Source organism: Chiloscyllium plagiosum, unplaced genomic scaffold (genome assembly GCF_037043375.1).
Source record: "Chiloscyllium plagiosum isolate Xiang-an unplaced genomic scaffold, Cpla_swu_hap1 HiC_scaffold_4, whole genome shotgun sequence".
Classification (NCBI taxonomy): domain Eukaryota; kingdom Metazoa; phylum Chordata; class Chondrichthyes; order Orectolobiformes; family Hemiscylliidae; genus Chiloscyllium; species Chiloscyllium plagiosum.
In genome coordinates this window covers 96,649,768-96,721,856 of record NW_028270142.1, presented here as the reverse complement: position 1 = coordinate 96,721,856, position 72,089 = coordinate 96,649,768, and positions in this window count along the sequence as shown.

Here is a 72,089-nt window from a genome sequence, read left to right as displayed (position 1 = left end):
ACAAACCCGGGAAGACGGGTGAGGCGAGGTTGCAAGGGTTTTAATAGATCACTCAAATCAGTTCAATGTAAGTAGATATGAATCAGTCAGTTCTAGATAATGAGAAAGACAGAGTTGAGCAGCTACAGAGAACGATCAATCTGTAAGCCTATGAGCTAATGTTAACTGAGGTACTTGAAGTTCACTGAAATTTCAAGAGTCATTTAGTGCAGCTGAGAGTTGGAGATCAATAAGGGATTGAAGGCAACAGGGTTGATGGCCTACATCCTAGTTTCTTAAGGGAATTGGCAGCAGAGATAATGGACGCATTAGTTATAATATTCAAAAATAACCTGGATGTGCGAATGGCTCTAGCAGTTTGGGAAAATGTTAATAGTACATTCTTATTCAAAAAGGGAGGCACAATATGAGAAACTATAGACCAGTTTGTCTAACATGTGCTGTTGAGAAATTGTTAGAATCCATTATTAAGGAAATAAAACAGAACAGCCAGAAAGTCAAAATAAAATTCATCAGAGCCAGCATGGTTTTATAAAGGGTAAATCATGCTTGACTAATGTAACAAGAGTGTGGGCAATTTGAACCTTGTAGATGCAATATATCTGCACTTCCACAGGGCATATAACAAGGTACTGCACAAAAGGTTACTACAAAAGGCAAAATCACATGGGGTTAGGGGTAATTTATTAGCTTGGATAGAGGATTGGCTAACAAATGGAAAGCAGAGAATTGAGATAAATGGGTCTTTTTAAGATTGGCCAGATGTAACTAGTGGGGTGCCACAAGTTTCAGTTTTCAAGACCCCACATACGACCTATATTAATTACGGAAGGCAAATTGAAATTTGGCATTTATTGTTAAAAGAATAGGGCATAAAAGTAGGAAAGTGTTGCTGCAACTGTACAAGGCATTGAAGAGACCACAGCTGGAGTATTGTGTATAATTTTGGTCCCTTTACTTGAAAAGGGATGTGATTCGATTGGAGGCAGTTCAGAGGAGGTTCACCTAATTTGATTCCAGAGATGAAAGGTTTCTTATGAAGAGAAACTGAGAGGTTTAGGGCCTCTATTTTCTGGAGTTTAGAAAAGGTACATAAGATGCAAAAGGAGACTGATAAGGTCAATATAGAAAGAATGTTCCCTTACATGGAGCCTTCTGGAACAAGAGGTCTTAGTTTTAGGATAAGCGGTAGCAGATTTAAAACAGAAATAAGGAGAAATTACTTCTCTCAAAAAGTTGTGAATTTATGGATTTCAGTCTCCTAGAATATGGTGGATGCTGGGACATTGATTAACTTTAAGGAGGTTGAATCTTATGCAGAATGGGCAGGCAAGTGAAGTTAATGCTAAGATTAGATCAACCATGATGGTTTTAAGTGGGACAGCAGGTTTGAGGAGCTGAATCACCTCCTCCTGCTCCTAGTTCTTCTGTTATGTAAAGCCCATGAGCAATGTTTGCTTAGTAAAGCGAGAAGTTGTGAAAAAAGCTGAAATCATGCAATTAATTAGAGAAAAGAGTGTAACTTTGTAAATACATTGAAACTTAGTCTTGGGAGAAGAGATTGAACCATCAGGTGAGCAATTGTTGAGTTAGGCAGAGTTGGAGCAGTGTTAAATGAAATTCAGGGCCTAGGTTTTTAACAGTGAAGGCTTGGTATTTGTTGTGAATGAGGCATAGCACGAAGGAGATTTGGTGATCCTAAGTGTCACTAAAGTTGGGTTGGGTTGCTGGAAAATCTATAGGAACTCTCATGACGATATCTACTATTTGATGTGCACTGAGTATTCCATCATAATTTGTCCACAACTCTTAACCACCTTATGTTAATTCTGAATATAAGAGTATAAGTTGGAAATCTATTGCAAATTATTTTACTTTTCTAACCTTATACAGTAGTTTATTGCATTTGCTCCAAGTTGCAGAATTTTATGGCTTTATTCTCTTTAGGTACCTCACTTCTGAAACTTTGCCTACTTTCACCAAGAGGTTACTGGTCAATACGCAGATTGTAACATAAATTCAGTAGTCTTAACTAGGATTATAACAAGTGTTAATGAGATCATTTCTTCAAGCAGTACATTCTGCAACCAATCAGAGAGGATTACGTATTGCATAATGAGGCAAGACTAATTAATTACCTCAATGTACCATGGGGTAACAGTGATCACAACATAATCATGACTTCTCACACTCTCTTTTCCTGTTGACAAAGCCAAATTACTGACAGCCATAGATTAATAATAGATTTTGTTATGGACCAGGCCAGAACCCCTCAAAACATTTCAAGAAGGTGGCCCAGACCTTAAATATTCTTGTTGTTTTAAGCAGGTGTAGAGTGGATATTCCAGGAGTGATGTAGCTGGCCCAATCACTCAGTTTTAAATAAAACAGAATTTATTTACAGACTACTGAATGAAGCACGAACAAAAGAGAACCGAATTTAAAATAACTTAACCTATCTGAAAATCCAACTGACTCTATTGCAACTTAATGATGCTGTTCCAAATGTTTGCAACATCCCCATAAACACCCCCTTGGCAAAAAAAAAAGGTAAAATCAAACACAGGTTCTTACAGGAGAGATGTCAGAGAGAGGATCAGCATGGAGCTGTTTCTTTGACCAGCAGCCTCAAAAGCCAGCTTGCTCAAACCAAACCTTGAACTGGGAGAACTGGCTGCTCCCTTTTCATAGAGCAAGTGTGTTTTAAAAAAACACGTGAAAGCTTTTTTAAGTAGATATTTCCAGACATATCAGAATCTCTGCCTTTTCGACCCCCCGACAAAAAATCAACAACACAATAACCTTGTTAAAGGAGCAACATCATCACAATATCTAGTTCTGACTGCAATCGACTTGCATTTGTGTCTCCAGAACATGGTCACAGTGTGGCTTTCTAGGTATCACAAGGGAGATAGAACTATTGGCATTTGGAATCAATATCAAGTTGCCAGAACCTTTTACTGAGACCAGGTTCAGGAGAGGCTTGCAGCTTCTGCACTGTCATCGTTACTCTGACTCCAGGGTCTGTAAAGCTGAACACTAAGTCCAAGGAGATTTGCTGGTCAATCATTAGCATAGAGTCAAACAGCACATAAGACGCCATTCAGCACTTAGTATCCATGCCATCTATCAATACTAATCCCAATTTCCAGCACTTGGTCCATAACCTTTAATGTTGTGACATTTCAAGTGCTCATCCACATGCATTTTAAAGGTCATGAGGTCACCTGCCTCTACTACACTCCAAGGGAGTACATTTCCAGATTGCTACCATCCTCTGGGTGAAAAGGGTTTTTCTCAAATCCACAGAAAAGTTCCTGCCTTTGACATTAAAATTATGCTGCCTTGTTATTGACCCTTCATATGGGGTGCAACTGCTTCCTATCGACCCTGTCCATGCCCGACATAGTCTTATATACTTAAATCAGATTCACTCTCAGGTCTTTTCTGTTCCATGAGTATAGGCCAAGACTGCCCAACCTTTCTTCATAGCTAAAGTGTTCTATCTCAGGCAATTTCCTGGTGCATCTCCTCTGCATTGATCCAGCGCAATCACTTTCTTCATATAGTGAGGAAACCAAAACTGCATTCAATATTCTAGCTATGGCCTAACCTACTCCAAGTAACACTCAAACAATATCAAAAGCAGAAATTGAATCTTGACCATCACGCCTTGGAGAGTGAAAGGTGCAGTTACCGAGGGAAGATATTTAATTGGGGAAAAGGAAATTATGACACTATCAGACAGGAGTTGGAAAGTACAGACTGGGAGCAATTGTTCCACAGAAAGGGCACAGCAGACATGTGGAGACTATTTAAGGAGCAGTTGTTGTGAGTGATGCACAAATTTGTTCCTCTGAGACAGGTAAGAAGGGGTAAGATTAAGGAACCTTGGATGATGAGAACAGAGGAACGTCTTGTCAAAAGGAAGAAGGCAGCTTACGTAAAGTGGAGGAAGCGAGGATCTTGCACAGCTTTAGAGGATTACAGGCTAGCTAGAAAGGAGCTCAGAATTGGACTGAGGAGAGCCAGGAGGGGGCATGAAAAAGGCTTGGCAAGAAGGATTAGGGAGAACCCAAAGGCGTTTTACTCATACCTAAGGAATAAGGGAATGATCAGGGAGAAGGTAGGTCCTATCAGGGATAGTGGAGGAAACTTGTGCATGGAGTCTGAGCAGATAGAGGAAGCCCTAAATGAGTTTTTTGCTTTGGTTTTCACCAAGGAAAGGGAACTTGTTGTAAGATTATGTGCTAGAAATTTTGGAAAACATTAAGATTGACAAGTCCCCAAGGCCAGACCAGATTTCTCCTAGATTCTGGATTAGTGGTGCTGGAAGAGCAAAGCAGTTCAGGCAGCATCCGAGGAGCAATAAACTCGACGTTTCGGGCAAAAGCCCTTCATCAGGAATAAAGGCAGAGAGCCTGTAGCGTGGAGAGACAAGCTAGAGGAGGGTGGGGGTGGGGAGAAAGTAGCATAGAGTACAATAGGTGAGTGGGGGAGGGGATGAAGGTGATAGGTCGGGGGCGGGAGAGGGTGGAGTGGATAGGTGGAAAAGAAAATAGGCAGGTAGGACTAGTCATGGGGACAGTGCTGAACTGGAAGTTTGGAACTTAGGTGAGGTGGGGGAAGGGGAAATGAGGAAACTGTTGAAGTCCACATTGATGCCCTGGGGTTGAAGTGTTCCGAGGCGGAAGATGAGGCGTTCCTCCTCCAGGCGTCTGATGGTGAGGGAGCGGTGGTGAAGGAGGCCCAGGACCTCCATGTCCTCGGCAGAGTGGGAGGGGGAATTGAAATGTTGAGCCACAGGTTGGTGTGGTTGATTGGTGTGGGTGTCCCGGAGATGTTCCCTAAAGCGCTCTGCTAGGAGGCGTCCAGTTTCCGCAATGTAGAGGAGACCACATCGGGAGCAATGGATACAATAAATGATATTAGTGGATGTGCAGGTAAAACTTTGATGGATGTGGAAGGCTCCTTTAGGGCCTTGGATGGAGGTGAGGGAGGAGGTGTGGGCGCAGGTTTTATAGTTCCTGCAGTGGCAGGGGAAGATGCCAGGATGGGAGGGTGGGTTGTAGGGGGGCGTGGACCTGACCAGGTAGTCACCGAGGGAACGGTCTTTGCCGAAGATGGAAAGGGGTGGGGATGGAAATATATCCCTGGTGGTGGGGTCTTTTTGGAGGTGGCGGAAATGTCGGCGGATGACTTGGTTTAGGCGAATGTTGGTAGGGTGGAAGGTGAGCACCAGGGGTGTTCTGTCCTTGTTACGGTTGGAGGGATGGGGTCTGAGGGCGGAGGTGCGGGATGTGGACGAGATGCGTTGGAGGGCATCTTTAACCACGTGGGAAGGGAAATTGCGGTCTCTAAAGAAGGAGGCCATCTGGTGTGTTCTGTGGTGGAACTGGTCCACCTGGGAGCAGATATGGCGGAGGTGGAGGAATTGGGAATACGGGATGGCATTTTTGCAGGAGGTAGGGTGGGAAGAGGTGTAATCCAGGTAGCTGTGGGAGTCAGTGGATTTATAAAAATGTCAGTGTCAAGTCGGTCGTCATTAATGGAGATGGAGAGGTCCAGGAAGGGGAGGGAGGTGTCAGAGATGGTCCAGGTAAATTTAAGGTCAGGGTGGAATGTGTTGGTGAAGTTGATGAATTGCTCAACCTCCTCGTGTGAGCACAAGGTGGCGCCAATGCAGTCATCAATGTAGCAGAGGAAGAGGTGGGGAGTGATGCCGGTGTAATTACGGAAGATCGACTGTTCTATGTAGCCAACAAAGAGACAGGCATAGCTGGGGCCCATACATGTGCCCATGGTTACCCCTTTGGTCTGGAGGAAGTGGGAGGATTTGAAGAAGATTTATCCTAGGCTGCTCTGGGAAGCGAGAAAGGAGGTTGCTAAGCTGCTGGCAAGGATATTTGCCTCCTCACTCTCCACGGGAGTCATACCGGAGGATTGGAAGGAGGCAAATGTTGTTCCACTTTTCAAGAAGGGTAATAGGGAAATCCGTGGCAATTACAGCCCAGTCAGTCTTACGTCTGTGGTCAGCAAAGTTGTGGAAAGAATTCTGAGGGATAGGATTTATGACTATTTGGAAAAGCATAGTGTGATTAAAGGCAGTCAGCATGGCTTTGTGAGGGGCAGGTCATGCCTCACAAATCTTATTGAGGTCTTTGAGGGTATCAAGACAGGTCGACGAAGGTTGATAAGTGGATGTTATGTGTATGGACTTCAGCAAGGCATTTGATAGGGTTCCCCATGGTAGGCTCATTCTTAAAGTTAGGAAGTATGGGATACAGGGAGATATGGCTACCTGGATTCAGAATTGGCTGACTGACAGAAGGCAGAGAATGGTTGTAGATGGAAAGTATTCTGCCTGGAGGACAGTGTTGAGTGGGGTCCTGCAGGGCTCTGTTCTTGGGCCTCTGCTCTTTGTAGTTTTTATAAATGACTTGGATAAGGAAGTTGAGGGGTAGGTTAGTAAATTTGCCAATGACACAAAGGATGGAGGTGTTGTCGATACTATAGAGGGCTATTGCAGGCGGCAGCGCAACATAGACAGGATGCAGAGCTGGGCTGAGAAATAGCAGATGGAGTTCAACCTGGATAAATGCAAAGTGATGCATTTTGGAAGATCGAACCCGAATGCTGAATATAAGATTAAAGATAGGATTCTTGGCAGTTGAGGAACAGAGGGATCTGGGTGTGCAAGTACATAGATCCCTCAAAGTTGCCACCCAAGTGGATAGGGTTGTTAAGAAAGCATATGGTATTTTGGCTTTCACTAACAGGGGTATTGAGTTTAAGAGCTGCGAGGTTTTGCTGCAGCTCTACAAGTCCCTGGTGAGACCACACTTGGAATATTGTGTCCAGTTCTGGTCACCCTATTATAGGGATGATACAGAGGCTTTGGAGAGGGTGCAAAGAAGGTTTCCCAGGATGCTGCCTGGACTGGAGGGCTTATGAAGGAAGGTTGAATAAACTCGGACTTTTCTCTCTGGAGAGAAGGAGGAAGAGAGGAGACCTGATCAAGGTATATAAAATAATTAGAGGAATAGATAGAGTTAATAGCCAGAGACTTTTCCCCAGGGCAGGATTGACTGGTACGAGAAGTCATAGTTTGAAGATGTTCGGAGGAAGGTATAAAGGAGATGTCAGAGGTAGGTTCTTTACGCAGAGAGTTGTGAATGCGTGGAATGCGTTGCCAGCTGAGGTGGTGGAAGCAGAGACATTGGGGACATTTAAGCGACTGCTGGACATGCACATGGATAGCAGTGAGTTGAGGGGTGTATAGGTTAAGTTACTCTATTTTACATAAGGATTAAATCTCGGCACAACATCGTGGGCCTAAGGGCCTGTTCTGTGCTGTACTTTTCTATGTTCTACGTTCTATGTTCTGTAAATCTGAACAAAGCCCAAACAAGTATAGTTGGAAATCAGAAACAAAATCAGAAATTGCTGGAAAACTCAGCAGGTCTGGCAGCAAGTGTGGAGAGAAAGCAAAGTCATAAATCCAGAGTAGGCAGTCTCAGTAAATAAGCAGTTATCACAAGACGTGAATACTGTGGAAGGCCTTGTCAAATATTATTCTAATTATTTTTAAAATAAAAGCACTACAAATATCTTTAATCCTTTAAATACCAGTCTATGAAAAGTGTTAAATATAAAGCTTCGTAACACCATTATTGCAACAATTAATAATAAATTTGTCACCAAACCTTAAAACATCTTTATTAAGTGTCTTTATACTATGAAACCTGGAAATAGGTTTTAATCATCAGATCAATGTTTCAAATGAAATGTGTGAAACTACAATATGTAAACATGAGGATTGTGGCATTATAACAGCTAAAACTGAATTCATAAGATGTGAAATGCTTTAACAACCTGTATAATTGGAGGAAAACCTTTATGAGATGAGCAAAGTATTTATTACAATCTTATGCATATACCAGTGTTGTAGGATGTGATTAATACCAGCTTTTGCTGCAGCTGCAGTTTCTTGTGGTTTTGAGAATGGAATTACGGTCGAGAATTATTTGGTCACTTAAGCATTGGCACATTACCACATGAACATGAGGTCAATTTACTCTGTCAGTATCAATTTGTGAACTCTTTGTGAAACATGCTGGTTGTAGCTGTGACTGACCTTCCTTCGCTTTGTCTGGATTAGCAGATATAATTATAGCAGGATTACCAATAAACCCAGAAAAAGTTGAAATTTGGAGCTTCCATGCCTGATCCATCTGCTTGTTCCAGATCTAAAGCACCCTAATTGGTCATCCTATAAAGGAACCCTGGAGGCCACACAAAAAGTGACAAAAATTGTTTTAATAGTTCAATTTCTGCGGAATGCAGCACTTCACCTGATTCCTTTGCTGCCAAAGGTTAACCCCACCTGCAGGCCAGATCAGAGTTAACTTCAATTGGATCGGTTTATTGCAGCAGGCTGACCAAATGTCGTCTACGCTTACTCATCCAAGGCCAATGAAGCATGTGTCTCATATTTCATTGGACCTCCAGGCAACATGTTTGACTATATGGTCGAGTCATTTCTTTGGCTAATTTCCTTCCAGATTAACAATGACAGTCATTTAGCATTTCACTTCAATATCTAAACTATTTTCACTGTTGTCTTCTGTTTATGTGTGAGAAGGGGAGGAAATACCCTTTTACCAGGTTGTTATCAATGTAACTATATACAGTAATCAGCTGAGATGCTTGAAGCTTCCAAGGTGACTCTGTATGATTATCTATCTGTTCCTCAAATGGGTTAAAAACCCATCCACTTCCTACCCATCTATTACTAGGGGCTAATTTGCACATTATGCTATTTTGCACTATTGTATGCTTCAATGCTTCCCAAATTTTTTATGCTAACTATGAATAGAGGGCCCTCTCTGAAGAATTTTTCTTTTACAGCAGGAATATACTCAGTCTGAACATCCATAAATATACTTTTAAATCTCTGTCTCTGCATCTCGATAGATTGCCTTGCCTTGTATGCTAGTTCACTTCAGCTAACTCAGCTTTCATGTCCACATAATTCTCCTTATTTTGATTTATAATAATATTTAGTCCCACTATGCTCTCTTTCAGAAAAGATGTAAAATTCAATCATATTGTGGTCACTGCTATCTCAGGGAGACATTGGACAGATCCCTGGTGCTGAGTCTGCAAGAAATATATAAAACCACCAGTGCACCTGGGAATATTGTTCAGTTTGCATTCCCAATTCACACCTCCTCTCGAAAACAACTGTCCTGAAACCAATGGACTCTAACCCCGAAATGGCTTTTACACCTCTGGCCACACAGGCTTAGACAGTGCAGAGTCTGTAGAGGTGATGTGAAAGGCCGCAGCATCCAACTTTAGTTAAAGACCATTTACACCTTGTCTAACAATCAGAAAACCATGATGTGGAGGAGCCGGTGTTGGACTGGGGTGGACAAAGTTAAAAATCACACAACATCAGGTTATAATCCAACAGGTTTATTTGGAAGCACTAGCTTTCGGAGCGTCGCTACTTCATCAGCCCTGATTTTCCAAACCAAGACCTAAGAGAAGCCAAACCAGAAGCATCATCAGAATAAAAGTCACCTGAGATGGGGAAGCCAACCAAGAGATCCGCAACAGTACAGGCCAAACCAGCTTCTGAACACGGGTTTTCCGAAGCTGATGGCAAGAACCTCAACAACTGGCAATGACTATCAGAACCAAAGACTGAGAACTCGAAGCAACAACTGATTTGACCATTACCACAAATCCTCAGACACAGCCTGAGGTGAAAACTGGGCTCGCCAAACCAGGAGGAAGTAAGGAAGACCAGGTACTTACCCAATAATACACACCAACTGCATCGGTGGACACAACCCAAACTGAAGGGGTGGCATAGTTCGAAGTCTTCATCCACACTCCAGGTACAGTAAGCCAGAACAGAAAGGTGCACTTCAAAACTACAGTCTGAGTGGTGAGCATAAACTCCAAGACCTTGACATTCCAACTTGGTTGGCAGTTGAAGATGGGTAGTATCAGTGCATTGAGACTCTACTGGTAGGGATTCTCATTGTTAGTGTATTTAAAATCTGCTGTCTTTTCTGTGTAATAGTCATGTCTCTAATAGTGGTAATCTAATTAATAGTGTATTTTAAGTACTACTGTTTCCTGTTAATTGTGTTAATTTTCTTGAATTATTGAATTACCTATTTCTTGTATCGTAATAGAGTCATAGAGAAGCACAGCACAGAATCAGACCCTTTGGTCCAACTTATCTATGCTGACCAGATATCCTAACCTAATTTGCCAGCACTTGGCCCATATCCCTCTAAACCCTTCCTATTCATATACCCATCCAGATGCCTTTTAAATGCAGTAATTGTACCAGCCTCCACCACTTCCTCTGGCAGCTCATTCCTTACCCACACCACCCTCTGCGTGCAAAACTTGACCCTTAGGTCCCTTTTATTACATTCCCCCTTCACCCTCAACCTATGCCCTCTAGTTTTGGACTTCCCGACACCAGGGAAAAGACCTTGTCTATTTATCCTATCCGTGCCCTTTATGGTTTTATAAACCTCTATAAGGTGTTGTTACCTTTTTGTACACAAATAAATACAGTGATTCTTCTGCCATTAAACACCTGTCTACACAGTCTGTTCATTACATCCAGTATCCAGAACCAGAGATTGGGAGTGATTCAAACCACTTGAAGGTCAGAAATATAATCTACTGCAAACCAAACCCTTACAATGTGCTGTGCTAAGAAGCTATCTCAAAAGCATTCTATGAAATGTTCATCCACACTACAGTCTAATTTTTCATGTTATATGTAGACAAAAGCCACCCATGAATATTGCAGTCATTTTTCGCAAAAGGTCACAATATTTCTTCTTGTATACTTTGTCTTACATTAAGGTTAATTGTTATGGGGCCTGAAGACCACTCCCACACATGACTTCCTTCCTCTCCTATTGTTCGTTATGATTCAATAGCCTGATTTCAGGAACCTGGGTTAGAACATAGAATATAGAACAATACAGCACAGAACAGGCCCTTCGGCCCACGATGTTGTGCCGAACATTTGTCCTAGCTTAAGCACCCATCCATGTACCTATCCAATTGCCGCTTAAAAGTCACCAAAGGTTCTGACTCTACCACTCCCACAGGCAGCGCATTCCATGCCCCCACCACTCTCTGGGTAAAGAACCCACCCCTGACATCTCCCCTATACCTTCCACCCTTTACCTTAAATTTATGTCCCCTTGTAACACTCTGTTGTACCCGGGGAAAAAGTTTCTGACTGTCTACTCTATCTATTCCTCTGATCATCTTATAAACCTCATCCTTCGCCGTTCCAACGAGAAAAGGCCTAGCACTCTCAACCTATCCTCGTATGACCTATTTTCCATTCCAGGCAACATCCTGGTAAATCTTCTCTGCACCCTCTCCAAAGCTTCCACATCTTTCAAAAAGTGAGGCGACCAGAACTGCACACAGTACTCCAAATGTGGCCTAACCAAAGTCCTGTACAGTTGCAACATCACTTCACGACTCTTGAATTCAATCCCTCTGCTAATGTACGCTAATACACCATAGGCCTTCTTACAAGCTCTATCCACCTGAGTGGCAACTTTCAAAGACCTATGAACATAGACCCCAAGATCCCTCTGTTCCTCCACCTCACTAAGAACCCTACTGTTAACCCTGTATTCCGCATTCTTATTTGTCTTTCAAAAATGGACAACCTCACACTTGGCAGGGTTGAACTCCATCTGCCACTCCTCAGCCCAGCTCTGCATCATATCCAAGTTCCTTTGCAGCCAACAAGAGCCCTCCTCACTATCCACAACTCCACCAATCTTTGTATCATCTGCAAATTTACTGACACACCCTTTGACTCCCTCATCCAAGTCATTAATAAAAATTACAAACAGCAGAGGACCCAGAACTGATCCCTGCGGAACTCCACTTGTAACTGGGCTCCAGGCTGAATATTTACCATCTACCACCACTCTCTGACTTCGACTGGTTAGCCAGTTCTCTATCCAATTGGCCAAATTTCCCTCTATCCCATGCCTCCTGACTTTCCACATAAGCCTACCATGGGGAACCTTATCAAATGCCTTACTAAAATCCATGTATACTACATCCACTGCTCTACCCTCATCCACATGCTTGGTCACCTCCTCAAAGAATTCAATCAGACTTGTAAGGCAAGACCTACCCTTCACAAATCCGTGCTGGCTGTCCCTAATCAAGCAGTGCCTTTCCAGATACTCATAAATCCTATCCCTCAGTACCCTTTCCATTACTACCACCGAAGTAAGACTAACTGTCCTGTAATTCCCGGGGTTATCCCTATTCCCTTTTTTGAACAGGGGCACAACATTCACCACTCTCCAGTCCCCTGGTACCACCCCCGTTGACAGTGAAGATGAAAAGATCATTGCCAACGGTACTGCAATTTCCTCTCTTGCTTCCCACATAATCCTAGGATATATCCCATCAGGCCCGGGGGACTTGTCTATCCTCAAGTTGTTCAAAATGTCCAACACATCTTTCTTCCTAACATGTATCTCCTCTAGCTTACCAGTCCGTTTCACACTCTCCTCTTCAACAATACGGTTCCTCTCATTCATAAATACTGAAGAAAAGTACTCATTCAAGACCTCTCCTATCTCTTCCGACTCAATACACAGTCTCCCACTACTCTCCTTGATTGGACCTACCCTCGCTCTCGTCATTCTCATGTTTCTCACATACGCATAAAATGCCTTTGGGTTATCCTTGATCCTATCCCCCAAAGATTTTTCATGCCCTCTCTTGGCTCTCCTAATCCCTTTCTTCAGGTCCCTTTTGGCTATCCTGTATCCCTCCACTGCTCTGTCTGAACCCTGTTTCCTCAACCTTATGAAAGCCTCCTTCTTCCTCTTTACAAGACATTCAACCTCCCTCGTCAACCAAGGTTCCCTCACACGACCATTTCTTTCCTGCCTGACTGGTACATACATATCAAGGACATGTCGTATCTGTTCCTTGAAAAAGTTCCACATTTCCACAACATCCTTCCCCGACAGCCTATGCTCCCAACTTATGCTCCTCAGATCCTGTCTTACAGCATCGTAATTACCCTTTCCCCAGTTGTAAAACCTACCCTGTTGCACGCACCTATCTCTCTCCATAACCAAGGTGAAAGTCACAGAATTGTGGTCACCATCACCAAAATGTTCACCCACTAAAAAGCCCATCACTTGTCCCGGTTCATTACCGAGTACCAAATCCAAAATGGCCTCCCCTCTGGTCGGACAATCTACATACTGAGTTAGAAAAGCTTCCTGGAGACACACTGCACAAACACCGCCCCATCCAATCTACTTGATCTAAAGAGCTTCCAATCAATATTTGGGAAGTTGAAATCGCCCATGACTACTAACCTGTGGCTTCTGCACCTTTCCAAAATCTGTTTCCCAATCTGTTTCTCCACATCTCTGCTGCTATTGGGGGGCCTATAGTAAACACCCAACAAAGTGACTGCACCTTTCCTATTTCTGACTTCAGCCCATACTACCTCTAAAGGCAGATCCCCCTCGAACTGCCTTTCTGCAGCTGTTACACCATTTCTAATTAGCAACGCCACCCCCCCTCCTTTTTTACCACCCTCCCTAATCTTCCTGAAACATCTGTAACCAGGAACCTCCAACAACCATTCCTGGTTGTCTCTGACTATTTCACATATTCCAGCAGTAATTAATAGTGCCACCCCTCTAATTTACCTCGCTTCCTATTATACTGGAATGTCATATACCCTTCAATATTGAAGATGAAACTCTTGTCATCTTGCAGCCATATCTTCCTAGATGCTCTCAGCTCATATTTACATATCTCAGTGTGCACTATCACTTTGGTTACATTTTTCATGAATGCAACATACATTCAGATTCAGATTCAGAGCTTTTAGTTTTATCTTTTTGTTATTAATTTAATATCTAGTCTTGATTGTTGGTGTATTCTAAGGATTTCTATCTCTGCTCTTGAAATTCTCACTTCCCATATAACTAGTCTCTCTTACATTGTTCCTACTCTTTAGTATGCTGCATTTTCTATATTTAATCCTGCTATTTAGTTTAAACCCCTCTCCACTTCTGGTTTGTAAGTATACTGAGATCCAGTACAGTTCAGTCATGGACTGCCTCAGTGGTATGGTCCTCACTTACCCCAGAATTGGTAGCAGTGTCCCCCCCACTAGCACCTACCTCTCCCATACCAGCCATTCATTTCTAATTTTATGTACCTGCTGCCAATTTGCATCTGGTTTAGGTCATAATCCAAAGATTACAATCTTAGAAGTCCTGCCTTTTAATTTAGTGAATAGCATTTCATACTCACCATGTAGAAATATTTTCCTTCTGCTAGCTATGTCATTGTAATCTATGTGGACCCAGGCCACTGAATCATCCCCTTCCCACTGCAAGTTCCTGTCTAGCCCTGAGCAGATAACCTAAACCCTAGCACTTCGCAGGCATCACTAACATCTTGACTCTTGCTCTTTGTGGTGTCAACTCCCTCACAATAAAATCCGCCGGTACTACTATCCTTTATTGTTGCTCCCACAAGTTGAATGGCTTCCTGTACTATGGTCAGTTTGCTCAACAACCCTACAACCCTCTGTCTTAATCATACAAGCTGAAAGAACCTCAAGCTTATTGGACAATACTGACACTGCTGGCCTGGGACACCCTCACCTGTCTCATTTATGGCCACACCGTTCTATCACTGATCAAATCAAAATTACTTATTCTACGTCATAGAGAATCATGGATTCATACAGACCCTTTGATCCAACTCATCCATGCCGACCAGGTTTCCCAAGCTAAAATAGTCTCACTTGCCTGCATTTTCCAATCAGCTCCAATGAAACTAAAAGCTAACAAGAGAGTGCTGGCAAATGGAATTAGATTAAATTAGGACATCTAGTCGGCGTGGACAAGTTGGACTGAAGGGTCTGTTTCCATGCTGTACATCTCTATGGCTCTATGACTCTAAATAGCTGGGGAATGCTGCCCCTTTCTACCTACCACAGGAGTTTACTGCTGCTGTACTAACTGCTGTGTACATACTGCCACAAGCTTCCTCAACCTCTGGATGTGCTCTACTCCCCCACTAACACCCTGGAGACAGAACACCCCAAGGCCCTGTTTATTGTGGCTGGTGACTTCAATCAAGCCAATCTACGGAAGGTGTTGCCCAAGTACCACCAGAACATTACCTACCCCAACAGGGGCCTGAACATTTTAGACCACTACTACACCACTGTGAGAGATGCCTACTGCTCCATCCCCTGCCCTCATTTCAGGAACTCCAACCACAATGCCGTGTTTTTTCTCCCGGCTTACAGGCAAAAGCTCAAGCAGGAGACCCCCTCGCGGATCCAGGTCCAGTGCTGGTCGGAGGAGGCAGACTATCAACTCCGGTGCTGTCTGGAATTGGCCAACTGGACCATGCTCAAACAGCCCGCAGGTACCTTGGACGAGTACACCACCTCTGTCACAGACTTTATCAGCAAGTGTGTGGAGGACTACATACCGAGGAAGTCAATCCGGGTGTTCCCCAACAGGAAACCCTGGATAAATCAGGACATACAGAAGCTGCCAAAGACCAGGTGTGAGGTCTTCAGATCAGTAGACCCACTCAAATATAAAGAATCTAAATATGACCTTTGCAGAGCCATTAAGACAGCCAAGGACCAATACCGATCCAAACTAGAGAACCAGACAGACACCCAGCGACTATGGCATGGACTGAATAACATCACAGGTTCTAAAAAAAGACAGTTCAAGATAGCAGATGATGACAGATCCCTCCCAGATCATCTCAACGCTTTCTATGCTTGCTTTGAGTAGAATTTTGGTGGTGAGGTAATACCTATTTCGACAAGTTAAGACGAACCTATCCCAACAGTCACTGCATCAGAGGTCTGACCAGTTTTCCTTCGTGTGAATCCAAGGAAAGCGATGGGACCAGACCGAGTACCAGGCTGTGCACAGATCAACTGGCAGAGGTCTCCTTGGACATTTTCAACCTCTCCCTGCAGCAGGCCACTGTCCCTGCCTGTTTCAAGAGGGCCAACATCATCCCTGTGCCTAAGAAGGCTCATGCAGCATGTCTCAATGACTGCCACCCATTGGCCCCAACTTTGGTGGTTATGAAGTGCTTTGAAAGGCTGGTCATGGCATTAATCAACTCCAGCCTCCCCACTACTTTTGACCCACTCCAATTTGCCTGTCAGACCAACAGATCCATGTCAGATGCTATATCACTTGCCCTTCACTCCTCCCTAGAACATCTTGACACCAAAAACAGCTACATACGAATCCTACTCATTGATTACAGTTCAGCCTTCAACACTATTATCCCCTCGAGACCAATTACTAAACTTAGTGATCTCAGACTAAGCCCCACTCTCTGCAACTGGATCCTCAGTTTCCTGATTCACAGGCCATAATCAGTAAAGAATGGGGACAATATTTCATCCTCACTAACACTCAACACTGGAGCCTCCAGGGGTGTGTACTCAGCTCCCTACTGTACTCACTGTATACCCATGACTGCATCGCCAAATACAAGACTAATGCCATTTGCAAGTTCTCTGATTACCCCACCATAGTCGGTCAAATCTTAGATGGCAACGAAACAGACTGCAGATGGGAGCAGAAAGACCTGAAAAAATGGTGCACTGAGAACAACCTAGCTCTCAATGCCGGAAAAACCAAAGAACCCATTATTGACTTTCGGCGAGACATTACTCCTGCCCCCCTACACATTAACAGCACAGAGGTGGAACAAGTGGAGCATGTCAAGCTCCTGGGAGTGGTCATCAACAACAAGCTTTCTTGGACTCTTCATGTGGACGCACTGGTTACAAAGGCCCAACAATGTCTCTTCTTCCTCAGGCAGCTGAGAAAATTTGGCATGATGGCAAATACCCTTGCCAACGTTTATAGTGTGCCATCGAGAGCATTCTGTCTGGATGTATTACTACCTGGTATGGTAACTGTACCATTCAAGATCGGAGATGGTTACAGAGAGTGGTGAACTCAGTCTGGACAATCACAAAAACCAACCTCCCATCTATAAAATCCATCTACCAGACTCACTGTCAAGGAAAGGCCGCCAGCATTCTCAAAGATCCATCCCACCCTGGCAATGATTTTCTACAACTTCTACCATCGGGGGGGAACGTACAGAAGCCTAAACACACGCAGCCAGCCGGTTTCAAAACAGTTTCTACCCTACTGTTGTTAGAATACTGAATGGACTCACAAACTCTTAGCGTTCGCCTGTACCTGTGTTTTTGTTTTGCTACTGTTTACCTATTATTTACTTATCTATGCTATTTAACGATGTGATCTGCCTGTATTGCTCATAAGACAAAGCTTTTCACTGTGCCTCGATACACGTGACAATAAATTCAATTCAATTCAATTCAATTCAATTCAATTCAATTCAATTCAATTCAATTCAATTCAAAACTCAGTAGCATCTGTGCATCAAAAGCAGAGTTAATGCCTCGGGTCCAGTGACCCTTCTCTACTTTCTCCCCACAGATGTTTCTGAGGTTTCCCAGCAGTTTCTTTGTTTATTTCTTATTTCCAGTATCTATAGTTCTTTGGTTTGTTTTGTCTAATGAATCATGCCTGTCATGGTACAATCACCTTGCCTGCTCTTTGGAGTGATGCTGACTGCCTCAGGGTCCTCATCCCACCTGATCCCCTCGATGATGCTGGCTTCCTGAGGTGGGTCATTCTCCTTCTGGTGAATTGTTGCTTGACTTGGCATCCTGCCCTTGCCCTGCTCTTCTCGCTTTGTAAGTTGTCAGTGAGTGTCTTTTTTGCTCGATGTTTTGGACAATCCTGAAGGGCATCTTCATGAATTGTAAATTATTTTCCAAGTGCCTATATAATTAAAAAAATCAAAGGGTTTTTGCACTGCAGCAATCAACTACCAAGAAGCATTCCATTAGACCAAGTTTATGAGCAAGAAAATGTTCAGGTGTAGCGGGACTTCACAACTGTCAGAATCAGTCTGAGCTGTATTTCCCCATTGTAGCTTCGGAGTTCACATTCTCAAAATCTCGTCTCCTGACCGTGAGAAGCCTTGGCCAAGGTGTAATATACTGAAGAAAATTGGGAAAGAAGTACTAGTGCGGTGAGGAAGGCATATGGCGTACTGGCTTTTATTGGTAGAGGAATTGAGTTCCGGAGTCCTGAGGTCATGATGCAGTTGTATAAGACTCTGGTGCGGCCGCATCTGGAATATTATGTGCAGTTTTGGTCGCCATACTATAGGAAGGATGTGGAGGCACTGGAACGGGTGCAGAGGAGGTTTACCAGGATGTTGCCTGGTATGGAAGGAAGATCGTATGAGGAAAGACTGAGACACTTGGGGCTGTTTTCATTGTAGAAAAGAAGGTTTAGGGGTGACTTGATTGAGGTGTACAAGATGATTAGGGGGTTAGATAGGGTTGACAGTGTGAACCTTTTCCCGCGTATGGAGTCGGGTATTACAAGGGGGCATAGCTTTAAATTAAGGGGGGGTAGATATAGGACTGAAGTTAGGGGTAGGTTCTTCACTCAGCGAGTCGTAAGTTCATGGAATGCCCTGCCAGCAGCAGTGGTGGACTCTCCCTCTTTATGGGCATTTAAGCGGGCATTGGATAGGTATATGGAGGATAGTGGGTTAGTATAGGTTAGGTGGGCTTGGATCGGCGCAACATCGAGGGCCAAAGGGCCTGTACTGCGCTGTATTCTTCTATGTTCTATGTTCTATGTTCTATGTACTATGTTCTCCCTATGCTGCAAAGCCATGCAACAACTGAGAAGCTTCAATGGGAACCAGGTGGAAATTATCCCGTTTAATTTGCCACTTTTGTGTGGCTCTTCAAAAACCTAAAGCTCCCATGCACTTGAATGAGTAGGCTGCACATAACAAAAATTAATTAAGGACAACATTGTTCACATGCCTACAAGTGAACCTGAGCAATTTTCTCAATCAAATACACTGTGGTGAAATATAAGAATGTGTGTTACATTAGCTTTGTCAAACTTAGCATTTTATTTAAGAGGACAAAATACATATGTCAGGTAAAATACTTGCCTTGCAATCAGAAGGCTTTTTTTTATTCAGTTCATATCCCAGAGTTTGATCACAAACGAGATTGATATTGGATCCTAGAGAAATGCTACCTTTTGAAAGAGATATTAAAGCAAGGTCCCATGATACAATTTGAAGAGTATTGAGGAAATTCTTCATGATATCCTGACAAGTATTTATCTCTTCATAAACACAAAAAAACAAATTATCTAGTTATCCAATTGATATTTGTGTGACCTTGCTGTATGCAAATAGTTGCCACATTTCCTATATGAAAACAGCAGCTATCTTTCAAAAGTAAAGGCACTGAAATAAATTGATTGTGAAGGTGCTTTGGCACACTCTGTGATTCTGAAATGCAACACATGCACTTTCATTCTTCTTTCTTCTTAAAAAAAGGTAGTGTTACATTAAATGATACCCCTTATGTCTGTTTTGCTAATTTGAAAATAAACTAACGATGGTGTTTCCATTCCTTTGAGCAGTGCTTTTAATCCAGTAAATTGAAGTTTAGCAGCCATACAGATTTCATATTTTAAATCTATATATATATATCTTTAGACAATCTGACAAAGTCTACTAAGATAGGTATTCTGGTGCAACTCCATTTGTCTCTTGAAATTGTCATTTGGAGCAGCCTGAAGCTGATATGAAAGCATCTTAGCTGAGATGATTTACTGTCAGCTGTCACTAAAAATTCAACCTCAGGGATTGATCACTGTTAAACATGCTTGATTTTCTCTTTCTTCAAGTCTATTACTTTAAGCAAAATCATTCAGTTGACTTTTGTGTTTCTATTTTATTTATCCTATCATGGTCAATTGTCATCTTATTAATCTTCACTGCACTACCTAACCTCAAAATAGCCCATCATAAATACGCTTCCTCCTCTGTGCATTATAAACTATAAACATTCAGAGCTGAATGCTTTCTTTTTATGTAAGTATTTTCAGATCTTTCAGATGAAGGTCTTTCTTTTGATCTGTATGTGTAGCTGTTTGGGAGCTGACACAATTCAATAATTGCTACATAAAGAAAGCACAAGAATTGTTGCAGCGTCAATCTAATTGAGCCAGTCTGGATTTGGAAGTTGGACAATGTGGCTATTAATGGGAATGGGTCAGAGGCTGCTTAATGGAAAGGTTCAACTGAGCCGTATTTCTCTTTCTCCTTGCATTTGTTGCTTAAAGCAAAAGGAAGAAAGGGAAATGTAAAAGCAATATCACTGGTTACTAAGGCCTGGTCTGCAGTATTAAATTAAATTAGAAATTAGTATATGTTTTCAAATTAACTGCCTCAAATACTGCAGCAACCTTTTGTTCAGTATCTTTTTCTCATCCCAGGAGAAAATCCAAGAAAAGCAGGGAAGAGGAAATGGTTGTTGTACTGTCAAGCTCCTACCATTATTCACATATTATTAAGTGGAAAATAGTAGCCAATCGTACTTGTTCATTCGGGAGTAGAAGGAAATTATATAGCAGACATTTCAGTGCTGGGATTTGATGATATGCTGCCTGGCCTAATTTTCCCACCTTCCACAGGAGAACTGAGAACCCGTGCAGAGAGACTGCAAAATTGAATTCCAGGCTGACACATGATCTGGACTGGACAAATGTTGCCTGTAAGTTAAAGACAAAAAATTATAAAGGTCTTAGCTGCAACAGCCACCATTCATTATGGCTTGATTACAAACTGAGAAGGGGCCTCATTCTATTTAAGCTATAAAATAGGTATAGGTTGCAAAGAAAATTAGAAGAAAACACAATAATCAAAACTTAATAATAAAGACACTGCATGCTGTTACTGTATCAGCATATCTTGCCAAATTATTTAAAATAGAGGGAAATGAGCACTTGAACGGTACACATTCAGGGATAATTAATATTATTTTCAGGCTGTGTTCAGCAAATAAAGCTCGTGCATTTTGTTAAATTGTAAGAAATGAGAAGATTAATAGGCATATAAAGCTGAGTGACTGACAAAAGAAGAACCTCAGTTAGTGTTACAAACACTGCAACATATGATGACCATAATGGCAACATCTGGAATTAATCTACTTAAATTGAAAACACTGAAAACATCATGACACTGAAATTTATCATGTTCAACTCATGGGATCCAGGACAGAATCCAAAAATAAATTTCCTCTATTAGCCACCTCTGAGATTCATATGGTCTGCATTAACCTCGATGACTGCACTCCACCAATATGTCAATGATGAGCACTCTCAATACTCTTGTTTAACTACTAGGTTAGGATGAATATAGAATTTATCAGAAAGCCATATTACTGAAGAACAATTCTGTTGTACAATGTTTTTATTATCAGATTAAGTTATTCATTTCATCTCATGTTCATGGATAAAAAGAGGTAGTAGAATATCTGCTGAGGACCATAGCAACACAAGAACAGGATCAAGCCTGCTAGGTGATTTGATACGATCATGATCTAATTGATCATGTTAATTCCTTTTATCCACAATAACCCCACAGCTCTTTGCACCATTAATAATTTTAAAAAATTAACCCCTCTTTTACATATGCTAAAAGTCTAACTGTCCTCAACCCTCTAGGATAGAGAATCCCAAAGATCTACTTCTCCCTAAGTAAAATAATTTTTTCTCATCTCAGTCCTAAATAAAATTCCTGTCATTGTTAATTTGTCTCCCAGTTCTAAGGTCCTCATCTTACCTGCATCTACCCTCTCCCTTTAAGTAGATTTCACCTCTCATTCTTCAAAATTCCAAAGACTGGAGGCCCAGTTTGCTTAAGCTCTCTATATAGTTTTGCTGTGCCACAAACAAGTACCGTGAGCCTTCATTGCACTCCTCTACAGTTATAGTATCTTGAGTAGGAGACCAAAGCTGCACATAATACTCTAGATGCCGTTTAATCAATGTCCTATACAACTGAAGCAAGATTTCACTGCTTCTGTTCTCAAATCCTCTTATGATAAAGGCTACCATTCCATTAACCTTCTTAATAGCTTTTTGCACCTGCATATTAACCTTCAGTGGTTTATTGAACAGAACACCCGAGTCCCTTTGCACATTTCCACTTTCCAACTTCTCACCATTTAACAAATAATTTGCGCATCTGTTCTTCCTAGCAAAACAAAAAAACTTCATATTTTCCTTCAGACAAACCATCTTAGCTGTTTCATTAATGGCCTCCACTCCAATATCCAGGTTTTAGCTGACAAACAGCAAGTACCATTTGTGCCACACAAGTGCAGGGTAATGACCATCTCAAACACAAGGGAATCTAACCATCATCCCTTGACATTTAATGGCATTGCTATCACTGCGTCCCATGTATCAACATCCTGGGAGTTACCATTGACCAGAAACTTAACTGGATAAGCCTGTTATAGACCAGACCGGAGCTCATTGAAATATTTTAAGATGGTAGCCTAGTTCCTAACATTTTCTTATTTTTAAAAGAAAATATGAAGTGCCTGTTCCAGATACAATGTGACTGGCCAAACTGTTAAGCAAAACACAATTTATTTAAACATTGTAGTTAAAATACAACCAACAAAAGAGGAATTTAGAATAACTTAACTCTATTCGATATCTAACAAAATAATAATAGGAAATGCAGGGTTACAGGGTAAGGGGAAGGGTTGGATCTGGGTCAGATGCTCTTCGGAAAGTCAGCTTTTCTTTACAGTAGAAAGTGGCGGGAGCTGGGTGGAAGTGAGGTTGGAGCAGGGAGGCTGTTGGGAAGGCAGGTGACTGCTGTTTAAGTAGGTGTGTTCTAAGTGCCAGGGTGCAGGATATCGCCGACTGGATTAAAACGATATTGGAATAGGAGGGGGAGGATCCAGTTGTTGTGGTCCATGTTGGGACTAACAACATTGGCAAAGCTAGGGTGGAGGGCCTGTGTGGGAAGTATCAAGAACTAGATAGGAAATTAAAGTGGAGGTCCTCAAGGGTCATAAACTCCAAATTACTGCCTGAGCCACTTACCAATTAGTATAGGGATAGGAAAGTTAGGGAAGTAAACACATGGCTAAGAGATTGATGCGGGAAAGAGGGATTCCATTTCATTGGTCATTGGCATCAGTTTTGGAACTGGGGGAATCTGTACCACTGGGACGGTCTCCACCTGAACCAATCTGGAACCAGGGTTCTAGTGAAAAGAATAAATAAGGTGGCCAATCGGACTTTAAACTTCTGAGTCGGGGGAAGGGAAAGCGAAAGCGGCAGGCAGTATGGAATAAAATGGAAAGCTGAGCAGCAGGTTAGCATTTGGGCAGGTGGGTTTAAACTCGAGGCAGACCAGGAATGCAGCAAAAAGGAAGGATACCTTAAGACATCTTATGCTTTCCAATATCTCTAACAATGACAAGAAAGTTAGCATTAAGGATGTAAAGTTGTTACAGTTAAATAAAGGTAATTACAGGGGCGTGGGAGAGGAACTGCTGAAGATCGACTGGAAGCAGAGCGTAGGGGGGAAGACAGTAGAGCAACAATGGCAGGAGTTTCTGGGTGTAATTGAGGACATAGTACAGAGATTCATCACAAAGAAAAGAAAGATTATCCGGGGGTGGGGTTGGATAGAGCTAAGCAGCCATGGCTGATAAAGCAGGTCAGGAAATGTATCAAAGAAAAAGAGAGAGCCTATAAAGTGGCTAAGATCACTGGGAAATCAGAAGATTGGGAAGGCTACAAAAACAACCAGAGGGTAACAAAGAATGAAATAAGGAAGGAGAGGATAAAATATGAAGGTAAGCTAGCCAGTAATATTAGAAATGATAGTAGAAGTTTCTTTCAATACGTAAGAAACAAAACGAGAGGCAAAAGTAGAGATTGGGCCGTTCCAAATTGATGCTGGAGGGCTAGTGATGGGAGATAAGGAAATAGCTGAAGAACTTAGATTCGCTACAGTGTGGAAACAGGCCCTTCGGCCCAACCAGTCTCCACCGACCCTCCAAAGAGTAACCCACCCAGACCCATTTCCCTCTGACTAATGCACCTAACACTATGGGCAATTTAGCATGACCAATTCACCTGACCTGCACATCTTTGGACTGTGGGAGGAAATTAGAGCATCCAGAGGAAACCCACGCAGACACGGGGAGAATATGCAAGCTCAACACAGACAGTCACCCGAGGCTGGAATCGAACCTGGGACGATGGTGCTGTGAAGCAGCAGTTCTTCAGTCCAGGAGGAAAAAAATCGAGAGATTTCAGAGAGTGCAGCAGCCAGGAGACATTCACTGAAGCTTCCAACTCTGTTGAGACTCCAATAGCTTTACTTAAATTGAGGTTTAAAAATCCAGAAACACTGATCTGTGAGAGCTGGCCACACCCATTCAGGCTGTTAAAAAAAAATTAAGGCCTCCCAAGCTGTTTACCCTATTGGTTAGATTGCTCTCCACCTTGGTCTTACAAATATTTCCTTAACAAACCAGGACACAATAACTTTTTAAAGTCACAGCATTGTCACATGGCCGTAAAAATATTGTGTCTACAAGAACAGCACAGTGACTATCACTGAGATCTTGCACCAAGTATCTTGCCTCCTGACTTATCAAAGCATAAGTCAGCAGCATGATGGCACACTCTCCACTTGCCTGGAGGGGTGTTGTTCCAACAACACTCAAGAAGCTTGACGCCATCCAGGACAAAGTAGCTCTTGATTGGCATCACATCCACAAATATTGAATCCCTTCACCATTCATACTCAATAATAGCAATATGTACCATTTACAGGATGTATATGCATTGCAGAAATTCATCAAGGCTCTTTGGACAGTACCTTCCAAACCCACAATTGTTACTATCCAGAAGAACATATGGAAACACAGCCGCTTTCAAGATTCTGTCCAAGTAACTCAACATCCTGACTTGGAAACATATCGTCATCCCTCTGTCACAATCCTGGAACACCCTCCTAACATCACTATGGTGTAGCCAAACCAAACAGACATCAGCAATTCAAGAAGGCGGATCACTACCATCCTCTCAAAGGCAAATAGTGATGGGCAAAAGTGGTGACAGCCAACAGTGGCGAACAGAACCACAACAACGAGCACCTGAGCTACAAATCTACGCACAAACTTTGAACACTTACGGGCGAGAGACGCTGAGACAAGCCAGGAAATGGGAATCCTGCGCTAACCGACTAAGCGCCACATACGAACAACTCCGGTTCCTACACGAATGCCAAAAGAATTGAATCCTTCCACAATGTGTCAGATACAGACCGCCAATCAACAACCCACAAGCCAGGGAAACAGCCAAGCAGAACGGATTCAGGATGATCCAGGTAATGATCACAGACGCGCACAACCGACTCCACAAGTACAAACAAGAAATTGTGCGCCAAAAGTGGTTAATTTCAAAAACCACTAATCGTGAATGGACCCGGACCATAGAACAGGCTGTCACCATAGGACAGAACAGGACAACACACCGCAAAAAAACGGCACTAAAAGAAAAAATGGCCAAACTAACACACTACAAAGAGGACACTACAACACACACCTGGGTTAAAAAACCTCTCCCACAGACAGCTCACAGACACGGAAAGAACAATACTGGCCAAGGGACTCAACTACAACCACAGGGACGCCAAGACAGCAGACTTCCTAGCAGCACTAGAAAGCACACCCAGGAACAATGGACTGACAGAAGAGACACAACAAACAGTGAGACAAACTGTCGTACCTATGATAATAAGAAAAAGACAAACACATAACCTCAACACCAAGGAGAGGGAAGCACTGAAATCACTAAGAAACGATAAGAACATAATCATACTACCAGCAGATAAAGGCAGAATGACGGTCATCCTAGATAAATCAGATTACATCCAAAAAGTACAACAACTACTTGCAGATATCAACAGCTACCAAATGAAGGAATTTGACCCCACACCACAACTCACCAATAGGATAAATAACACACTAAGGAATCTCCAAAAAAACGGACAGATAACCAGAGCTGACCTACAAAGAATGAAACCGGAAAGCAACAACACCCCCAGATTCTATGGATTACCTAAAGTACACAAACCAGACATGCCACTCAGACCCATAGTATCACTACCAGGGACACCATCATACAAACTGGCCAAAGAACTACAGCAGAAACTGAAACACCTGGTCAGCGGATCTAAACACTCTATACAATCAACACAGGAATTCTTGGACATCATCAGAAATATACACATAGACAAAGAAGAAACCATGATATCATTCGACGTGACGGCACTGTTCACTTCGATTGACAAAACCCTAGCCAGAGAAACAATAGCCAACCTACTGGACATACAAAACAGAAAACGGGACGCTGAACCTATCAACAAAGACGGCATACTTAAACTACTGGACTTGTGCCTCACAACACACTTCACATTCAACAACCAGATATACGAACAAATCAACGGAACACCCATGGGATCACCAATCTCGGGACTCATAGCAGAGGCAGTTATGCAAAGGTTAGAACAAACAGTCCTACCACAAATTCAACCCAAACTCTGGGTCAGATATGTCGATGACACGTTTGTAATCATGAAAAACGTGGAAATAGAAAAAACACACCGGATCATCAACGCCACACTCACAGGAATCCGATTCACGAGAGAAGAAGAAAAGGATAGCCAACTCCCATTCCTAGACGTGATGGTACAGAGAACACCGAACGGAGAATTCACTACAAGGGTATACAGGAAAGCCACACACACAGACCAAGTCCTAAACTATGAAAGTAACCACCCCAACACACACAAACGAAGCTGCATCAGGACACTATTCAAAAGGGCCACAACACACTGCAGTACACCAGAACTGCAAAAAGAAGAAGAGGAACACCTACACAAGGTATTCGCCAAAAACGGATACCCGCGCAACTTCATCAACAGATGCGTAAGAGAAAGACCACGGAACGAGGACATACCACAACCAAAAGGACTAGCCGCACTACCATACATCAGGAGCATCTCAGAACTGACAGCCAGACTACTGCGACCCCTAGGACTCATAACGGCACACAAACCAACAACCACGCTCAGACAACAACTCACCAGAACGAAGGACCCGATACCCAACATGAGCAAAACTAATGTAGTGTACAAAATACCATGCAAGGACTGCACAAAACACTATATAGGACAAACAGGAAGACAGCTAACAATCCGCATACATGAACATCAACTAGCCACGAAACGACACGACCAGCTATCCTTAGTAGCCACACACGCAGACAACAAGCAACATGAATTCGACTGGGACAACACTACTATCATAGGGCAAGCCAGACAGAGAACAGCCAGGGAATTCCTAGAGGCATGGCATTCATCCACAAACTCCATCAACAAACACATCGACCTGGACCCAATATACCAACGACTACAGCGGACAGCTGAAACTGACAACCAGAAGCGGCAGGGACAGACCATTATAAACACCGGAGGAAACATCAAAGAAGCGCTTTGCAGGAGGCTCCCAAGCACTGATGATGTCGCCTAGCCAGGGGACAAAACGTTTGCAACAAAAACTTCCAGCGCGGCGAACAGAACCACAACAACGAGCACCCGAGCTACAAATCTTCGCACAAACTTTGAACAGCCAACAATGTCCACAGCAAATGAGTGAATACATAAGAGAGAAAAGTACAATATTAATGATAGGAATTAATTATTATTTAAATGGAGAGACTCTGCAAAAAGGTGCTGCACAAAGGGATCTGGGTATGTTTGTGCATGAATGTTAACACTCAGGTGCAGGGAAAGCAAATGGAATTTTGGTCTTTATTGTTAGGGGTTTGGAGTTTAGAAATATCGAAGCCTTGTTACAACTCTACAGGGTGCTTGTTTGGCCATATCTGGAGTACTGAGATAGTTTTGGTCCCTGTATTTAAGAACAGTTATGTTGGCAATTAGAGGTATGTCAAAAGATATTCTATAGGCTGATTCCTGGGATGAAGGGACTCATCGGAAATGGCTAAACAGTTTAGGCTTTTATCCATGTGAATTTAGAAGAATTATAGGTGTTCTTTTGGAAACATACAACATTTTGAGGGAGTTTGATATACGTTGATATGATGTTTCTACGAGTGGGGGAGTTTTTAAATGGGGATACAGTTAGAATGAAGAGATGTTTATTTGAAATTCAGATATGGATGAATTTTTTCTTCTAGAAAATAGTGAATGTCTGGAATTCTCTACCCCCAGAGAGTTTTGGAGGGTCAGTCACTGAAAGTATTTAGAGATGAGATAGATATATTTTTGAAATCTCAGAGTTGAGGGCTCTGAGAAATTAGCACAAATAAAAGGAGTTGAAACTTGGGACTGATCAGTCATCGATTGATGGGACAGGCTTGATGGGATGAGTGCCCTACTCCTGATCCTTTTTCTTTTGCTCTTATGTTCAGAGGACCATGAAAAAGCAGCTTTTCAGTATAAGTAATCTTGAAGTTGTTAAATTTTAGATTCTTAGTGATGACTTATGTGCATAGTGTGGGTAAAAGGTTTTGAGATATTTGATCAGCCTCAATCATATTAAATGGTGAAGGACGCTCAATGTTTGAATGACTTTCTCAGGTTCGTATGTCCCTAGAGAACTAGCACAAAAGAGGCTGAACTAAAGAAGTGGAAACTGGTACTTAAAACATGAGAGAAATATAATGTTTATGTTATAGAAATAATAACTAGGCACAGTGCGAGCTCATAAATATACTTGTAATTTTTTGTCAAATTTATTGAAGGTTCTGTTTAACTCAAATTTGCTGATTCATCAATGATATTTCTTATTTTAAAAAGTCACACAATGGCTTCCAGGTTTTACTAGCAATCATTCATTAGATTACCTCTTCGGCTTGTTTTCAAGAAGAATGGAGACTTGAGGAAGTGATGCATTAGTTGTGCATAACCTTGACCTGACTTTGGCCCGCTGCATTCGGTTTTGACCACAGCACCATAGCACCTCAGCACCTCAGGAATACATATTGATGTGGAAGGTGCCATAGCAGAAAGTCATCATAATAATACCACAATTTTAAGAGTTAAATTAGGTAATCAGACTGCATGCATTTGGTTTTTTTTAAAATTCCTTTGAATTTAGAAAGGTAAACTGTGACCTAATTAAGATGCTTAAGGTGTTTGATATGAGACAAAAGAACTGGAAACGCTGGAATCCAAAATAGATAAGCAGGGGGCTGGAAGAACACAGCAGCCAGGCAGCATCTGGAGGTGGAGAAGTTGACATTTCAGGTGTAACCCTTCTTCAGGACTAGGAGTGGGTGTGGGGGGAGCTGCAGATAAAGGGAGTGGCAGGGGCAGGGTGGTGAAGTGGGGATAGGTGAAGACAAGTGGAGGGTACGACTTAGTTGGTCAGTGACATTCCCCCAATCACTCCCCTTCCAACATGACCATCCTTGGCCTCTTCCATTGCCAAAACGAACCACAACACAAAGTGGAGGAACAACACCTCATCTTCCACCTGAGCAGCCTCCAACCTGGAGGATTCAACACTGAGTTCTCCAATTTCATATAACCCACCTCCCCATCCCCGACTTCCTTCACAGCCCCTTTCCCTCCCTTCCACTGCTGCCTACCACCTACTAGATTCATTCCTCCCATTGACCAACCAGGTTGTACCCTCTACCTGTCTTCACCTATCCATACTCCACAAACCTGTGCCACCCCCCAACCCCTTTATCTGCAACTCCCCCAACACCCACCCCCAGTCCTGAAGAAGGGTTACACTGGAAACATCGATTTCTCCACCTCCTGATGCTACCTAGTTTGCTGTGTTCTTCCAGCCTCCTGCCTGTCAATTAAGGGGTTTGTTCTAGCAGATATGGCTTACTTTTTTGAATCCTGAACAAGGGGAAAGAAGTTTAAAATTAGAACAAAGCAATTCAGAGCTGAAGTCAGGAATCCATTTTTACACTGATTAGCATATAATAAGAAACTGTTCATCATAAAGGTTTTGACATTGATATAAATGCATTTTTATTGGGTAAGTGTATCAAGGCATTTGAAAAATGTCAGGTGAATGGTGTTGAGCTGCAAATCAGTATGATCACTTTTTGAATAGAGTGGAGGGTGACAAAGGGTTTATTCCAGTTCTGAGGTAGAGATTTCAGACTTTAAATGATAGTCAAATAAACAAGAACTAAGACTGATATTTCTCAAATGTTTCCATGGTTTCAGCCAACATTTATGATTTGTTTATTAAAATGTTTGAAATCAATCTGTTCAGACATGTTATGTCATACCTGTGGCCAGGTGGAACTTGAATCTGGACCTTCGAGTCCAGAGGTAAAGACATTGCCATTGTGCCATAAAACCTTTAATTAGTACTTTGAAATGTAGAAGTACAGCTTACACAAATTTGATTGGCTCCATGTTATAATGGGAAACTTCCTCTGAACAGGCCTGCACTTATGTTTAGCCCTGCATTGCTGACCTGCACTTACATGACTGTTTCCCAAAACTACCTTTAGTGTTTGGCAAGTCATTATTTTGAATATACAAATCAAGCACTTGTACAAAAATAATTGGAAAGACAGCAAAAACTGTACTAAAGATATCTAAATTAGATTATATTCAAGTATGTGACATTAAAAACAATTGTGTCAGAACAAAATATCTATGTTTAATACATAAGATTTGGATTTATGTTTCAACTAAAGCCATAAACTGCATTTGGTTCAATTTTAGGGCAACTACATTTTGACATTGAAAGAATTTGAAACATACAGTGGAATTTTCTCAGCCACTGAGTGGTGTGGGAAAGGTGAGAAAGTTGAGGAAATATGGCAAGAATTAAAGTATCAGATTCTTGACATTAAGAATGGATTGTCCCATTTTCCAACTAAAGTGCTAATGGCCAAATGAGAAGCTGGCTGGTATCTTATTTCCATGCATTTGCATCTCAGTTTTAGTTAATTTCACCTCATTTATTTGCAGCTTGCTTCTCCCATGCACTGGTGAAAAACTAGATGGTTCCAATTCCAAACTTGGAAGTCAGAGGGGCCATCTGTGGATGCAGCTCGCTGGTGGCTTCTACATGCTTCCAGGTCTACCTTCACTCACCAACATTTTATGACATACTCCTGAGTTCAGTTACTGTCTCCACCCTTTATTCACAGAGGTGGCACTGACAAAGCTTTTGCCGCACCACATCATTACAGCTCAGCTGGGACTAATGTTTTAAAATGTTTGTATTGCTGTGTTTCATTGGCATAGCACATTGGAAATGAAGATCCATTATTCCTGAAATCATTACAAAAGTTAAAGATTTTAAAATATAAGTCGATTTCTCCAATTTACCTAAACTTCAAACTCAGTTTAACAAAAAGCATGGACCAAGTTTCTGTTCTTAACAAACACCGCTATTTATTACAATTAGTTGGGTTCTAGCTACAGGTGAGCAATTATGAATCTTCGGCATATATTTCAATTAATTAGGACGCTTTGCCCCTTATTTACTCCCTCTTATACACAAACAGGAAACAAATGTATGAGTGTTATGGATGGAGGGAAAGACTGTGAAGGCAGTTCAGTGGTTCCTGTTTGCAAGGTTGCTGAGATGAATCTTGTCCTGGTCAGAATGTTATCTTTTGGTCTTTGTTCTTCGGAGACTATCATTGGTTTTCAGGAGGTACTGGTGACGGTTCATACTTATAAAAGGTCTTTGACGTTTTAATTAAAAGTCTCAGCTTACAGCAACTGTTGTAGGAAAAATAAACTGCTTTTCTTCATATTTAAATGAAATTTTATTGCAGAGAACAGGGAGAGCTCCTAATTTTGTGAAGGTCTGATGGCTTCTTCCTTTCTTGTTCACACACCCAAGCTGTTCCGCTACCTGAGAACCAATCACATAGTCGTTGGCAGGTAGTAAGTCTTTATAACTGACAGCTGGCTACCAGTCCACAGACCAATCAGCTTCTTATTGCTAACGAAAGCTCCATTTTGTATACAACCTTTTGGCTCCAGTTCATCTGAAACCCTTCAATACTACACCTATGTAAATAGTATACACAATGATGTCAGATTACTTGCTTCCAAAGAATGTACATAGATATTTTGTTCTTTTCTTGTTCTTGTCCACAATTAAAAATATGGACAAGTAAGAAGGACATAATCTTTAAAGTATTGCTGACAAGACCAGTATTTTTTGCTAATCGCATTTGCCCTTGAATCTAGGCTATTGCAGAGGGCAAATAGCAGTCAAGACATTGCTGTAATGTGGAGACTCCATGTTTCCTTCTCCAAAGGTTATTAGTGTACCTGATGAGGTTTTGTGACAATGGATACATGCCTTCAATTAACCCAGCTTTTAGTTTCAAATTCATATTGCATGAAAATCTTATCATCTGCCATTGTGAGTTTTAAACCCATGAGCTCAGAACATTAGGCAGTGGCTCTGGATTACTGGTCCAGTCACTTTATGACTACATCACCATCTCATCAAAGACACATCAGCACTTCAGTACTGCCCTTTGGAGCTCATTAAAACCTCAGGTGGCAATACTCCTGCCAAGTTGTTCTTCACAGAAGAACACACAGTCAATCTCATGCATTAGCAGAGGAAGTATTTCATGCCTCTTAGCTTGCTTTCTTAGCACTCATTTTCTATTTATTTAGATACTCACAAATTTACCTAAACTGGCCTAAGGTAACTGTAGGCCAGTTAGCTTAAAATTTGTTATTGGGAAAATGTTTGAGTCTGTTATAAAGGACATAATAGCAGAACATTTAGGAATACATAACATGATCAAACAAAGTCAGCATGGCTACATAAAAGTGAAATCATGCCTAACAAATTTATTAGAATTCTTTGAGGAGATAACATGCAGGATGGATAAAGGAGGAGCAATGGCTCAGATACATTGGATTTTTCATACAGCATTTGACAAGGTATCACATGTTAGTCTACTTAAAAAATGATAAGGGCCCATGGTGTTGGAGGTAGATTTTTAATATGAACAGAGTTGGGATAAGGGAGGTATTTTTGGGGTGGCAACCTGTACATAGAGGGTGCCACAGGGATCAGAGCTGGAACCACAAATATGTTTGATACACATTAATGACTTGGATGAGGGAAGTGATTATACTATGGCTAAGTTTGTAGATAATGCAAAAATAGGAAAATGATGAGGATGACACAAAAAGTCTGCAGAGGGGTATAGTCAAAGACTTGGAGGATGAAATATAATGTGAGTAAATGTGAGGAAGAATAGAAGAGCTGTATTTTTTTTACATGGAGAGAGACAACAGAAAGCCAAAGAACAGAAGGACTTGGGAGCCCTTGTGCGCAAGTCACAAAAAAGCTAGTACACAAGTTCACACGGTAATAGGGAAAGCATCTTTATTTCAAAAGAAGTTAAAATTAGAATAAGTAGGTCTTGATAAAATTATACAAGGCACTAGTCAGACCACAGCTGGCTTACTGTAAACAGTTTTAGGCCCCTTATCAAAGAAAAGATATATTGTCATTGGAAGCAGTCCATAAACATGGTTATCTTAGGCCAACTTGTAATTCAAGATACTTATTGAATACAAATCTCCTCATCTGTCATAGTCATTTTAATCCCAACATCCCAGAAGGTTCAATAGGTTGATTCCAATATGGAGTGACTAAATTATGAGAAGACGTTAGCTCAATTGGGTTTGTGGTCATTGGAGTTCAGAAGAGTGAGAGGTGACCTTATTGAAGCATACAAGATTCTTAGGTGACATTACAAGTTGCATATATAAAGGTTTGGAAAGACTAGAGCCAGTGGGCATCATCTCAGAATAAGAGGTCACCCATTTAAGTCAGAGATGAGGAGGAATTGCTTATCTCAGAATTACTTATCTTAGCAAATCTGTGGAATTCCTTAATCTGCAGAGGATGTTGAGGCAAGGTTGTTAAGCATATTGAAAGCAGACTTGATGGACTGAATGGTTTACTTGTCCATCTATATCCTCTGGTCTGTTATTCTTATCTATGTCTTGCCTTGCCTTTCAGTGCAATGCCATTTCATTCAGAATTTCATCTTACAGCGTTTCTGCCTTGCTTTGCTTCATAGTGTTGACAGAAAGCCAGGCTGCTCGACATGACTGCCAGCTTTGAAGTCTAAAGAGTGGATATATTGCTGTACAGCACCATGCTACATCAATGTCACATCTATTGAATGCATTTAAACCAAATTGTCATGTCTGAAAGCCTAAGAAGAGTAGTACTTAATTGAGTCAGAAGGTACTATGGTCAGTCAGGGGGTGACTGATGATTCAGTCAAAAATATTGCCTGATCTTAGTTCTGGCACCATCCTGTCTCCTCAAGCGGAGTGAGATTGGGGTCCCTTACTCTCTGTTGCCTTGCCCTTGGTGCTGAGCACCAATGGCTAAAGCAATGGAGTACAGGTCTGTGTGAATTTTCAATAGGCACTGAATAACTTGTCCATTGGAGACAGCGAGATGCATGCACATTACAGCCAGCATGGTACTGATAATATCATTAAACTTCTCCAACTTTTGAATCACTTTACCAAGTGCCATGGCCAAACTTACCTGTTGCTCTTCTGACTGTATGTTTGTACAAGGTTATTAATGATGATACCATGGGGTCATCTCCTGCCTGTGGCTGAGCAGGCACCTGGTTCCAAGCAACTCTCTGACCTGGTGCACTTCTTCCTGACCAGCTGCTGAAATGTGATAGTGTGCTCACCAGATGATCTTCCTGAATCAAATCCAGAACAAAAACCCACTGAGGTGGATGGCTCTGAGCTGCAGGATGGTCCAGAAGAAAGCCTTGCTACTGAGTCCTCTGAGAGATGTGTCACCTCTTCTTCCATTGTGGAGGAGGAACTGATGGGCTGGTCTGTTTGGAGAGGGATTGAATGGGTGTCACTGATGCCTACATAAGAAAAGAGCGAACATAAAAAGATACAAAGAACTGCAGATACTGGAAATCAGAAACAAAAAAGAACAGAGATTGCTGGGAAAACTTAACGGGTCTATGGAGAGAAAGCAGAGTTTGATGACCCTCTTCCTCTTTTACTGAAGAAGAGTATATTAGTTGTGCAATAGGGCTACAAATTGGACATGTTAAAAATACATTCACAGTGATGGTAATGGGAAAGCAGTACAGCACAGCACAGTGAATTTTGCTTGGTTGCCTCAACATAGATGTTGTAGGGTTCTGCTCTCCTCAATCAGTTTGAAGATTTTTTCATCATTTGGACTGAAGACCTGAGTGTTGGCTACCTTGCCATCCATCTTTGTCCTATTGGCTCTGTTGGGTGACATTTTGTTCACAGTGCGACAAATGGAGGAATTGAGTCAGGTCAAAATGGCTGAAGGAACTTATTGACAGTGCAGGAGCAGGAAAAATGGTGAGATGACCCTAGTGCATTAGCATTCAAACATACAAAATAGTAGTATGGGCAGACCATTCTGCCCCTCAAGACTGTATCACTATTTTGTAAGATTATGGATGGTCTGTTTGTGTTTTGAATTCCAAATTCCTGCCGACTGCTGATAACCTCTGATTTCCCTAACAACAGCCTATTTACCTCTTACTTTAAAATATTCAATGTCTCCACCTCCAAATTCTTTTGATGCATGGAGTTCCAAAGTGTCACAACTTTCTGAAGGTTTCTCTTCCCCTCCATCCAAAAGGGTGTCTCCCTAACATTAAAACAGTGACCCCTAGTCCTGGACTGACCCACAAAAGGAAACATCCTTTCCATATCCACTTTGTTAAGACCATTCAGGATCTTATATGCTTCGATCAAGTTGCTGCATTCACTTCTAAATTCCAATGGAACAAGCCCAGCCTGCTCAACCAATCATCATAAGACAAACCATTTATTTCAGGCATCAACCCAGCAAATTTCCTCTTCACTGCGTCCAAATGTTTAGATCTTCACTAAAATAAAGATAGCAAAACTGTTGGCAATATTTGAGATGTGATCTCATTAAAGCCCAGAATAGCTGGAGCAAAGCGTCTCTAATTTTATGTTCAATTCTTCTCATTCTAAAGAATAGCATCCCATTAGCCTTCTTGATTACATGCAGAACATGCATACTAACTTGCGACTCATGCACCTGAACATCTAAATCCCTCAGCACCTCAGAATTCTCCATTTAAGCAATACCCACCTTATACATTCTTCCTGCTAAGGTAGCCAACTTCACATTTTCCAAGTCACTCAAAATATCTATCTTTTTCTGCGGCATCTTTATGTCTTCCTCACAATATACTTTCCTACCGAGCTTGGTGTTGTCTGCAAATTTAGCTATTGTGCCTTTGCTTCCCTCATCTAAGACATTAATGTAAATTGTTAATTTGAGACTTGAGCACAGACCCTGTGGGACTCCACTTGTCACATTCAGCCAATCAAAGACCCATTTTTGAATACCCATCTTATGCTAGCTATCCAATCTTCAAGCCATGTTAACATTTCACACTCTGAGCCTTGAACTTTTATTTTCTTCAAAGACCTTTAATGCAGTACTTTACCAATTGCTTTCTGGAAACCCAAGTACAATACATTTATAGGCTCGTTTTTATCCACAGCACTTACCCCTTCAGATATGTTCTAATCAACTTGCTCAGGGGTATTATGACACACCTCTGGAGCAGGTGGAATTGAACTCTAACCTCCTGACTCAGAGGTAGCTATATACCACCACACCAGAAGGGCCCATTATAATACTCCATCATAAACTTCAATAAATTGGCTAAATATAATTTCCCTTTAAGAAATGTTTCCACATATCTTGCATTTTTCTAAGTGCACTCTATAACCTCTTTAATGATTGATTCTAACACCCATCCCACTAGCTAAGTGGCCCAGAATCTCTTGCTTTCTTTCTCCTTCCCTTACTGAATAGAAGAATTAGTTTTGTGACTTTTCAGTCAAATGAACCCTTTCAGTATCAAGTGAAACTTGGAAAATTAACACTACACATCCCTCCTCCTGATTTCTAGGTATTTCTGCAATGTTCTTATATTCTCTCTAGTGAAGTCACAAGCAAAATGTTGGTTCATTTCATCTGCCATTGCATTTTCGTCTTTCATTACACCCATTTCCTCACTCTTTAGTCACATACTCTTTATTTTTTTAAGGACCTGTAGACACTCTTGCTATCCATTATGTATTCCTAGCTAGCTTCCACATGTACTCGTATATCTTCCTCCTGATTAATCTTTTAGTTATTCTCAGCCGCTCTTTATATTCTGACTAGTCACCTGACTTGTCAGAATATTCATCATTGCGCTGTTGTATACTTTTTTATTTCACAGAATAGAATCCCTACAATGTGGAAACAGGCCCTTCGGCCCAACAAGTCCAAATGAACCTTCAAAGAGTAACCCAGACCCATTCCCCCTACACTATATTTACCCCTGACTAGTGCACCTAACCCACACTATGGGCAATTTAGTACAGCTAATTCACCTAACCTGGATCAATTTGGATTGTGGGAGTAATGTTTGATGCTTTCCCTAACTTCATTAGTCAACCGCAGATGATGGGCCCTGTCTCTGGAATTTTTTATTCGTAGGAATGTACTTATTCTGAGTATTTTGAAATATTCCATCAGATATCTGCAGGTGTATCTCCATTGATCTAACCCCCAGAAGAATATGCCAGCTTGCTTCAGCTAGCTCAGACTTCATGCCTACAAATCTGGCCTCACTTTAATTTTAACAACTAAGGCTAATAACCATAGAGTGAAGATGATGCTTGCAATAGAAAAAGCGGTAGATCATTTGGCTTGGTAGGAGTTGTATGCAAGGGCAGAGTTAGAGTTCGTTTAAGGTGGCAAAGAGACAATGGTGGCACTTACTCTCAATGAAAAAATCTGCCTCGGAAAATGTACAATTGAGTGAGCAGGGCACTGTGAAGACTGATGCATAATTAATGAGGTAAGCAACAGACAACTGTGTGAGAAAAGTCGCCATGGGCCGTAGCAACAAACCATCCTTGGAAACTCTCTGAAAATGACACAGCCAGAAAATGGGAAAACTCAGCACATGAGATTTGATTTACTGGCCCTGAACTATTTGAAACCTTTCATTAGGCTAGAGAAAGGAATTAATGTGAAAGCATCTTGTGACATAACTTTTGCTTGTCAATTAAATATAAACACATAACTCAGATATGGAGATAATAGCGTTTCATTATTTACTGTCATTATGTGGATGAAAGCTTTTATCAGATCAAAAAGAGCGATCTCAATTAATGTTAATGTGTGACCTCTTGTTCACTTGGGAAACAAATCTTAGATTTGATGGCTATTAGTATCACTGGTGCAGTCAGGTCTGAAGGCAGCAGGGGATGATAGGCTGACAAAACTGAATCTAACCTTGGAGATAATGTGAACAGGGTTAGCTGCACAGTTTAGAGATAAATTCAATTAAGAATATCAGAAGGATATGAAAGAAGATTAGTAGATGAGAGGTGAAAGGTATCAGATGGCTGGTCATAAATTGAATAATATTATAGCAGTTGGAATCTAATTTAAAGTTATATTTAACAGTTTATTCCATTTTTATCCAGAGGCTGTATTCTCAACTAATAAAGGAGTTTCCAGCAAGATTCATTTATTTTCATTATTGCACTTAAAATTACTTTCTTTACTATTTACCTGTAATTGTAATTTTAATGACAATTGGAAGCTTATTCTTTAAGTAGGTTCTGTAGCCAGACAATAGGCAGAATATACATCCAAATAGATATTACTTCATGTTATTTTAAATGTTGAACATGACTGACACTCTGCACCATATTAAACACCCACTCCCTCCATCATTATCAAAACACCAATTTGTCCAGGTTTCTTCCAAGCTACACACCATCTCTCTCACTGTGGCTGGGTCATGCTACCAGAAAAACACTGTGAATGTCCTAAATTCCAATGGAATGAGCCCAGCATGTTCAACCAAACCTCAGTTGAAACTTTATTGCTGGAACAGCACAGCAGGTCAGGCAGCATCCAGGGAACAGGAGATTCGACGTTTCGGGCACAGGCCCTTCTTCAGGAATGAGCAGAGAGTGTTCAGCAGGAGAAGATAAAAGGTAGGGAGGAGGGACTTGGAGGAGGGGCGTTGGAAATGTGATAGGTGGAAAGAGGTCAAGGTGAGGGTGATAGGTCGGAGTAGGATGGAGGCGGAGAGGTCAAGAAGAAGACTGCAGGTCAGGAAGGCGGTGCCGGGCTGGAGGGATCCGGCTGAGACAAGGTGGGGGGAGGGGGGATGAAGAAACTGGTGAAGTCCAAGTTCATCCCCTGCGGTTGGAGGGTTCCCAGTCAGAAGATAAGACGCTCCTCCTCCGACCGTCGGGTTGTTGTGGTTTGGCGGTGGATGAGTCCAATGACCTGCATATCCTCGGTGGAGTGGGAGAGGGAGTTGAAATGCTGTGCTACAGGTTGGTTGGGTTGGTTCGTCCGGGTGGCCCAGAGGTGCTCTCTGAATCGCTCCGCAAGTAGGCGGCCTGTCTCCCCAATATAGAGGAGGCCACACCGGCTGCAGCGGATGCAGTAGATGATGTGGGTGGAGGTGCAGGTGAATCTGTGGCGGATATGGAAGTTTCCTTTGGGGCCTTGGAGAGAAGTGAGGGGGGAGGTGTGGGCGCAAGTGTTGCACCTCCTGCGGTTGCAAGGGAAGGTGCCGGGAGTGGAGGTTGGGTCGGTGGGGGGTGTGGATCTGACAAGGGAGTCGCGAAGGGAGTGGTCTCTACGGAAAGCTGATAGGGGAGGGGAGGGAAATATATCCTTGGTGCTGGGGTCTGTTTGGAGGTGGCGGAAGTGACGGCGGATGATGCGCTGTACATGGAGATTGGTGGGGTGGTAGGTGAGGACCAGTGGGGTTCTGTCCTGGTGGCGGTTGGAGGGGCGGGGGTCAAGGGCGGAGGAGCGGGAAGTGGAGGAGATGCGGTGGAGGGCACCGTCGACCACGTCGGGGGGGAAATTGCGGTCCTTGAAGAAGGAGGCCATCTGTGTTGTACGTATTTTGAACTGGTCCTCCTGGGAGCAGATGCGGCGGAGACGAAGGAATTGGGAGAATGGGATGGCGTTTTTACAGGGGGCAGGATGGGAGGAGGTGTAGTCCAGGTAGCTGTGGGAGTCGGTTGGTTTGTAGTAGATGTCCGTGTTGATTCGGTCGCCTGAGATAGAAACAGAAAGGTCTAGGAAGGGGAGGGAGGAGTCCGAGACTGTCCAGGTGAATTTGAGGTCGGGGAATTTGACGTCTCCTGTTCCCTGAATGCTGCCTGACCTGCTGTGCTGTTCCAGCAATAAAGTTTCAACTTTGATCTCCAGCATCTGCAGACCTCACTTTCTCCTCAACCAAACCTCAACCACTAAAAATACCAGATGGACTGCAGCACTTCAAGGAGGTGCTCACTATCATCTTCTCCACATGCATGATTAGGGATGCTGAATCTTAATGCTGGTTACAAGCACAGAAGGAGGTCATTTAGCCCATTGGGGCCATGCTGACTATCAACAATATTTTTCCATTCAGGTATTTATCTACTGTCTTCATTATACTCTTATGTACTGCTTCCTTTACTGGAATTACTTGCTGAATAAAAGTGTTTTTACTCCCACTGATCTTAGTTTGTTTACCAATTACCTTAAGCCCAAGTCCTCTGGTTCTTAACCTTTTTGTCAAAGGGATCATGTCTCTCTTCTTATGCTATTTAGGATACGCCTTTATCAAATCTTGTCTCAACCTTCATTTTTCTAAGGAGTGAAACCTCAGCTTGCTGAAGTTCCTCTTCGGTGGAATCATTCTTGGCAATCTTTTTTGCAACCTCATTCAAGCTAGAGAGCTGTGAACTTTAAGAACTCTCTCCCACAGAGGGCTATGGAAGCTCAGTCTTTGATTATGTTTGAGGTAACGATTGATTGTTTTCAGAATGGCATACAGGTTATGGCGATGGAGTAGGGAAAAGAAATTGAAGTGCTGGATGAGCCACTGTCGTAGTAATAGTGAGGCGGACTCAAGGGGCTGAATGGCCCACTCCTGTTCCTATATTCCATCACATTCTTTCCAAAATGAAACACCCAGAATTTGATACAGTTCTCCCATTGAAACACGAGCATAGAAACCCTACAGTGCAGATAGAGGCAAATCCGCCCAGCAAGTCTGCACCAACCATTCAAAGAGCATCCCACCCTATCTCTGTAACCCGACATTTACCATATTTAACCCACCTAGCCTGCACATCCCTGGACAGTATGGGTTAATATAGCATGGCTAATCCAGCTAACCTGCACATCTTTGAACGAGGGTCATTAGGCATTACTGATCCCACAGGTATGTGACCTGTAGAGTCCGTGACTCTGTGTGTAATGTTGTTTCCATTGAAAGGGTCTCACACCACTGCAGGCCCTTGCAGACCTCACCCTCACATGTTGAGACATGTACTCACTCACTCCCAGTGTTATCACAGACATTTCCTTCCACGTTGTGCACTTTCGATATCCAGTGCGATGGAAGGAACAAAGTGAACGTTCTTTGGCCAGTGGTCAGCAGCCTTCATCTTTAGGTTTTAGGAAACTCCTAAACATCCAAATCTCTTTACTTGAAACCTTTCCTGTGAACCATATAGACTTTGCACCTCCCTGGGTTCCCAACCCGACCACTCAGAGATACCTGCACTGGCCCAGCTATGCCTGCACATGAGATGACAGTGCTAGTTGTGCTTATACAAAATTATTCCCTTGAAGCCAGGGTGCTCTGACCATGGAGGAACCACTCTGCTTCACGAGCCCCTTCCCATTCATGCTTTACTATGGTACCCACCTTACAGATAATGTTGCCTTCCTTCACAATTGCTATCCCTCCTGCCCTCCAGTCTTCAGTCCCCAATCCTGAATAATAACTTGTTGAGTTTCCTTCCTGCGGCTCTAAACACTTTCTTCTCTTCCCCATCCAAAATACCCCTTACCTGAGGATTACTGACCAACAGGCAAGCTGCCTAGTTATGTAACTCTTCTGAATGGCATGGCAAGAAATGGCATAGTTGCTATGAGAATTCAGGTAGGTGCAAAGTGAGTGAACAAGCCACCCTGTGAAGCAAACGAGTCCATTTGTGAGTTGGGTTCCTGTCAATGAACTCAAGTTGTCCCTGCTGCAGCCTTTTAATTGCTAATTGCCAATGTGCCCTGAAGGGCAAATCTGTGCTAGCTGAGTAGCTTTTCAATGGAGTTAGATACTCGAAATGTTGAAATGGGCCTCAGCAAACCTCTCACCCAATTCTGCCACAAATCCAACCATAGTACAAGTTGTTCTGACCCCTATAAGATTTCACTCTATTTTCCTGATAGTGTAGATTTTTTAAAATCTACTAATTGTACTTTAATTACACTATCAATCTTCCCATAGGACTCGTCAGTCTACAGTCTTAAATCTCTAAGTAAACAGTTTCAAACCTACACTAGTTATCTACTTCTGACATTTATGGTTCCAAGAATTTGAAAGGTCCCACTGTATTTGAAATGTATATCTGAAAGCACCAGTAATACCCATTCAATAAAACTGGGAGAGGCTGTTCTTTGGTCTTTGAGGGTTGGCTGATGTTTCAGGATGGCGAAAGTGAGGACTGCTGATGCTGGAGAATAGAGTCGTGAGTGTGGGGTTGGAAAAGCACAGCATGTCAGGCAGCATCTGAGGAGCAGGAAAATCGATGTTTCAATCAAGATCTGCAGTCATCGACATGGGCTTCCCCTCTCATCTAGAGCTGTTTCTGGTCTTTGGGTTATCTCATCGAGATGGTCTCTTTGGAGACATTGTTGAAGAAGGAATAAAAAAAAGGGAAAGCTGGGGGTCCAGGTTGTCCCCTTTATCCCACTATTTGGACCTTTCTCAAAGATTCTATGTCTTGTGTCCAATACTAGATCAGAGAATAACAGAAAGATCCAATGAAATGCCTACTTTCCATATTTGGAGGTTGGAGAACATGTGTATGAACCTTCAGCTGTCAAGTGCTGTCCTTATCACTCTATGCCTGTGGCCTTCTACTGATGCCACCAAACCTGTGTAATATTCTTCTAACAAAGGTTCACTGGACAATGAGTCATTCTGAAACAATGTGGTTCTAAGTATCTGGCTGGGCATTTCCAGGCTGCCTGGTTTCAACAGGAAGTTGATTGTCCAAAGCCTGGCTACATGAATACTCACTGGTCTCCTTCCTATCGGAAAGATGTTGTGAAACTTGAAAGGGTTCAGAAAAGATTTACAAGGATGTTGCCAGGGTTGGAGGGTCTGAACTACAGGGAGAGGCTGAACAGGCTGGGGCTGTTTTCCCTGGAGCGTCGGAGGCTGAGGGGTGACCTTACAGAGGTTTGCAAAATTATGAGGGGCATGGATAGGATAAATAGACAAAGTCTTTTCTCTGGGGTCAGGTAGTCCAGAATTAGAGGGCATAGGTTTAGGGTGAGAAGGGAAAGATATAAAAGAGACCTAAGGGGCAACCTTTTCACGCAGAGGATGGCATGTGTATGGAATGAGCTGCCAGAGGATGTGGTGAAGGCTGGTACAATTGCAACATTTAAGAGGCATTTGGATGGGTATATGAATAGGAAGGGTTTGGAGGGATATGGGCCGGGTGCTGGCAGGTGGGATTAGATTGGGTTGGGATATCTGGTCGGCATGGTTGGGTTGGACCGAAGGGTCTGTTTCCATGCTGTACATCTCTATGACTCTATGACTCCAGCTCTGCAGTCTGCAAATTGCAGATTCTGGCTAGGTTTGAAATTGGCTCCGCGTTTTGAGATTTTCATCCTTGCTCAGGAAAAAAATGTTAATATTTCTACAACAATCATAAAGATCATGGGTCACCTGACCATATTTCATTTCCTCCTATTGATTGGTGAGCCTCAAGCAAGTTGGATCTAGGCACTGCCCAAGTCATTGCACAGGTAACTACCAGATTTCCAAGTGAAAAGTCCTAGTACCTAACACTAACTGACACTATCTTATGATAATAATACTCAAAAATAGCAATAGAAAAACAATGAAGAAAAATATCTTTCAACTGATACGAACAATTAGTTTAGATATCGATAAAAAACTATAAGTGCTATTTACATTTCTTGGATCTTTTACTCACGTGAAATGACCTTTCCTTGAGTTCAACTGTTTTGCTCCTGCCAACTCTATTTATTCTCTGCAAAATATCCGTGATGTTATTTCAATTAGCAAGCAAATATGTGGATAATTTCAAAGATAAGGATTTAATCTCAATTACAAGTTAATAATAGTCTGAATGTCTGAATGTATATGAGTTGAAAGACTTTCTGATTAAGACTGGTAAAAAACATCTTATTGAAATTCTGTGTGGAACCATTAAGTTACAATAATCCATCAGAAGTAAAACAACACCAGGCATGATGAAGCAAATACTATTTAGCAGGAAGCATATAATACAATAAGTGATCCTCCCTAATTGAATCATCTAGCCTGCTTTTCAGCAATCAAACAGGTACCATTATCAAAAGCATTTTGCATTAAGTTCTGAGAATCACTTACAGAAGGATATATTATTTCTATTTTACTTAGATTCCTGTAAGTGCTGCTTGGCCTGTGCAAATTACAACCTGTATCCTAATATATTTACTGATGTTTTTTTTTAACTTATATCCTCTTCTTGGCATTTCAGGCCACCTTCCCCATGCAGCATTAGAACATTAATCACAATACCTAGAGGCCTTTTAAATCAGGGACAAAATCTACAAAGTGTTGTAAAGTGAAACCTAAGTAAATGGGCCCTGACTAACCTGAGTCCTGATTAAGGGTGTCAGCCTGAAACATTGACTTTCCAGCTCCTCAGGTGCTGCCTCACCTGCTGTGCTTTTCCAGCCTCACACCTATCGACTCTGATTTCCTGCATCTGCAAACCTTACTGTCTCCCAGTTTGCGCTAACTCTTTTTAACTCATCATGCGGCGGGATAGTCAAAGGGGACAAGTGTCAGATGAAGGTCCAACACAACTTTATTGAACACTTTATCAAGGAAAAACAACATTTTTTAAAATCTACTAATTGTACTTTAATTACACTATCAATCTTCCCATAGGACTCGTCAGTCTACAGTCTTAAATCTCTAAGTAAACAGTTTCAAACCTACACTAGTTATCTACTTCTGACATTTATGGTTCCAAGAATTTGAAAGGTCCCACTGTATTTGAAATGTATATCTGAAAGCACCGGTAATACCCATTCAATAAAACTGGGAGAGGCTGTTCTTTGGTCTTTGAGGGTTGGCTGATGTTTCAGGATGGCGAAAGTGAGGACTGCTGATGCTGGAGAATAGAGTCGTGAGTGTGGGGTTGGAAAAGCATGTCAGGCAGCATCTGAGGAGCAGGAAAATCGATGTCATCGACATGGGCTTCCCCTCTCATCTAGAGCTGTTTCTGGTCTTTGGGTTATCTCATCGAGATGGTCTCTTTGGAGACATTGTTGAAGAAGGAATTAAAAAACAAGGAAAGCTGGGGGTCCAGGTTGTCCCCTTTATCCCACTATTTGGACCTTTCTCAAAGATTCTATGTCTTGTGTCCAATACTAGATCAGAGAATAACAGAAAGATTCAATGAAATGCCTACTTTCCATATTTGGAGGTTGGAGAACATGTGTATGAACCTTCAGCTGTCAAGTGCTGTCCTTATCACTCTATGCCTGTGGCCTTCTACTGATGCCACCAAACCTGTGTAATATTCTTCTAACAAAGGTTCACTGGACATAGAAACAATGAGTCATTCTGAAACAATGTGGTTCTAAGTATCTGGCTGGGCATTTTCAGGCTGCCTGGTTTCAACAGGAAGTTGATTGTCCAAAGCCTGGCTACATGAATACTCACTGTTCCAGCTCTGCAGTCTGCAAATTGCAGATTCCGGCTAGGTTTGAAATTGGCTCCGCGTTTTGAGATTTTCATCCTTGCTCAGGAAAAAAATGTTAATATTTCTACAACAATTATAGAGATCATGGGTCACCTGACCACATTTCATTTCCTCTTATTAATTGGTGAGCCTCAAGCAAGTTGGATCTAGGCACTGCCCAAGTCATTGCACAGGTAACTACCAGATTTCCAAGTGAAAAGTCCTAGTACCTAACACTAACTGACACTATCTTATGATAATAATACTCAAAAATAGCAATAGAAAAACAATGAAGAAAAATATTAATTAGCCAATCCATTCATCATGTACAAATAACTATATACATGGTAAAGCATATACGGCAGTGGTGATTAAGTTATTGACAAATTGTCCAAGACCTTATACATGATAAATTAAGGTACCCGATGTTGGCTGAGCAGGGCTGTCTGCTCACACCTGCTCAGTATCATTTCTGCATTTAGGAGCTCAGTGAGTTTTCACTTCCACTTACAACTATTAACTGCCAGGGCAGTTAAATACATCATAGGAAATACTGTAGAATTAATGATACAGTGAAGTGCAACTTGAGGTGAACCCAAGGGTAGATTTGTACGTTTATACCCCAATTCCAATATTGCCAATTGTTGCCTTAAATTTCTTTAATGTCTTTTTGCACTTGCTATGTCTGTTGGAATGTAGGAGCCAAAGGTTTGTCTGTTTTAGCCAATATATCTGGACTTGTTGAAATTATTCTGGTAAAAGTTCAACAATTTTGTTGAATTTTCCAAATAATTTTGAAAAGTCTCTGAGAGTTCATCGCTGACATTAACAAAGATCTCGCTTCTCCTGTGTATGTCTGAGTTAAATTAGCCCTAAATGTGTTGCTGGAAAAACGCAGCAGGTCAGGCAGCATCAAAGGAGCAGGAGAATCGACGTTTCGGGCATGAGTCCTTCTTCAGGAAACGTCGATTCTCCTGCTCCTTGGATGCTGCCTGACCTGCTGCGCTTTTCAAGCACCATATTTTCAGCTCTGGTCTCCAGCATCTGCAGTCCTCACTTTCTCCTTAAATTAGCCCTAACCTGGCTGCGAAGTGGAACCTAATGCAGAATGTGGCATTGTGGCAAAGGTTCAATATTGATAATGTTTTAGAGAGGTTGTGATGCAATAGTCTCCCGAGGCTGGCCCGGGATCAGGATTGGGAACAGTGACTGGGGTTGGCCTGGAATCAGAATGGGGAACAGTGACTGGGGTTGGCCCGGAACCAGGATGGGGAACAGTGACTGGGGTTGGCCTGGAATCAGGATAGGGAACAGAGACTGGGGTTGGCCTGGAATCAGGATGGGGAACAGTGACTGGGGTTGGCCTGGAATCAGGATGGGGAACAGTGACTGGGGTTGGCCTGGAATCAGGATAGGGAACAGAGACTGGGGTTGGCCCGGGATCAGAATTGGGAACAGTGACTGGGGTTGGCCCGGAACCAGGATGGGGAACAGTGACTGGGGTTGGCCAGGGATCAGAATTGGGAACTGTGACTGGGGTTGGCCCGGAATCAGGATGGGGAACAGTGACTGGAGCCTGCTGGGATTAGTAAGGGCCACACAGCACTGGGATCAGGCTCTGCTTTTTGCAATCTCTCTAAGATCACTTTAAACTAGTGGCCAATACTCTGGGCTCTTTTAATACCTTTAATGGGTTCACATGATGCCACCCAGACCTCCCGAGTCCGGTAAAGTGTTATGCACTGATGGAGCACAAGGTTATAGTCCAACAGGTTTGATTGGAAGTACACTAGCTTTCGGAGTGCCAAATCATACACTGACAGGTTTGCCTTATCCATAACAGAATGGGGACCTGAATACCTGGGGGACAGGAATGCTCCTGGCTGAAAAACCAGCAGCATGACCCACTGCCATGCTTCATATTCGACCTGATACACTTTCCCATCAAAATGAGCCTCACTCTATTCCTTTCGTTTTGGTATTTTGATAGCTGCTGCCTTCTGTACATTGTCGAGTAGGGTTTTTACAGTTTTCTTGCAGCTAATGGACCTCGTGCTCTGACGAGCTCAGTCCCAGGAAGGATTCCATAACTCTCATTTGGCCACTGATCATTAAAACATGGAGAGTGAATCTAATGAGCTGGTAGGGGAGTTCTGTAGGATCATGAGGACAAAATGCAGGATGCTTCAGGTCAAGTTAATTTGCTGGGTGACCTCTTTAATTCAGCCTCTCTAGAATCCCACTGGACTGATGATGGTGATCAAGGAAAAACAAAATTTATCATTTATCCACTATTGTACTCTATGAAACTCTGTAAATTTCTTCACAGGATTCTTCAGGAAACAGTCTTAAATCTCTAAATAAACAGTCTCAAATCTACACTTGCAATTCACTTCTGACACATGCTTCTGAGGATTCACTACACCCTATCCAAAGGTTCTCAATGCTGTGTTTGAACTGTTTGCCTGAAGGGATTGGTAATACCCATTCACTAAGGTTGGGACAAGCTAGACCTCAGCCTTTGAGGGTTGATTGATGTTTCATGATCTGCAATCATTGATTTGGGCTTCCTCTGTCATCTCGGGCTGGTTCTTGTCTTCGGGTTGTCTCACCAAGATGGTGTCTCCGGAGGTGTCATTGAAGAAGGTACAAAAGCAGAGAGTTGAGGCTCCAGTTTGCGTCTCTTACTCCCCTCTTTGTTGCTGTCTTGAAGATTCTGTGGTCTGTGTCCAATACCAGCATCTGGCAGGGACAGGAATAGGTGGAATAAAGCTTGTGTGGTCAGGTGACCCATGATGTCAAGCAATATTGATTTTGTTTTCTTTCCTGAGCATAGATAAAAAGTTGAAATTGTGGAAGCCAGGTTCAAACCTAGCCAGACTCTGCAGTTTGCAAACTGCACACCTGGAACAGATAGTATTCATGCAGCCAATGAGATGACTACTTTCCATATTTGGAGGCTGCAGAACATGGTTTTGAACTTTCAAATGTCAAGTGCTATCCTTGTCACGCTATGCCAATGGCCACCTTCAGAACTGGGTGCCACCAAGTCTGCATAAAATTCTTCTGACAGAGCAGCTTCAGTGGAGGTGGAAACAATGGCTCATTCTGAAATGATTTGACTGTTAGTACCTGAGCAGGCAGTTCCAGGCCTGTCTGGTTTCATTAGAAAGTTGATTGTCGGCTGCAGTTTGTAAACTGCAGAACTTTGAAAAATTAGAGATTAGAGATTCTTGAGCAGGATCACAACCAGTTAGAGGTAGCTTTATGGAGTTGGTGGGGTGTTGGAGGAGATTGGTATTGTAGCCAGATGGTTTTAGGGGTACTTGGTCTAGAATTGGCCGACTAAACTGAATGACGGAATTTAAGCAAAGTTAGTCATGAATGTTTCAAATGCACTCTCTGCAGAACCCAGACAGAATGAAGACTTGGTTAGGTCACAACACAAGGCTGCTAATGGGGGCCTCCTACCTCAAGCAGTGCTAATGGGCACAATGACGCATAGTATTTATGGAGACACAAGCTGCATTTGCATTTACACCTTCGCTGGGTCAGGATGGCATTGGCCTTCATCACCTACACCATGGACAGAGGAAGGAATGCAAACGATCAAAGGCACTATTGTAATCCCTAGAATGGAACATCAAAACTATCTCTAATGATTCATGTCTGCCCTCTGATTTTGAGGGCTCAACAGAATTTTCTGTAAATGTGTCAGAAATGTATATAACCCTGATTTTGGCCTTGGAAAATTGGCAGACGCTCCCCCAACAGAGACACCACACCCAGGATGGAAGGAGCTCTACCTAGAGTTTGACTGTGGTGTCAGACCCATTTCTGCAGATGAAGACACAGAGAAAGAGACTACTGAACCTTGCAAGCTTCACCAGCCTATCCCGAGTCCAAGTATACTTGGGGAGTATATCTAAGGGGTCTTGGACAATATTGTCATTAAATGTTGAATGGCTTGCTTATTTTAAGGATTTGTCCAATAAAGGTTGTGATTGTTTTATTGGTTATTCACTTGTGACCGTTTGTTGGCTTTGACTCTACAAGATACCTGGGTAAACATGTTAACTATCATATTATTTGACATGGACACAATGTGAATTTTGGGACAGACCACAGCATTGCCGATCGGGCTTGAGTTCACTCCTGACAGCTAACTCACAACTCCTGCTGGAATTTGATCACTCTATCTGCTGGGAACAACTATCCAGATGAAGGGAGGCTGGGTATGGTGGGGAGTTGATAGTGGGAGATGTGAGTAAAATTGGCTGAGGGTAATGGGGTACTGTGCCCTTACTTTAAACGCCTCCACATTAGGCGATGGCGGCCAACTGAGACTTTGAAGTACCTGACTTATCACCACTTAGAGGCGTCTTCCTGTCATCATTTGTCCTTAATTAACAGCAATGGCTTGAAGTGTGCAAAGCTGGAGTGCCAACACTAACGTGAAGCTCCTAATTATACTCTGATGGCGTGACTGCAAGTTTGGGTAGTTCCTTCCTTTTCAGGTATCCATGTGCTCCATGGAATTTCCTTAACTCAAATGGAAAAGGTTCCCCTTGCTTAATTAACCTACCCTTGGCTCTTGGTCAGCCCTCTGATCTGCTCCTGGGAAGGTGGGAATTGGTATACCTCCCAGCTACCATGAAACCCATAGCCTCAGACAATTTATTGCCATAGTTGTGTGAAATGGAGTGTGGTTTCCAGAGAGGCAGGCTCAGTGAGTGGACAGGGCTACAGCCTTTAGTTTAAATCCTGTCATATGTGCATGCTGGTCAGATAAGCTACTTCCACAGTTAAATAGTCTTCAAACATATGAATAGTAATGATTTGATGAGGTATCAACATGAATCAGCACATTGTGCAGGAGACAGGATGAGAGTTTCTTTTAAGATAGAGCATAAACCGTCCAGGAGAAAGTTCATCCTGATCTACTCTGTTGATTAGCATCAGAATTCAATGATAGATGAAGAGAAAACAATAGCAATATGAAGGGAAATGATTAAATTCAGTTCTTTGCTGATGAAGGAACTCTTCTTGTGTCCTTGACATTTCGAATACTGTGGGTTTGTATGCATTCCATAAAGAAAGCTGGAGAGTTGAAGCTGGAGAATATAAAAGCACATTCTGGGGTTATTAATAGAAAATCAATTTATTATAACTGTCTTGTTCTACATGTTGCCGTGAGTGTCCCTATGACATTCCTGTCCCTATGACATCTTTGTGACTGCTAACAATAAACCCATTATTTTACTGTTAAACTAACTTATAAGGGACAGTCTTGGGCATTACAGGGAAGCCCCATGTCAAATTATGGACCAAATAATAAATATCACATTTAACTTCTCCTGCAACGACTCAGAAAAGTCAATACTCTGCTAATCTGGATTCTGTGATAGCATTTCACCCTGTAAGAAGCAAAAGGACATGATTCATAGATCAATATGAAGTTAAATTGTGGAATGGAAGAAAAATCTATGTTGATTTGACATTTGAATACGAGTGTGAAAGTTTATAAGCTGTTAATTTTGTGTTGTGTCATGATTAAGTTAGTAGCACTCTCTGAAGTTTGTGGTTAAGTTCAACTCTAGGACTTGAATACAAATGTGAAGCCTAACACATCAATGCAGCACAGAAAACTGTATAGTCAGAGGTGATTTACCTTCTGGTGAAATATTAAACAGAATAACCATCAGATCTGATTGGTAGTTGGAAAGTAGCCAATTGTACTATATTGAAGAAGAGTTGGGGATTTGTCCCAGGTGAGCTGGACGACAATAATGTCTCTGTCAACAAAACAATAAAAAGAGCATATGATCGATCAGGCTGTGGAGGCCAAGTCATTGAGTGATTCCAAGACAGAGATAGATAGGTTCCTGATTGGTAAGGAGGTCAAGGGCTATAGGGCGGAGGCAGGAGAATGGGACTGCAAAACATCAGCCATGATCAAATGGCGGAGCAGATTTGATGTGCTGAATGGTCGAATCCTTTATCTTATAGTGTTATGGACTATGAAAACACATTTTACTGCTTTGAAAGTAGTCAAGGGATTTCTAATACCTACTTTAAGTTCTTCTTCCAGATGAAAAACAGCAATAAAAACAAAGCAGACTCCAGACGTAAATTAATTGGAACTTTATAGGAGTGCTTTATAACTTTCATCTCCATAATATAAAGCAGAACATTCTATCAGTTTTTTTAAAAAGTTTTTCACCCAATCACCCATATTTAATGATTTCTATAAATGGACCTTAAGTTTACTTCCGTGAAAGTCAAACATTCACCTTGTTCTTCTTGCAGTTTCGATAACTGTGCTTTTAAAAATTATCTGCATTCAAGCAGAAGAAGAGGAAATGCACTATTATATAATTTCTGTATTGCTTCAATCTGACTCAAATATTTGTTTCTTTTGCCCACTTGTGTGTGGGAAACTGCATGACATGTGCAGAAGGTTAATTATGGATCTTTGCCCCTTTTCCAAGGCACAATGCTGTGATGTTCATTGGTAAATAAAATGAATGAAGGAAAAAGCAACCCCAACTGTATCTCAATTGCCAGTGTTCATGTTTAAACAAAAAAGTGGCACATAAAAGCATGGATGAATTGGAGTGAGCTAAGGACACTAAACCACAGAACTAAACTAAAATTACCAGGCTATTATCAGGCTTTTTTTTGTGAGGATGAAGGATATGCTATCAACAAGAAAACTCAAGCTTGTCGTGAGGAAAAAAAAAGCTCACAGGATACTATACTTTATCCATTTCCTGTTTTCCTCAGAAACATGTACCATAAAGAAGCATCTATGAAATAAAATAAGAGAGTTCAAGAGCTGCTTGTCATAAAGAACTCCAAGAAGTGACTTGTAGAAAATACAGTTTTGGTATTTCAGCCATTTTGTTTGAGCAGAAAAGCTGCACAGATCTGGAGGAGGCAGAAGGAGGCATTGATTTGTTGAATGATAAGTAATAAAGGAGCTACAATGCATTTGTGAGGATGGCACAACACAGATGAGACTGACTTGTCCATAACATCATTCCTTTTGGCAAAAGCAGCTAGAAGTGCAACAACAGAATTATCGGGCTGTTCAGGAAGGTGAACTTGGAAACTTGATCTTCAAGTTTATTTGAAGAAAGCACAGAGCATGTGGTAGAAAGAGAGAATAAGAAAGTTTTGATGGAATGAGATTACAAGCAATGATAGGGGAAGCCCGCTTTGATTTTTGCACTGATCAAATTTATAGTTGTTGAATATTTTAAAGAGTAAGATTAGAAAGCATTTTTTACAAACAGGATTGAACACTTGAAACTCTCAGTTTCAAAAGACTATGGTCACTGGGCCAAGTGAAGTATTTCTTGGTGAAGCTTTTGATCATTACCCCATTTGATTGAAGACATTACTAATAATTTCAGTCTGTTAATGTCTGAACTGTTTCTTTAGTTGATTTATTTTATTGTACAGTAGATGCATCTTTAACTGTCCTTGGGGTAATCCATCTGATTTTCCTGTGATTGGCCCAAATCATGGTACAGAAATGAAAAGCATTCAGTAGCTCTGTTGATGTCCTATGCCTACATAGTGCAGTTAGTTTTGGGACATTAAATGAATCCAAGGGAGTACTTTAATATCATTCACTTGGCACAGCAGAGACTACTGTTTCAGATAACATCAGACTAATTAGTACTTGATTCAGATTAAAACAGCAGAGACTTTAAACACTCTGGAGTCAGGAGAGGTAGGTAGCATAACAATCTTCCAGGGTTGAGAGATTAAATTGATGAGCTTAGAAAAGTTGGCCCCTGGATTCTGATTCGCGCTTTCAATTGAGACAGGCAAAGTTTATCCAGTTGTGTATTGAAAAGTATTTTTAGGAATACAAACAGAAGTTTTTTTTTGGCTTTTCATATTGTTTAGGCAAATTAAATTGATTATTTCTAATTTAATGTTTTATTCAAAACAAAATCCTAGTACAACTATGGAAATTGAATTCACGGTTGCAATTATATTTGTAGATGGAATAGTTATGAAGCACAAATTCATTCTATTAACAGATAGTATGAGGTGAGACCATATGTTTGAGCAACAAAGGTAACATCTCTGGATGGCAAACAATGGCCTCCATACGGTTGCTTTTACTTACAGCTGTTCGCTTTAACAGCGACTCCAACTTCCTCAGCTGGCAATCTTGTGAGGAGGAATAACTGTCAAACACTTCACCAATACCAGATTTCTGAAACTGATCGAGCCTCATCATTATTACTGTCAATAGTATTATGACTCAGTAACAAAAACCTGTTAAAACAATGTCGTGCATAGTCAACATTAGAACTTTTGCTTTTTATTTAAAGTCATTTCGGAAGTGGTTGTCTTCCTTGTACAGTGTTTGTTTTTTTAAAATTAATTTATGATATGTGGGTGCTATTGACGTGGCCAGCAATTATTGCCCAATCCTATTGCCCTTGAGAAGTTGATGCAGAGTTGCACATGCTTACTGTTCGGTTGGGAGTTTCAGAATTTTGATCCAGTGACAATGAAAGAGTGACATTATAGTTCCAAGGCAAGATACTTTTGCCTATATGATGCCAACGTTTTGGAGTATTCTTTTTAGTGAGATCATATTGAGGTTGTAGAGAGAAGTGAATTTATCCTCATAGTGGTGAATAATAACCTTTATTAATGATTTACTGCACATATGTAAGTGGATAGTTGAGAGAGTTCTTAATTCCCACTGTGCCCTGTGTACAGTTCATTAACATAATAGGATTTACCCATTATCCTACATTGCTGCAAATAACCTCAACAGGTAAGTGGTGAGTATTCCATCACATTCCTGATTTTCATTTTGTATATGATGGACAAGCATTGGACATCAGGAAATGCAACAGGCAGCAGGGACCCTGACCTCTCACCTTTTCTCATTGCCGCATATTTACATGTTTGTTCAGATCAGTTTCTGGTCGATGGTATCGCAGAACGTTGATACTGTGGGAGTCAGCAATGGTAATACCATGGAAATTCAAAGCAGGATGGTTAGATTTTCTCTTTTAGGTCATATTCATTACCTGGCACTTGTATGAATGTTATTTGTCACTTTTGAACTCAAGCCTGTTCAGTCTTGCTGCATTTGGGAGACAGACTGCTTCCTTATCTGAGGAATTGTGAATGGTACTGAACATTAGAGAACTTCCACACTTTTGACATCATGATGGGAAGAAGGACATTTATAAAGTTGATGAAAATGATTGAGCCTCGAACATTACCCTGAACAATTCTTTTTGAAATGTTCTTTGACTGAGATGATTTATCTCGAACAAATACAATCATCTTTGCTTGTGCTTAGTATGAGTCCAAATAGTTGTGTTTTTCTCTGATTCACATTGATTTCAATTTTGGAAAAGGTCCTTGATGCCACACTAATGCTACCTGGATGTCAATGGCAATCACTTTTACCTCACTCCATGATTTCAGGTCTTTTTTCCTTATTTGTTTCAAGACTGTAATGAGGTCAGGAGCTGAGAGTCGTTGGTGGAACTCAAACTGAGCAGGTATTTGCTGAGTTAGTGCCAGTTGATAACATTGTTGATGACTCTTTCCATCACTTTGTCAATGATCAAGAGTAGACTGGTGGAGCAGTTACTGACTGGATTGGATTTGTCCCGCTTTTTATAGATGAGATATAGATGGGCAATTTTCCAGGTTGGGTAGGTGCTGTAGCTGTACTGGAACACAATAGCAAGGATCATGGGAAGTTCTGGAGAACAAATCTTCAGTACAACTGCAAGAATATTGCCCTTAACATATGCAGTCCTTAGTATTTTCAGTCATAACCTGATTTCATATGATGACTTGAATTGGCCGAAGACTGACATCAGTAATGCTGGTGACAGCAGGAGGTGGCTGAGATTGGTCATCTAGTCAGCACATTTAGTTGCTGATACTGTGGAATTCATTGGAGATGTTTGAAAAATTGTGAAATCATTTTTATCTTTTGCATTGAAATGTTGGGGTTCTTTTGTTGAGGATGAGGATTTCTGGCATCACATCTTTATTAATTATTTCATTGTCCACACTATTCATGACTGGAGGTGGAAGGATTGCCGAATTTTGATCTCTCATCTGTTGATTGCAATATTACTTAGCTCTGTTGATGGCATACTGCTTTTGCTGTTAATATGCAAGTAGTCCTGGGCTGTAGGTTCACCAGATGGATGTTTCCTTTTTTTGATATGCTTGGACCAGCTCTTGCAATTGTCTTTTGTAATCTTTATTAACCAATGTTCCTCTCCCAACATTATGGTAATAGTGAAGTGGGGGATATTTCAGTTTACACATTCTGCTGAATAGAATTTAGCAGCTGCCAAGATGGCTTACAGTACCTCATGGATATTAGAGTCATAGAGTCATAGAGATGTACAGCATAGAAACAGACCCTTCAGTCCAACCTGTCCATGCCGACCAGATATCCCAACCTAATCTAGTCCCACCTGCCAGCACTTGGCCCATATCCCTCCAAACCCTTCCTATTCATATACCCATCCAAATGCCTTTTAAATGTTGCAATTGTACCAGCCTCTACCACTTCCTCTGGCAACTCATTCCATATACATACACCCTCTGTGTGAAAAAGTTGTCCCTTAGGTCCCTTTTATATCTTTCCCCTCTCACCCTAAACCTGTGCCTTGTAGTTCTGGACTCGCCCATCCCAGGGAAGAGACTTTGTCTATTTATCCTATCCATGCCCGTCATGATTTTATAAATCTCTATTAGGTCACCCCTCAGCATCTGCGCTCCAAGGAAAACAGCCACAGCCTATTCAAGCTCTCCCTACAGCTCAAATCCTCCAACCTTGGCAGCATGCTTGTAAATATTTTACGAACCCTTTCAAGTTTCACAACATCTTTCTGATAGGAAGAACAGAATTGTAAGCAATATTCCAAAACTGGCCTAACCAATGTTCTGTACAGCCGCAACATGACCTCCCAGCTCCTATACTCAATACTCCGACCAATAAAGGAAAGCATACCAAACGTCTTCTTCACTATCCTATCTACTTGTGACTCCACTTTTAAGGAACTATGAACCTGCACTCCAAGGTCTTTGTTAAGCAACATTCCTGAGGACCTTACCATTAAGTATATAAGTCCTGCTAATATTTGTTTTCCCAAAATGCAGCACCTCGCATTTATCTAAACTAAACTCCATCTGCCACTTCTCAGTCCACTGGCCCATCTGATCAAGATCCCGTTATAATCTGAGCTAATCTTCTTCACTGTCCACTACACCTCCAATTTTGGTGTCATCTGCAAACTTACCAACTGTACCTCTTATCCAATATATCACATCCAATATATTAGATACTAGGCTTTGAGTTGCTAGATCAGTTCAAAACCTATCCCATTTAGTACAGTGTTAGTGTCACAAAACACAATGGAGGATATTCTTAATGTAAAGAAAGGACTTCATCTCCACGAGGACTGTGGCACACACAGGCAGATGCATGTGTGACAGATAAATGGGAATGAGGTCATCTAAGCAGGACAAACATGCTAAAATTGAAGGTGGCTTGACAGTGCTGCTAATGTAGGACACTTGATGGCAAAATCCAATACTAAAGAGTCTGGGGTGTTTCAGTCAGAAAGATCAGAAAATCTCACCCTAACATTGAGCATATAGCCTACCAGTGGTCTTAAATTTGTTCAAGAATTTGGTCATTTTATGTATTTTGAGTTGTGCTATGGTCATGTGCAGGGCAAATGTAGGGTTTGGCTGCTTTAGATGCATGGGCATGTTGGTCGAGGAATGGCAGGTAGAATTTAATTTGGATAAATGTGAGGTGTTGCATTTTGGTAAGACAAACCAGGACAGGACTTACAAGTTCATGATAGGGCCCTGGGGATTATTGTCAAACAAAGAGACCTCGGGGTTCAGGTTAATGGTTCTTTGAAAGTTGCATCACAATAGACAGGGTGGTGAAGGAGGCATTTGGCATGCTTGCCTTCATTGGTCAAAGCATTGATTATAGGAGTTAGGATATCATGTTGCATTTTTCAGGATGTTTGTAAGGCCACTTTTAGGAGTATTGTGTACAATTCTCGTCATCCTGCTATGGGAAAGATATTGTCAAATTGGAAAAGATGCAGAAAAGATTTACAAGGATGTTGCCTGGTCTGGAAGGTTTGAGGTATAAGAAGAGACTGGATAGGCTGGGACTTTTTTTCCCTGGAGCGTCGAAGGTTGAGGGGTGACTTTAAAAAGGCCTATAAAATCATGAGGTGAATAGCAAAAGTCTTTTCCCCAGGGTAGGGTAGTTCAAAACTACGGAGCATAGGTTTAAGGTGAGAGGAGAAAAATTTAAAAGGGATCTGAGGGGCAATGTTTTCACACAGAGGGTGGTTCATATGTGGAATGAACTGCCAAAGTGGTAAATGCAAGTACAGTTACAACATTTAAAAGATATTTGGACAGGTACATAGATATGAAAGGTTTAGAGGGATATGGGACAAATGCAGGCAAATGGGACTAGTTTAGTTTGGGAAACCTGTTTGACATAAACGAATTGGACTAAAGGATCTGTCTCTATGCTGTCTGACTCTATGACTATATCAATTGCCTGCATCTTACATGACAGTGGTACAACCTGGGAGGTTCCTGGCCTATTTTGAAAAATTACTGCTACCTCCTTGTAAAGATGCTACAGATGCAGCATCAGTTCAATAAAACTATCGTGGAAAAATCCAGAAGTTACAAATGCAATTGCAGTTGATCCTGACAACGGTGCTAATGCTGCCTTTTGTGCAGCGATAGCGGAACAGAAAATTCAAACCAATAATTTGCTCTGGATAATATAGGGATGACCAAATGGTGCAAATGGATTGAAAGGCTTTTACTGCATTGTATGACTCTAAATCGGAAGCATTGAAATAAAAGAGTGAATAGGTCTTTAAAAAATTGAATCAAAGTGAAATAAGGTCAGAAAATCCTGAAAATATTCAGTAGCTGAGGCAGCATTTGTCAAAAAGGAAACAGTGTTAAAGTTTCAAGTCAATTACCTTATATCCCAACAAAGCAACATTCAGAGACTTTAATATAATTTTCATTGCAGCACTCAGATATTAGATGACTCCTGTTCAATTGAATCTAGATATTGATAATCAGATATTACATTTTGGTTATGTCCACAAGTGCTCTCTGGAGTTGGCCAACACTTCCACGTTTGGAAGAATGTACCTCAAACTCTGAGTGAAGCCTCATGTCAAGTTGAGATCAGACCGTACTTTCTCACAAGCCTGCTGATTCAGCTTAGATTCCCATGTACATACCTATCAATTAGCCTTATCTGTAGTCCATCCTAAAGAAATCCTTGCCAGAGTTCCCTGCAGCAGAAATCATAACCTTACACAAAAACAGAAGCTCCTGGAGAAACTTCTTCAGAACAAGAGGGTGGCACGTTGGCTCACTGGCTAGCACTGCTGCTTCACAGCGCCAGAGACCCAGGTTCAATTTCAACCTTGAGTGACTCTGCGTGGAGTTTGCACATTCTCCCTGTATCTGCGCGGTTTCCTCCAAGGGCTCTGGTTTTCTCCCACTGTCCAAGGATGTGAAGGTTTGGTGAATTGGTCATGCTAAATTGCCCATAGTGTTCAGGGATGTGTAGGTTAGGCGCATTAGTCAGGGAAAATGTAGAGTAATAGGGTAGGGGAATGTCTGGGTGGGATACTCCTCAGAGGTTGGTGTGGAATTGTTGGACCGAAGGGCCTGTTTCCACACTGCAGGGATTCAATGCTTCTAAGAGTCTTGAAATGTTGATTCTGTTTCTCTCTCACAACTGCAGCCAAACTAGCTGAGTTCTCTAGAGATTTCTGTTTTCACTTCCAGTTTGCAGCATGTCTTGCTTTGATCTCATGTAACCTCACCTTCCAAAGAGCAGACACCTATGCTATCCATTCCTCTTGTCCCAACAAAAGACTTCCATTGATTGATGGCTCACTGCACGTAGGTCTGGTGATGGAGGAGGACATGCAGGTCCTTGGCCTCCTCCATCGCCAGACCCTGGCCACACGACGCCTGGAGGAAGAGCGCCTCAACTTCCGCCTAGGAACCCTCCAACCACAAGGGATGAATGAAGATTTCTCCAGCTTTCTCATTTCCCCTCCCCCACCTTATCTCAGTCCCAACCCCCGGATTTAGCACTGCCCTCTTGACCTGCAATCTTTTTCCCGACCACTCCGCCCTCTCCGGCCTATCACCCTCACCCTCACCTCCTTCCACCTATCGTAATCCCAGTGCTCCTCCCCCAAATTCCCTCCCTTCACCTTTTATCTCAGCATGCTTGGCACACCAGCCACATTCCTGAAGAAGGGCTTATGCCCAAAACGTCGATTCTCCTGCTCCTCAGATGCTGCCTGGCCCCACTGCATGTAGGTCCCATCTATTGCTATTTTTAAAAGTTCTCACAATTACAGTGCCGAAGTTGGGGATGAAGTGAGTGACTGAGTGATAGTGCCTCTTTTTAATCAAGTTCTTGTTCCTCTTGCACTTTCAGCTCCGGTACCAGCAGTTGACCTTGACAGGTTTTTGTTTGGTATTTGTAAGGATGAAGGCAAAAGATTGTGCTGAGGACAGTAAGGAAAAACAAATAATCTGTTGATGAGGGTCAAGGGGGATTTGAGAAGGTGGATTGGGTAAAAACATAACAGTACCCTCCATGACTTCAGTTTTGTTTAGTTCCATGATTGGCAGCATTATTTCCTTCATGGTGCTGTGGGCATGCAACTGCTTCTCACATTTGGTGCTACCGCCTCTGATCATAAGCTGTCTTTTGTTGCAAAAGTGGAAAAGATGTGCCATTCAGTTTATGCCAATACATCTGCATGATACACCTACTGAAATACATTTGCGGCTTGCAAAAGTGCTAAATGTTTGAGAGTAGGCTGAGGCTGTGAATGTTAAGTATGAGTTGTTCTTGATGGAAAGTATCATCAGTGGGAGAGTGAAGGGAAGATGGTAAATGGAGCAGTATCTGAGGCTAATGGTTCAGTATAAGAATATGACATGGGAGCATACACTCATCTGCCTTGACTACTCAAGGGAAATCACTAAATTTTCTGCAGCCCTACATCCAGGTCCTGGGGGCTAGACAGACTACAACAGTCAATCAATTTCACTGCCTTTGTAACATCCTGCTTAAGGCATCCAGTGTTGCTTCATGATACTTGGTCTATCTTCTTGAGCAAGTACACTTTAGATTTGAATGGTCATTCCTGTCTATCCAGTGCTAGCAGCTGATCCAGCCAGAATGCATCTTACTTTTAAACGCATCTGTTTTTTTAAGCATCACAAATTGGTTTTAAGTGATGCTGACCTCACATAAACCCTCTGCTGAGTATGCAAGTTCTCACTAGTGGTGGAAGCCGTTAAAATCCAAACATCTGAACAGGCTCTTTTCCAATTACTATTTATGGAAAGTGTCAGTTAATCCTAAAATGTGACAAGTTGTGATCAATTTGCTTACTTGTAATAATTTAAATAGCTTGATAAATTTAAAGGAAGTATTATTTGTTCACCAGGGAAAGTAGGAAGATAATTACAGTGTCTTTATTAGAAAGTTTATTAAAATGGCTCCCAGTACAACATAGACAAATTATATGTGCACAATAATTATTTATGAGGAAAATAAACAAATAACTGCAGATGCTGAGATCCGAAACACAAACAGAAGTTGCTGTAGAAACTCAGCAGGTCTGGAAGTGGGAAGAAAGCAGAGTTAATGTTTTGAGTTCAGTGACTCATCAGAACACATGTTGACTTCCCTTCTATTTTAGCAGAGGACATGGTTTACTGTCTCCACCACCAATCAGATTGTTGCAGCATACAACATGTGCAGCTGACTACTTTTCCTGATTTTCTTTTGCCTTGTAAGGAACATACCTCTGTTGGAGAATCAAGTCCCAGTTTAAAGTGTGTTGGATTTTCTCTGCACTTTACCACTTAAGGAGAGATTACTTAATGTTTGCACTCTAAAAATATTTGAAATCCATTGGCTGTGACTGGAGCTCTACAGATCTATAGTCAGCCACAAGAGTAGGATTTGCAGCAAGGTAATAGAAATCAGATACAGCCAGCTTGAAATCAATCTGGTAACTGCTGGTCTGAGATTGGTAGCTACAGCACACTATAGCACAGTCTTCGACTTAATTAAAAATCAAATCTTTGGAGCTTCTGTAAGCTAAGGAAGAGAAGTGGTCAGCATGAATTTGGAACAAAGAGAGGTGAATTTACTATTTATCGATAGCATAAAATGGACAATAATGAATTGACAGCATGTTTTATATACTGCCAGATCTTCTTTCCAATTGAAGGCAGCTGTCCTTTGTTCATAACTACATTTCTCCTTCTGGGTGTTTATTGCAATATAGATTTCATGTAGTTCCAAGCAATTGTGTTGTTTTGAGACCATCTCAGAAGATTTCCATTTGATAATATTAACTATTTGATGGCTACACTAAAAGTGTATTCTGCAATTCTGTTGACATGTAAGGATATGTGAAGATGTTAAGGGACTGGTACCATGTATCAGACATTGCCTCCAGACACACCAGGTCACAAGTTAATACGTTGTAGTTCTATTGTTACAACTCACTGGCGTAGTACGCCATAAATTGAGCCTCGCTATTTCCAAAGTTATACCAAAATGTAATTTTTTTGAGGAATTCACAGTATCCCAATATACCTGACTTTCAGACCAAGGTTAATAGAAAGCACCAGACTTCTGTACTAATCAGGTATTATTATTTATTACAAATAATTAGAATAATTAGACATGAACCATTGGTATATAAGATTACTATATTAATTTAAACGCCAATCCCTTATAGAGTCCACACACACACACACACCCTCCTTTGCCTGACCAGAGTCCATGCTGTTTGCAAGTCTTTCTCTGATTTGCAAGAAATACAGAATAGCTGATTCACGTGAAAAATGTCTTTGATTTATCAATTCAAAATTCAACTGCTGCAGGAAAAGTTATTTGCTTCCTTCAGTTTAAATTGAGTTCTGTGCGGCAGACGCTATGCATTCTTTCTTTCTCTCTTTCTTTCTTTCTCTATTTCTTTCTTTCTCTATTTCTTTCTTTCTCTCTTCCTCTTTATCTCTCTTTCTCTCTCTCTCTCTCTTGCTCTTTCTTTCCCTCTCTCTGTCTCTGTAACTTGTTTCCTGCTCCAAGCTGCTCAGTCACCCAAGAACAAGCACACAAGCAGAAGGTCTCTGCCATCAATAACTGCCATTAGTCCACAGACCAATCAATTTCCTGTTGCCAACACACTGTTCCAGCATACATCCTTGGTTCCAGCTTGTCTGAACTTCAATGGCCACTTGCTCAAACAATTGTTTATAAAGCCTGCTATGGGCATCAAGTCATTTGTTTTCAAAACTGCAGCCACTGTTTCAAATATTATTTTTTAAAGTTGTTCTTTCTCATTTCAGTTCCCAGTTTTTAAAAACTGAAAATAATAAAACATGGTTCTCACATACCCCCGTTTTTAAAGAAAATAAAACACCATTTGAAAAGCACATTTCACAACAAACATGTAATACACAAACAATTAAACATCCATCACATCCATTCATTCTTTTTCCATTTTTATACAATTTTGTATCATCTTAGTGGTGAATAATGAGGTTTTATTAGCAATGCTTACCTTTGTTACACTCATAACATTAATAACGTGGAAACCTTGGTCATCTTCTGAAATTTGACTTTTTGTTGATTGACACCGAGTCTCATTGATCTGTTTGTATTTGTAACAATATTTCTTCTGTTGCCAGTTGTTTGATAATGTGCCATCCTTGGTGTCTTGTGTTTTGTTCTGGAATCTGGCTTGGCCTTTGTAACCAGATTCTCAGTACATGCTGATGTCCCTTGGTGACACATACTTTATAGTTTATCAAGAAATGATTTTGGGTAGGTGTGACAAAACTGCAACTGTTACACATTTCATTGGCTTCAGTGAACTTTTCTGACTGTAGCAATAGTGCTGGTGACACCTAGAGGAAATAATTGTTACTGGGTGTCATTACTTGTTTCGATCCTCAAGTAATGTGTCAATAATGTGACCCTTTTTTGTGCCCAAAAGATTCTTCTAAAGACATTGATTGATGTCTAATTCAATAAATCTCTCTGACTTTCTTTAAAAGTGGGCGGCACGGTGGCACAGTGGTTAGCACTGCTGCCTCACAGCGCCTGAGACCCGGGTTCAATTCCCGCCTCAGGCGACTGACTGTGTGGAGTTTGCACGTTCTCCCCGTGTCTGCGTGGGTTTCCTCCGGGTGCTCCGGTTTCCTCCCACAGTCCAAAGATGTGCAGGGTCAGGTGAATTGGCCATGCTAAATTGCCCGTAGTGTTAGGTAAGGGGTAAATGTAGGGGTATGGGTGAGTTTCGCTTCGGCGGGTCGGTGTGGACTTGTTGGGCCGAAGGGCCTGTTTCCACACTGTAATGTAATCTAATCTAAAAAAAAACTTTCCTCTTTGGAAATGATACCCTCATAAGCCTTTGCCGTGTCATCTTCTTACAAACTGGTCAACAGATTCTTAGGGTTGACGGTGTGCTGTGAGTTAGGGTCTGTTAATCGTGTAGCTAATTGTTACCTTGACATGGTCTTTGAGAAATATCCAGGTCTTCTCTGTATCTTTCTTATTGTTCATGGAAAGATTGGAAGTGGTAATACTGTGAAACCCATCCTTGCCAATAGGAAGCAAGATTTTTAGAGTTCTTTTCTTGGGAGCATCTATTGCTTTATCAGTGAAAAAGAACTGTATATTTTGCTTGAACATTTTGCTTTAACATAACAAGTCCACTCTGTATGAAGGTTTCAGCTATCCGTGATTCCAAAATAAAAATGTTTAACTATATCACTACAAGGTGTGTGGCATTGACTTTGTATCATTTTAAGTTTAAAACTGCATCTTCCTTCTGAACAAGGGTCTTTTATCTGTTGTTATGAGAAACTGTACTTACATATGATGCAAAGAATAGGTGAAGGGACAGGTAGTGTTGAGGAAGTGTGAGGCTGTAGAAGGACTTGGACAGGATAGGAAAGTGGGCCAAGGAGTGACAGATGGAATACAATGTGGAAAAGTGTGAGATTATGCAATTTGATAAGAAGAAGAGAGATGTAGACTATTTCCTCAATGGGGAAAGGCTTCAGAAATCTGAAGCCCAAAGGGAATTAGGAGTCCTAGTTAGGATTCTCTTCAGTTTAACATATAGTTTCAGTTGGCAGTTAGGAAGGTAATGCAATGTTAGCATTCATTTTAGGAGGGATTTAATGCAAATGCGGGGGTGCATTGGTGAGGCTATATATGTGTCTGATTAATGCATATTTTGAATATTGTGAGCAATTTTGGGCCATGTATCTAAGGAAGGATGTACAGGCATTGGAGGAAGTCCAGGGAAGGTTTACAAGAATGATCCCAGGAATGAAGAGCTTGACATATGAGGAGCAGTTGAAGAATCTGGAACTGTACACAATGGCATTTTGAAGGTAAAGTGGAGGGGGGGGGGGGGGTGTGGACGGATCTGATTGAAACTACAGAATTCTGAGATACCTGGATAGAGTGAATGTGAAGGAAGTGTTTCCAATATTAGAAGAGACTAGGACCTGAGGGCACAGCCTCAGAGTGAAAGATGACCTTTTAGAACTGAGATGAGGAAGAAATTCTTCAGCCAGAGTGTGGTAAATCTGTGGAATGTATTGCTGCAGAAGGCTGTGGAAACCAAGTCTATGATTCTATTTAAGACTGAGAGAGATAGATCCTTGACTAGTAAGGGGATCAAAGGTTATGGAGAGAAGGCATGAGAATGTAGTTGAAAAACATATCAGGCACATTGAATGGTGGAGCAGACATGATGGCCAAATAGCATAATTCTGCTCCCATATCTTGTGGTATTAACTGTCAGGACCAAAACCTTCTAGTTTTCTGAACTGCATTTTATGGAGTTTGTACCTCAGTTCAAGAGTGCACTTCAATTTTTTTTATTTTTAACTAAAACAATCTTAGAAATTTATTTTATCTTGATAGGACTTACCTTCAAATCAAACAGAAATTACCTCTGTTTGCCAGATGGTTAATACCCTATCTACAGACCTGTACAAATCTTGGTACTCACAGAAACTTATTGTGCTTAACGGTGAACAGCTCTCCCTTTCTCCAAATTCTCTGTTGTCTAACCAGTTATCTGGTTAATCTTCAATTATTTTTCCAAATATCTAACACTAAAGCATCGAGTCTTTTCCAAATGGCCCCTGCTGCTACTGTTTTATGATCTTGCATCCTTATGTTTTACCCGTTGCAGCAAACCTTATGCTATCTGTCATTAGATGAGAAATTAGAAATGGATGTCTTAGTATTGATGAATCCAACTGAGATTCACTACAACTGAATATTATGTACAAACATTACATTCCTCAGGTACATATCCTCTAATAACAAGCGAGAAGTTACAACAGAAGAGCATGCTCCCAGTAGTGTTATGCTTTAAATGATCAGACGTAAGACATAATATGAGACCTTTATACTCTCAGGCCACATTGTATAATACAGTGATGGTACGGAGGCCATGTCTCTTAAAGGACTGCTGACACATTAACAATGAGGCACAGTTTGACTCAACTTAATAGAGAGTCATAGAACATAGAACATAGAACATAGAACATAGAACAATACAGCACAGAACAGGCCCTTCGGCCCACGATGTTGTGCCGAACATTTGTCCTAGCTTAAGCATCCATTCATGTACCTATCCAATTGCCGCTTAAAGGTCACCAAAGATTCTGACTCTACCACTCCCACAGGCAGCGCATTCCATGCCCCCACCACTCTCTGGGTAAAGAACCCACCCCTGACATCTCCCCTATACCTTCCACCCTTTACCTTAAATTTATGTCCCCTTGTAACACTCTGTTGTACCCGGGGAAAAAGTTTCCGACTGTCTACTCTATCTATTCCTCTGATCATCTTATAAACCTCTATCAAGTCACCCCTCATCCTTCGCCGTTCCAACGAGAAAAGGCCTAGCACTCTCAACCTATCCTCGTATGACCTATTCTCCATTCCAGGCAACATCCTGGTAAATCTTCTCTGTGCCCTCTCCAAAGCTTCCACATCTTTCCTAAAGTGAGGCGACCAGAACTGCACACAGTACTCCAAATGTGGCCTAACCAAAGTCCTGTACAGTTGCAACATCACTTCACGACTCTTGAATTCAATCCCTCTGCTAATGAACGCTAATACACCATATGTCTTCTTACAAGCTCTATCCACCTGAGTGGCAACTTTCAAAGATCTATGAACATAGACCCCAAGATCCTTCTGTTCCTCCACATCACTAAGAACCCTACCGTTAACCCTGTATTCCACATTCTTATTTGTCCTTCCAAAATGGACAACCTCACACTTGGCAGGGTTGAACTCCATCTGCCACTCCTCAGCCCAGCTCTGCATCATATCTAAGTCTCTTTGCAGCCGACAACAGCCCTCCTCACTATCCACAACTCCACCAATCTTTGTATCATCTGCAAATTTACTGACACACCCTTCGACTCCCTCATCCAAGTCATTAATAAAAATTACAAACAGCAGAGGACCCAGAACTGATCCCTGCGGAACTCCACATGTAACTGGGCTCCAGGCTGAATATTTACCATCTACCACCACTCTCTGACTTCGACCGGTTAGCCAGTTTTCTATCCAATTGGCCAAATTTCCCTCTATCCCATGCCTCCTGACTTTCCGCATAAGCCTACCATGGGGAACCTTATCAAATGCCTTACTAAAATCCATGTATACTACATCCACTGCTCTACCCTCATCCACATGCTTGGTCACCTCCTCAAAGAATTCAATAAGACTTGTTAGGCAAGACCTACCCTTCACAAATCCGTGCTGGCTGTCCCTAATCAAGCAGTGCCTTTCCAGATACTCATAAATCCTATCCCTCAGTACCCTTTCCATTACTTTGCCTACCACCGAAGTAAGACTAACTGGCCTGTAATTCCCGGGGTTATCCCTATTCCCTTTTTTGAACAGGGGCACAACATTCGCCACTCTCCAGTCCCCTGGCACCACCCCCGTTGACAGTGAAGACGAAAAGATCATTGCCAACAGTACTGCAATTTCCTCTCTTGCTTCCCACATAATCCTAGGATATATCCCATCAGGCCCGGGGGACTTGTCTATCCTCAAGTTGTTCAAAATATCCAACACATCTTCCTTCCTAACAAGTATCTCCTCTGGCTTACCAGTCCGTTTCACACTCTCCTCTTCAACAATACGGTCCCTCTCGTTCGTAAATACTGAAGAAAAGTACTCATTCAAGACCTCTCCTATCTCTTCCAACTCAATACACAGTCTTCCACTACTGTCCTTGATTGGACCTACCCTCGCTCTCGTCATTCTCATGTTTCTCACATACGCATAAAATGCCTTTGGGTTATCCTTGATCCTGTCCGCCAAAGATTTTTCATGCCCTCTCTTAGCTCTCCTAATCCCTTTCTTCAGGTCCCTTCTGGCTATCCTGTATCCCTCCACTGCTCTGTCTGAACCCTGTTTCCTCAATCTTATGTAAGCCTCCTTCTTCCTCTTTACAAGACATTCAACCTCCCTCGTCAGCCAAGATTCCCTCACACGACCATTTCTTTCTTGCCTGACCGGCACATACATATCAAGGACACGTCGTATCTGTTCCTTGAAAAAGTTCCACATTTCCACGACATCCTTCCCCGACAGCCTATGCTCCCAACTTATGCTCCTCAGATCCTGTCTTACAGCATCGTAATTACCCTTCCCCCAATTGTAAAACCTACCCTGTTGCACGCACCTATCTCTCTCCATAACCAAGGTGAAAGTCACAGAATTGTGGTCACCATCACCAAAATGTTCACCCACTAACAAGCCCATCACTTGTCCCGGTTCATTACCGAGTACCAAATCCAAAATGGCCTCCCCTCTGGTCGGACAATCTACATACTGGGTTAGAAAAGCTTCCTAGACACACTGTGAAAACACCACCCCATCCAATCTACTTGATCTGAAGAGCTTCCAATCAATATTTGGGAAGTTGAAATCGCCCATGACTACTACCCTGTGGCTTCTGCACCTTTCCAAAATCTGTTTCCCAATCTGTTTCTCCACATCTCTGCTGCTATTGGGGGGCCTATAGTAAACACCCAACAAGGTGACTGCACCTTTCCGATTTCTGACTTCAGCCCATACTACCTCCAAAGGCAGATCCCCCTCGAACTGCCTTTCTGCAGCCGTTATACCATTTCTAATTAGAAACGCCACCCCCCTCCTTTTTTACCACCCACCCTAATCTTACTGAAACATCTGTAACCAGGAACCTCCAACAACCATTCCTGTCCCTCTTCTATCCACGTTTCCGTGATGGCCACAACATCGTAGTCCCAGGTACCGATCCACGCCTTAAGTTCACCGACCTTATTTCTGATACTCCTTGCGTTGAAGTATACGCACTTGAAACCGTCTCTGTGTCCGCAAGTACTCCCTGTCGGTGCTACCTTCTTCACAGCCTCCCTACATTCTTGGACATCCTGACAAACAGCTAGCCTACTTGCTGGACTACAAGTCCGGATCCTATCCCCTGCCAAATTAGTTTAAACCCCCCTAAAGAGTGCTAGAAAACCTACTGCCCAGGATATTGGTGCCCTTCTGGTTCAGGTGCAACCCGTCCTGCTTGTACAGTTCCCACCTTCCCCAGAATGCAGTCCAATTGTCCAAATACCTGAAGCCCTCCCTTCTACACTATCCTTGCAGCCACGTGTTCAACTGCACTCTCTCCCTATTCCTTGCCTCACTGTCACGTAGCACCGGCAACAACCCAGAGATGACGACTCTGTCTGTCCTAGCTTTTAGCTTCCAGCCTAACTCCCTGAGCTCTTGAATGACCTCCCCACCCCTCTTCCTACCTATGTCGTTGGTGCCAACGTGCACCACGATTTCTGGCTGCACACCCTCCCCCTTAAGGATTCTGAAGACACGGTCCGAGACGTCTCGGACCCTGGCAGCTGGGAGGCAACAAACCATCCGAGAGTCTCACCCATGTCCACAGAACCGCCTGTCCGTCCCTCTAACTAGAGAGTCTCCTATTACTAGCGCTCTCCTCCTCTCCCCCTTTCCCTTCTGAGTCTCAGAGCCAGACCTCGCGCCACAGACCCGGTCACTGCAGCTTACCCCTGCTAGGCCGTCCCCCCCAACAGTATCCAAAGCGCTATACTCATTGTTTAGGGGAACGACCACAGGGGATCCCTGCACTGCCTGCTTCCTCCCCTTCCCACCTCTAACTGTTACCCAGCTACCTCTGTTCTCTGGCATAGCTATGTCCCTGTAGCTTCTATCTATCACCCTCTCAGCCTCTCGAATAATCCTCAGTTCCAGTTCCAGTTCCCTAACTCGTTCTGTGAGGAGCAGGATCTGACTGCATTTCCTGCAGATGAAATCGGCAGGAGTATCGGTGGTCACCCCTACCTCAAACATCCTGCAGGAGGAACATTCCACTGCCTGCGCTGCCATTACTCTACACCTCGTCTCCAAACAAGAACACTGAGTAGCTTACCTGTGGACTTTAAAATTAGGTTAGAGGAGGAGGATGGGAGGGAGGCCCTACTATGTAGGGCCTGGGGTCTAGAACACACCCACTCAAATATCAATCACTTACCTTCCCGACCAGCTCTGCGCTCCAACCTCACTTCCGCCCAGCTCGCGCCGCTCTCTGCTGTGAAAAGTCATGCGATTGCTGATTATGGCATTTTGCTGTGGGTAAGATGGTAGAAATACCGATTAAAATTTCTTGAAAGAAATTATAATAGAAATGCCAGAAGCATTCTTATACCTCAGTGCAAAAAGAAAAAGATGACATTTTGACCACTCAGCAATGTTTTTGTAAAGGTAGCTCAGAATTGAAATTATATCTGTCAATAAACCACGTAGAACATGAATGCATTTGGATAGTATTCCTTTTATTTTCATCAGTCTACACTTTTTAGGAGAGAATAAATACTAAATGATATCTTGTGCTCAGGATATGATGGATGTTGCATTTTGTTATAAGTGATTCATAACTCTGTCTTATTAACTCGTTTTCTTTCTTACCTGCTGCCAGTCATTTGTTTGCAACTGTAAGGTAACCTTTAGTAAAGTATGAAATGATTTTTCCCTCAATGTCTCAGAAATGTCAGCGAGGAATTATGCAAATGTCACACATTAATCTGCTGGGGTGCTTACTTCCTAACCGAATAATTATGCTAATTGTAATATACCTGTCAATGTTCCACCATCCAGCTTTCAGTCAAAATTATTGTCACAGATATGGATCAATAAGGAGCTATTGATAGTTCTGGAGTTACAGATATTATTGTTCATTTTCAGCTCAAAACAGCAGGAGTAATTTTGAGTAAAGAATAATGTATGCTAATTAGTACCTTGAATATGCTCTAATTGGTTTACAAAAAACTGTTTACAATATGTTTACTGTAGTTGAATGATAATCAGATCATATTTATTTAATACAAGTTCGATAAACTCAAGCATTTCACATCAATGCAAATGATGCAAATTCATACAATTTTAAAAATATTGAATTGTGTGAGTATCCTCTTAATAAAGTACTGAATAACTCATGGTGTCATTTTTATCTCGAAAGGCTTAATTGGACTATGTGGATTACATCACTGGAAAATGATCCTGGTTAAAAAAAAATCTACTCTATCAATCCTCAGTAAAGTGATGGAAGATGTCAACAAAGGGCAATCAAGCAGCACTTGCTCAGCAATAACCTGCTCACTGATACCCAGATTGGGTTTTGCCAGGGCCACTCATCGTCTGACCTCATTACAGCTTTGGTTTAAACATGGACAAAAGAACTGAATTCCAGAGGTGAGCTGAGAGTGGTTACCTTTGGCATCAAGGTAGCATTTGACTGAATGTGACTGAAGTCATTACAAATTGGAGGACACCTCATACCTAGCACATAAGAAGCTGGTTGTTGATGTTGGTGCTCAGTTATCTATGCTTCAGGACATCTCATCCTGGG